Source organism: Malania oleifera, chromosome 7, assembly GCF_029873635.1.
Source record: "Malania oleifera isolate guangnan ecotype guangnan chromosome 7, ASM2987363v1, whole genome shotgun sequence".
NCBI lineage: Eukaryota > Viridiplantae > Streptophyta > Magnoliopsida > Santalales > Ximeniaceae > Malania > Malania oleifera.
The window spans coordinates 76191747-76263835 of NC_080423.1; the positions used below are offsets into that span (position 1 = coordinate 76191747).

The 72089-nt window shown below is 37.3% G+C and overlaps 1 long non-coding RNA gene across 2 annotated transcripts; it reads right to left on the reverse strand.

Annotated features, from left to right (window-relative positions):
• Positions 1-12904: 12904 nt before the first annotated feature.
• LOC131159162 (uncharacterized) lies at positions 12905-43554 on the reverse strand. 2 transcript variants are annotated; one of them, XR_009137741.1, is made up of 4 exons: positions 43408-43554; positions 43142-43249; positions 27252-27401; positions 12905-13280 (listed from the first exon to the last, which is right to left on the reverse strand). It is a non-coding gene; the product is annotated as an uncharacterized LOC131159162 (long non-coding RNA). The 2 variants fall into 2 exon arrangements; XR_009137740.1 differs by lacking the exon at positions 27252-27401 and having other exon boundaries at positions 43408-43541.
• Between the last annotated feature and the right edge of the window lie 28535 nt (positions 43555-72089).

The following is a 72089-nucleotide window of genomic DNA, read 5'->3' on the forward strand; positions in this document are numbered from 1 at the left end:
TCGGTTGACCAAGTTGTGTGAACTTGGCAATGTACAGTCGACCGAGCTATGGTCAAACTGTTAACCTCTAATCGGTTCGATCGACCGAATGTTTTTATACATTCCAATTCGGTCAACCGAACATGCATTTTTAATACATTTCGGTTCTAATCCCTTTGTACATTAGCCTTATTCATATAAGCACATATGTTTATGCATACATGCAGGTCCTAAGTTCATTCTAGGTCTTTTTGAGAGTCGATCGAAAAAATCCGGCATCGGTCGACTGTGCCCTACGGTCATTTGGTTTCCCTATGGTCATTTGAGCTTATCTCCCTATTATGCATGCAATGCATTAATTATTATAGACCATTAAGCTTTAATTATTACAGACCTGAATAACAACTTAATTAAAATACAATGAATAAACATTATTGGTTTTTGTCTTCTTTAAGCCTATGTGCGTGCACCATATAATACTTCTGATTAGTCCTGCACACAAACTCATCAACCATTAAATACCAAAGTATTTGTCATAATCAAAATGGAATATGAACTATAAGGTCAATAGTAATAATAGTCTATAATATTTGAATATCATGCATAATAGATATGTATGCTCAAGAGGCCTTAGAAAGACCATAGGAACCATTGCAAGGTTGATAAAGCGCAAAGACCAAACAGGAATTTGAAATGCAAATTTTTAAGTGGTCTCGATCGACCAAACCCTTTGCATTATAAATGTCTCAGTTGACCAAACAGGTCGAGGTCAATAATTTGAACAAGTCTCAGCTGACCGAACATAATTTGAACTTACCATCCATGGTCGACCGAAGCTGAGACGTGACCTTTCTCACCTTCCTCAGCCTACCAAATTGGTAGTTCAAATTGACCTCAGTCGACTAAGTTTAAAACTTAGCAAACCGAACCACTCACCGAGCGACCAAAATCACATAGCTTTGGAAAATTGCCTAACTCAGCCAGCCAAGTATGTCCACAGTCAACTGAACCCAAAAAGTTGCCTTAAATTTGTTTGTGTTCGAACAACTGACCCTAGGAGTTGGGCGACCGAAACTCTCGGATTAGAAGACCACAAATAAATGAGGTTAATTTTAATTAAACATCATTAATCTTTTTTCCAAAATGACCTCCTTGTCCCTGACGCCTATTTTTTCATGGATGTCTATATATACACCCTCATTTGTTTCAATTAACATGTGATTAGAAAATTTCACTAGCCAAAAACTCTAAATTTTTTGTGAATTTCGATGTTATCCCAATAAGGAGGTGAATTAGGTATTTTAAAAAATTAAGTTCTTCAAGTATTAATTTTGAAAACTTTCAATTACAAACTTGCAAGTTACTTACAACTAGCTCAATGTTTTTCAATTAATCAATCTAATGAGTGATTTTGTCAATCAACTGATTTTACCCAATTACTTCTTAGACCTACCATATATTCAAAATATTCACAATATTCACATAAATAAATGTATGCGAAAATTAAAAGAGTTAAGGGTAAGAAAGATGCAAATGCGATTTTATGAAGTTCAGCCAACCCGGCCTACGTCCTTGACTTGAGCAACTCACTCAACGATTCCACTAAAAACCCACTCCTTTAACTGGGATGGAACTTCCCTTTATAGTCTGCTACTTACAAGAGACGTAGCTTCCTCCTCTCCTCCTCAACCCTGGTTCACAACCCGAACCGTGAATATAATATAATGAATACAATTTCTACAAAACTCAAAATGCTTCTAACCAAACTAGTGAGTACAATAGAATTCCTACCACATAATCATATGATAAAACATAAATCTCAATCCATATGTAATGATAAGATCGTTATATGAATAATGAGATGTTTCCCAAATTTTCCTTTTAATCAACATCTCCCAAAAATAATTTCTTAAAAATGAGTGCTTAGGAGATCTTAAGGTTTGATGTCAGATCAAGTTATGCAAGAATAGAAAATAAAATTCTTTTAAAAATAATCTTGAATAATACGTAGATCTAAGTTCTTACTATCAAATAATGTGTAAGATTAAATCTTTGAATAAAAATATGACTTTGAATATTGCAAAGATTTAAACAAAATTTTTCAAGAACTTTTTGCACCAATCAAGTAACTCTTTTTGAATTAAAAAAAAAATGTAACTTTGAATATCTCAAATATTTTAGCTTTAGAAAACTTTTCTCAAGGATTATATTGAATCAATGAATATAAAATAAACGACAATATTTTTCTCCTAAGAAAATATTAAATATAATGAATATGGGAAACAGGAAAATAAGATTTGAATGCTCAAAATACTCAAACCTCAATACCAACAACGATTGTAAAATATGTGCATGAATGCCTTTTGATCAACGCAACAAATGCCCAAACTAGATGTAAAATGCTTGGGAGTGCAAGCACAAGTTCAGCAATATGTTCAAGGCTCTCAGAATGTAGGCAAATAGTTTATACTTTAGGGTTTAAAAATTAGGTTTATAAGCATTCTCAATAGTTGATCAAATCCTGGCCATTGGATCATTTAGAATTAAAGAATTTTGTCTGTGTCCGCGCCAAGACAACATTCTGCGCCGTGACATTCGTCGACAAGAGGATACTTTCGTTGACGAATGTTCAACACTTGTTCGTTGACAATAACGTGAGTTTGTCAACGAAAGACCTGTTTGAAATTTTTAGGCTCTCGGTATTTTCTCGTCAACGAGAACAGAACGTTTGTAGCCGAGTGGCCTTCATGCATTCATTGATGAGACTATGGGATTCGTCGACAAGGCCTCTAAAATTTGCCTATAAAATTCATTCAACCTAGAACTAATTTAAATGAATTTTTCATGAAATGCATGAGTTCTAAGGTCTGTCTAGGGTATATTTAAACTTCAAATTATATCATATGACATATGTAAATACATTCAATTCTAAATACCCATTCCGATTGAAGATCTTGAACTTAAAAAGCTTGCTTCTTCACCCTTTTACTCTTCTAGTTCCATGAATTGAGTCAAGTGATATGTACTTTAACTTTATCGTGGCTTCCATATCATGCTTATCATTTGTGCATTCTAAATTATGATCTTGTTCACAAATTCAATTGCACAAGTCAAATACTAAGTGATTTATCATTATTAGAATAGGATTGAACTCGTAGAGTCAACAATATCCCCTTTTTTTATTATGACAAATACACGAGCAAAAATGGGTTACGTCTAACAAGGCTCCCCCTAAGATAATGCATAATTTAGAATTTAGCAATATAATTTACACACAATGAAGTTCATACACATTGTAGAATATACGATATTTTTGCTAGTACAACTTCTTCCCTTTTCATTCAAAACTATTTTTGTTACTATATACTTATGTACTTCTCCCTCTTTTGTCATCAACAAAAAGATATATATGAAAAATTGTTCAAACATAAATATATCACATCTTAAAAAGATTTCTTCATGTGTTAAAATTGTACTGCAAGATATATCTCCTCCTATGTTACTCAACTTACTTCTCCCTTTTTCTAGGGTATATCTATGTTGTTGAATCAAATTTTAATGTGAACATACACAGTATTTCAATTTACATAGACATGGATAAGCAAATCAGTCTATTAAAGTCCAAAAATTTATGTGAGCATCAACATGTGTCATGTATCAATAAAAAAATTTAACATGCAATAACCATTCGTTAATTTTAATACCAAATGTGAAAAAAGAAAAAAAATTAGCCAAATGTGAGAATTTCAACTAAATGTTAATTTTAATTAAAGTTGCTCCCCCTTAATTATGTAGTCTAGTGTAACTCTAAACAACTTCTCAACTCTACATCAAACCTAATTCATGTCTAATTTGGATAAACCTATCCTCCGAAAGTGGTTTTGTAAATATGTCTGCTCATTGTTCATTTGTGCATACAAATTCAAGTGTCACATCTCCTTTTTGCACATGATCACAAAGAAAATGATGTCTTATTTCTATGTGTTTAATTTATGAATGTAATATAGGATTCTTTGAGATATTTATTGCACTCGTATTGTCACATCTTATAGGAACCATGTCATAGAGTAATCCAAAATCCATAAGTTGTTGCTTCATGTATAGCGTTTGAGCACAACAACTTCTAATCACTATGCATTCAACCTCTGCTATGGAAAGAACAACTAAATTTTGTTTCTTTGAAAACCAAAAGACTAAAGAATGTCCTAAGAAATGACATGTGTCGCTCGTACTTTTTCTATCTACTTTGCTACCGATAAAATCAACATCTGAATAGCTAACAATCTCAAAGGAGGTATACTTAGGATACCATAATCCAAGTTTAATGGTTTCAATCAGGTATCTAAGTATTCTTTCGACTACTAATAAGTGGGACTCTTTAGGTACAGTATGAAATCTTGCGCACAAACATACACTAAACATTATGTAAGGCCTGTTGACAGTCAAATATAATAGGCTACCAATCATCCCACGGTAGAACTTAACATCTACTGGTATGTCTTCCTCGTCTTTGTCTAATTTAACTGAAGAGCTCATAGGCATTCCTACAACTTTACTATCTTCCATATTAAACCTTTCGACCAAATCTCTAATATATTTCGATTGATTTATAAAAATTTCATGTTTTTCTTGTTTGATCTAAAGTCCGAGGAAGAAATTAAGTTTTCTCATCAAATTTGTTTTGCATACAACTTGCAAACTCATTGCACAGCTCTTCATTTGTTGCTCCAAATATGATATCATCTACGTATACTTGTACTAGGAGTATGTTATCATTCTAAGATTTTATGGAGAGTGTTGTGTCTAGCTTTGCTCTGATAATCCATTATCCAGTAGAAAACCGCTTAACCTTTCATACCAAACTTTAGGAGCTTGCTTTAAACCATACAAGGCTTTAATTAGTCTATAAACGTGATTTTGATACTTATGGTTTTCAAAACGTGAGGATTGTTCTACATACACTTCTTCACTTATATAGTCATTCAAAAAGGCGTTTTTGACATCCATTTGATACAGTTTGAAATTCTTAAAAGCAGCATAAGCTATTAGCATTCGACGTTAAAAGCTATTAGCATAAGCAATTTAAGAACTTTAAATTGTATCAAATGAATGTTAAAGGCGCATTCTTAAATGGCTATATTAATGAAGAAGTATATGTAGAACAACCTCCCGATTTTGAAAATCATAAATATTTTGATCATGTATATCGATTGTCCAAAACTTTGTACGGATTGAAACAAGCTCCTAGAGCTTTGTACGAGAGGCTTAGTGGTTTTCTATTGGAAAATGAGTTTACCCATGACAAAATTGACACTACACTTTTCATCAAATCTAAAAATGATGACATGCTCCTTATGCAAATTTATGTAGATGATATTATTTTTGAAGCAACAAATAATGATTTGTGTAATAAGTTTGTCAAATACATGCAAAGTGAATTTGAAATGAGCATGATGGGTGAACTAAGTTTCTTCTTAGGGCTTCAAATTAAACAAGCTAAGAATGAGACTTTCATATGTCAATCTAAATACGTTAGGGATTTGCTCAAGAAATTCAATATGAAAGATAATAAAATTCTTAACACTTTTATGAATTCTTCCTCCAAATTAAATAAAGATGAACAAGGGATCCCTGTTGATGTGAAATTATATCATGGCATGATTAGAGTTTTTTATATCTTACAGCTAGCAGGCCCGATATTATGTTTAGTGTGTGCTTGTGTGCTAAGTTTCAAGCTACTCCTAAGGAATCCCTTCTATTAGTAGTTAAAAGAATTCTTAGATATATAGTTGGAACCATAGAATTTGGTATATGGTATCCTAAGCAAACGATCTTTGAGATTGTTAGTTATACTGATGCTGACTTTACTAGTAATAAGGTTGATAGGAATAATACTAGCGGCACTTATCACTATTTAGGACAATCTCTGATTTCTTAGTTCTCCAAGAAACAAAACTCAGTTGCCTTATCCACAACCAAAGCAGAATATATTGTGGCTCGGAGTTGTTGTGCTCAAACGATTTATATGAAACAACTCATGGATTTTGGATTGCACTACAATACGATTCTGATAAAATGTGATAATACTAGTGCAATTAATATCTTTAAAAATCATATCTCACACTCACGAACCAAACATATTGAGATTAGACATCACTTCATTCATGATCATGTGCAAAAAGGGAATGTAGCCCTTGAGTTTGTGTACACAAATGAGCAATGGGCCAATATTTTGATCAAATTCAAGAAGATAGGTTCATACAGATTAGACAAGAACTAATTCTACTGCTTAGTAGAGATGCCTCCTAAATTTTGGATAGAATGCACAAACTTAGGGGGAGCTTCTTAACATAGAAAAACATACAGCTCTAAACTTTAAATCCATCATTGTGTTATACTTTATGAGTTTGTTTGTCTTGCAAATGTATGACTATCATATCTCTTATATGTTTAATAGTTATATTTATGTTTTCCATCTTGATCATACTGAACTGTTTAAATTGGTAGTTGTGGATAAATTGTTAATTTAAAAACTCAATCAGGTCATTTTTATACAAGTATTTTTGAAAAAATGCCTTTTTCAAAGCCGAAATTTTTAAAATTTTCTCAACCATATCTTGTATTTAAATGACTCACTTAATGTCTAACTTACATGTTTTAAATCATAACCCTTTTTGTTGTTGCCAAAAAGGGAAGAAGAGGGCAAAATTGGGTACTTTGAAAAATGCTTTGTGAATCTCATTATGCATATTGTCAGGGGGACCTTTCAAGGTTGTACCTGCTTTTGCATGATGTATTTATCATCATCAAAAAGGGGAAGAATGTTGACCTTATAGGTTATACCCGATTTTGATAATGACAAATACTCAGGTATTTAATATTTATCAAGCTTGTGTGCAGGTCCATATTAACAGATCACTTGATGGCAGATGAAGACTCAAAGTCTAAGACCAGAAGATTTTCTTTTATTGTAATTTATATTATTGCTCTATTCGGCTTTGTAATAGTAACATAGGAAAAGGTATGTAATAATCACTATATATCATGCATGTAAATGCAATAAGTTCAAAGGACTTAGACTGACCTTAAGACCCTCATTTCTGCATGAAAATATGTCATAGTCTTAAAGTTAATCATCATATGATTAAAGACAATCTTATAATAAGAAAAGGACCGAATTGCCCAAATTGGCATGTTCAATCGACCGAACCCTAATACTCAAGGCCCTTCAGTCGACCGAACCTCAACCAAGTCAATAGTTCGACCCTTCGGTCGGCTGAACCTAAAATAAGCTGCAGCACTCTAGTCGACCGAACAGACACGTGAGGAGATCTCAACTGTCTGGTCGACCGAACTTATAGAAGGAAATTGACCTGATCGACCGAACTCCCAAGTTCGGTCAACCGAACTCAGTCTAGTCGACCAAACCTTAGAGTTTTGGAAATCGTCTCAAGATAGGTCGACCATCTTCTTAGTTCAAAATTGTTCTGGTTGACCAAATTGAGCACCCTAGTTTACCGAACCATGAAATTGGTCAACCGACCCTCTCAGGTTGCTCAGATTTTACCAAGGTTAAAACGTTGTTATTTTTTAGTAACCTCATTTAAATTTTTCCAAAAATGTCAGATATGTCCTCAACGATCATAATTTATTCCTCTTCTATATATAAGGGCTCATTTGCAAGAATTAGAGTTTATTAGCAAAAAGTGACTGAGCCAAAAAAACTCTCATTTGAAGTTTGTATTGTATGATTTTTATCTTAAGAGTTAGGCTAGAGTTTTTCCCACTGATATGAATAAATAAATCTTGTGTGGGAAAAGTCATTGGCTTTAGGGTCTTTGCATTGATATTGCAAGATTTCTTAAGCATTATTTTTTTGTGTGCAAAATATTTTAAAGCTTAATTTCAAACAACTATTGTGCTTGCTACATTTGAAAAAATACTTTTGAGTTTGTTTGAATAGTATTGCTAGCATCTTTGAAAAACTAATCTAATATTGAGATTTGGTATACTTGGTTTTCAAAGAATAGCTTGTTTAAACACTCTTGTACATATTTGAGATTACACATTATACTGAATATTGCTTGCACATATACACCATTGAGTTTATTGTTTCGTACATTATTGGTGTATCTGATTATTACTAGTACAAATCTGCTTGATTAAGAAGCATTATATTTTTATGCATCTTGTATTGAGATATTGTTGTATTCCAGGCGTGGCCTGAGGTAGCGGTAATCTAACCCGAAAGGATTGTTTGTAAAGGTTGAGGTCAGCCCCGTACTAATTGACTTGGTTGTATTATGTGCCGCTCCACCCATTAAGTGAGCTCATAGTGTAATCCTTTTACTTGTAAGCCAAGGCAGGGACATATGCAGTTTGCCGAACCTCGATAACATTTCTGGTGTCGTCTCCATTTACTGCTTTATTATGCATGCTTGGTTAAATTACTTGTGCTGTTTAATTTCCACTAAATATATATATTGTTTAATATTACACGTACTAGATTGACCTTAGGTTTGTGTAATACTTCTGTTAGTGGATTGACCTAAGGGATTAAATTTTAAAATACCAATTCACCCCCCCCCCTCGCCCTCCCCTATTAGGATTACAGTAAAGCTAACATAGTTACAACATTTCCTTATGAGGCAAGGTAAACCCCAACTCAAATTCCAGGCTGAGCCCAACTAGTCTTTTTTATGTGGCGGAGACTCCCCAGTACAATTTTTGGGCTGAACCGAACTAATCTCACTTACAGGGCTGAGACTCTCCAGTTCAATTAATGAGATGAACCCAATCGATACATAAAAATATTTTAATACATAAAAATGCTTCTATAATATACAAGCAGAAATGTACACATTCAAGTTATAAATACATGCACTCTAATATGATATGCAATAATGTTCAGTAAAGTAAGGGTGTCTATCAGATAATCAATGCACAAATATATGTAAGCATATATTTATGATAAATATGTTCTATAAATAATTTTGCAAATAAAGAATACATGGAGAATCTAGGAATTTAGGCTTAGGAAAAATATTTGTGCAATAAATAATTTCTCCTTGGAATGTTTATCATGAAAATAACCAGGAAGAACCCAAGCAATACTCTCAAAATGATTTTCAAAAAATAAATAACAATTGAGAGTATGTGCATGTTAGATGATAAAATGATTACCCAAATAAAATACTCTCTACCAAAATAGTTTTGAAATAGATGAACAAAAAGAGAGTTGGATAGTTTTTTTAAAAAGATTTTGCCTCAAAAAAATGATTTTTGCAATAAAGGATTATTTGGGGAAACTTTGATTAACAAAGATTTAAAGAGAATTTGGAGTTAATCAAAGTTGCTAATTAAAGCAAATGAAGGGGTATTTATAGTTTTTGAAAAAAATTTGACCGTTGGGGATACGCTCGGTATTTTTAAAAATATTTAATTAAAATTAAGACGTGATTAGCGCTGAAAAACTAACCCAACCCGAGAGGTTCGGTTGCTCGGTCCTTAGCGCCGGTCCCCCGAACAGACATAGATAGAAAAGGCACTTTTTCAAATTCAGGTGCCCGAGGGAGAATTCAGGTAGTTGGGCCAAGGCGATTTTCCACACACTTGAGGTTAGGTCGTCCAATGAATGGTTTGGTCTGCCGAACCTCTCATTTCGGTCGCCCGAGCCTATTTTGAACTAATAGTTCAGTTGCCCAGGGATGATGAAAAAGTGGATATTAAGCATTCGGTCAACTGAGGACAGTTAGTTCAATTTAGGTTTGGTCGCTCGGGGCTTGGTCAACTGTTGACTTTTGGACAGGTTGGTCACCCGAAGCGTTTATAACACAAGGAGTTCGATCGATCGAGGCTTTTTGAAAAACTTATTTTTCTTATCTTTTGACCTTAAATGATATTGCCCCTTTTTGTGTGTTGGAAAATTAGGCTTAAGGGAATTTTCATGATGTGTCCTAAGGTCAACATATGGCCTTAAAATAACCCAAAAAATCCGACGTCGGTCGAACCCTAAGGTCAGTCAACGGACTTGGTTCCCTATAGTCAGTCTATGGACATTTGAGCATACAATCCATATCATGTAAATGTATACATTATTACAAACCAAATAATAAAATCAAATGCATTTACAATTCAAAATATGTCTCCTTCTTCTCTTTTACTCTTTGACATCATGTAATGCGCCAGATTTGTACTTTAAGACCTGTTTTGGCTTCCATGTTTTCTTGATCTTATGTGTGACCTGAATAATATCTATTCATGCACTAAAACATACACATAAGAAACACTGGTGTTCATTAACAATAAAATAGAGATCGGACTCAAAAATCCAACAATCTCCCCCTTTTTGATGATGACAAACACATAAAAGCCAAATGGGTTAAAATGAAAAAGGCTCCCCTTAACAATATGCACAATAAACAAATAAGCAATACAGCTCAAGCATATTCATTAAAGAAGACAACATAAATGATCATGCATTTAATTTTAGCATTCAAGCACAAGCTTAGATAATTGCCCTTATGTAATTTGCCTTCAAGATATTTCCCCCTTTTGGCCATAAACATTTTGCTCATAAAAATTATCCCCCTTTTGGCATCAGCAAAAAGCTTTAAGCTAAGTAGAAAACATTTGAATATTAAAAAATACACTTTGCAAGAGAACTCCTCTTTTTGAAAAAAAAAAAAAAAAAAATCAATTTGTTTAGAAAATACTCTCCCTTCATGGTTTTGGCATTTATTTTTCATGCAACACAATATAACTAGTTATTAAAAAAAAATGTCATGATAAATATGGTCAAACTATAAGTATACACAAACCAATTCATTTTGAACACAACATAAGACCCGCAAAAGATTAAATTTTAAAACATGCGGCATTTGATTGCAAGTAATGGTTTGAGCATAAAAGTGGTCTAACAAGTTTATATACATTTTATAAACAATAAATGAACCAATTATGCAATGCAACACCTATAAAAGATTTCATGACATAAAATTTTAATACAGAGAAAGCATAAGTCATGAAGGCATTAAAAACACACAAGCAAGAAACAAGATGTATTCTATGAAGGTTCATTTCTTGTGTTTTATATATATATGTATAAAAATATATCCCCTTATGATTTTCGATAAATACTGAGGGTCATGCTTGCTGAAAAAAAAGATACTTTAATTCAAAACTCAAGCAAGCATTATTTTTTATGGTTTATCATTTAAGCACAACTCACAAAGTATCAGAAAAATGCAACCATATAGATCTAAAGATATTAAATAAATTTAAAAACAAAGATCATATGGCAAAACAAAAAACTGTGGCCAAGCAATATTTTAATTCAAAAGATTTTCAATGTAAACATCACATTTAAGCACATGCCACAATAAATTCAGAACAAATCTGAGCCAAGACTGTTGGTGAGTATAACAAGGTAGAAAATCATTTTCATATGTTCCCCCTATTAATTTGAATATGTGCTTAGATCTGGTTAATTACTTATACTGATACTAATTGTGAGTTCAAGCAGTATAATTACTATTTTCATTCTTAACCAATTTTACTGAATTTATGTTAAACGATTTGTGTCCTACCACTAAAATCGTTCCTAGAATAGACATGCGCTAAAGATCAAAGACTAAGTCATGCATAGTGTTCATATGTACTAGAAACAGTCCATATCAAAAATAGTTCAATGAAGACAAGATATGATGTTCATGGTATCTAAAAAAGCTTCGGACTCAAAATGTAAAAACAATAATAGTGCGAGTCCATAGGATAGGTGAGTTATAATCCTTATCTTAAGGATTATAACTCCTTATCTTAAGGATGGGGCTTATGCTCCCCAGTATAGTTTCAAGCATACATAAGTACATTAATGTTCAATGATGGATTTCATTTAAGCGCACTCAACACATGTTCATCCTTCTAAATAGAATGTAGGAGATTATATGCATTAAGCTCTTATTTATTTTTCCTAAAAGTGGGACTTAAGCTCCCCCTGCATATTTACGTACAGACATACTTGCAATAAGCTCAAGGATGATGTTCATTTAAGGACACTCATCAAATATTCATGTTTTTCAAGGAATTTCAATATGCAGCAAATATTAGTCATTCAGCACCTAGCATGACTTATTGCATTTCAATTTAAAAGCATGATAGCCAGTTAAGGTTATACCCAAGTATTGTGCAATAGGGGTTCAAAATGGATAACACAACTCAGAATATAATAAGTGTGTGCGAAATGAAAATTCCCCTAAGTCATGCAGTTTTCCTAGTTAATAGACCAGCATCAAGATATGAGACTAAGAATGATGTTTTACCATTTAGGTCCCAAGTGAAAGTTGAAATTAGGAATAATTTCCCAAAAGGGGGGTGAATTGGTTTTTAAAAATTTCTTTTAAAAGTCTTTAACTTTTTTTAATATTTAACCAATTTTTTGACGTGTTCATCTATTTTATCAATCAAACAAAAATTTGGTTTCTTTTAAACAATCAACAAGACAACTAATAAAACATTCAATCTTCAACCACAATTTGTTTGCCAAATATAAGTTCACTGCAGCACTATTAGATTGATGGAAGATTCAAGATTCAGTACTTCCTGAAATATAAATACAATTCACTCAATCTCAAACTTTATACCATTCAATCACAGTATATTTATAGTATATATAACTTTCTGCTTTTGTATTATGTTCAGCCCTATGGTGAATGTGAGTTTAAACAAAACCCGGTATATATGAAATTACTTCTTCAATATGATGTTCAATATAAAATCCAATTACTCTTTCCAAACTTCAGAATTCAAATAAACTCTTAAGTTAATTTATCTTTGGGGTGTTTAGCCAAATAACGTACTCCTGTATGATTTCCACAAAGAACGGTTCAACCAACGTACTCTCGTTCGGTTTCCACAAGTCAAATCAAAATCAAACTTTAAAGTTTGCTTAATTTTCAAATTTACGTAGTTTATATGATTTTAAATTTAAATCATCCATGCAATTTAAATATGCACTGAAAATAAAGAATAGGGAAAGAGAGAGTGAGACGGAGATTTTTACAAGGTTCGGCTTATACCTAGCCTACTTCCTCGCTTTTGACAAACCATCAAAAGATTCACTAAACATGTTTCTTTAACGGGCAGAACAATACCTTTACAACACTCCTTGGTTAAGGCTAGAGTTCGCCATCTTCAAACGATATCCCCTTATCCGGTCACTCCTTAACTAGGCTAGAGTCTGCCTCTCTAAGCAATATCCCCTTACTTAGCCAACGATCCAAACAATCCTTGAAATCGGCAATCTACAAGAAATAAATCAAATATTTGTATACAAAGAATTTGCTCCTAAAAGAGCTGATTAGTACAACAATTCAGAACTATAATATATTTCAAAGTAAATAATAATATGAAATTTAACTTGAAATTCAAGAAAGTATATCACCGATTAATTCTTTCAATGATTGAAAGATTTAAAATTTGTAACACAATTCCGATGGAAGAAGATAAGCAAAATCTCAGTTGAATTCGTGTAAGTTGAGAGCAAGAGAGAGCCTTGAGAATTTAAGAGCAATTGAGAGAGATTTTAAATTTTTGCTGAATTTAAATTCTTGGTGTATTGATTTAATGACCTTTGAGGCTTATTTATAGACTTTAAAAGGTATGTAACTTGGTCCTCAAGTGACTTGGAGTATCCCCCAAGTTTTCACAAAACTTAAGCCCCAAGCAAACCATTTAAAAAATGTTTTCGTTGAGGTTTTTTTCAAATTATGTTCGTGGCAGTGGTCTGCTCCAATCCACCAGTCGCCTGCCATGTTATTTTTAAAGGAGCAGCAGGGACAGTAGGGTGGCAGTCACCTGACTTGACCACCCAGACGTCTGTCCTGATTCAGGCAGTCTACTAGTTGCTATCAACTTCGAGTACCCTTCTGTTTTTTTGTCATAATTTTTTCTGTGCAACTCCAAATTTGATGATCTTGGTGTCAAATGAAAGTAAAAAGAAAATCTAATAACGTTCATATTGAACAAATTTTAAAATAAAGAATTTTTTATAGAGAAAAATATACCTCAATGCAGATATAGAAAAATTAACAGCATTTTGAAAATCCTCTTTTTGATACTTTTCATTCCAAAAATGATTATAACATTTTTGAAATAATTTTTGAACTTATAAAAATATTTTCCAAGTATGTTAAAAGGCATTTAGGTCTAATAAATTAATCTAAGAGTTTCATATATCCATATTGAAATTATTTAAAGTACTTACATGAAATTTCCTATAGACTCTTTCGAATTTTCAATCCTTGAATTCCTTGAGGTCTTTATCCTTGCTTCATTTTTTTTTTTAGCTTTCCATATTGATCACTTAGGCTTTCATTCTTGAAATTTTTTTTTTAATATCAATGCTCTCATGATCTTCAAGTTTTATTTCATGCCTCAAGCTTTGATATAATCGTCCTTTGAAGTACAAGCTTTCATAAATTTTTTAACCTTACATTCATCATTTAAAACAAAGCATGTTAAGTTCTACTTGTTTGTTAGCATCGAAACAAGATGTTAAGCCTTATAAGGCCAACAATCTCCCCATTTTTTATGATGACAAATAAAAAGCAAAAATTGGAGTGAGCCTTAAAAAGACTCCCTCTTTCGATAAGCATCATCTTAACAATATTTGCAAGATCAATGTCAATTTCAAAACCTCTTTTACAAGCATGTTCATCACTATCAAATACTCCTCCTTTTAATATATATTATGTTCATACTCAGTTTTTGCAATTTGCAAACTATGCTTAATTTTTTCTTTAAAACTTCTCCCCCTTTTGACATCCATCAAAAAGGATAAAAAAAAAAATGATTAAGTTCAAATAAAATCACATGTTGAGCATATCATCAAACATGCGTATCAAACATATGAACACACTCAATTTATTATTTTTCAATATAACATGTGCAGTGTGTTATAACATGCAAATATATGAATTATAACTTCATTACTAACAGTTTTTTCCTTTAGATAATATTCAAGATTTCAATTATTGATTTTATGATACCGATTTATAATTGAATTCATGATATCTATTTAAAATTCATGATACCAATTGAGAATTGATACCAATTGAAAATTTAACATGATACCAATTGAAAATTCTCTGAATTGATTAATAGAGAAACAATCATAATATAAGCAATATGACATAACACTCCCCCTAAATTCAATACATTCAATTTTGTTATCAATTTTGCTTTCATCATCCTATATTTTAAAACATTGATACTCATTATGCTTATATCATCAATGTCATACCATGCTCATAGATATAATTATTCTTATCATGCTTAAAAAATCAATTGATCTTTTAGATTGTGATATCAAATGAGTTTTTTTTTTTTTTTTTTTTTTTAAAATTATGATTCCAATTAAAATTTTTAAAATGTGATACCAAAAATATTCATGGATACCAAAGACTTTATAGATACCAAAGTCATTATCACATTATACATAGCTCATGGATACCAATATAACTATTATCTCTCATAGCTCATGAATATCAATATAAAAAGCAGTAAGTCTATCCATTTAATTCATCAATAGAATGCATGATCAAGAATTAATCTCATATCAAAATTCATGTTTATACTCAATAATCTCGTGCTTAAATGTTCAACATAGTGAGTCATAAATTTTCAATATAAGTCAAGCATATCATGTAGCATATCATATAAGCATGTAAGCATATAACATCTCATATAGTCATTCATTCTCAAACTTATCTTAAACTCTTTTTTAAATTTTTCTATTTTAACTAGTTTGTTTGTTAATCATGAATTAAGTTATTTTCTCAATTTTTAAAGGGAATGACTTAATCCATTGAGTTTTTCATTTATGAACTAGTATATCATCTCGGTACCCATACTTTCTTAGGTCCGATTGGTTTCATAAAGGATGTTTCTTTAACTCTCCATATTTGTTTAGTTTTCACACTTTTTCTCTTAAATGGACATTCAAACTTTATATGTCCATTTTTCTTACATTAATAACATATGGTGTTAGTGTAAGCATTAAGGGATGTGCTTACATTATCTTTGGAAGCTTTTGAGAAATAACTCATGTAAAGATTCCTTTTCTTTTTATTTTCAATGCCATTAAATCCAATGTCTTCTTTGTTTGGAGACATTCTTTGGGAGCCTACAATTTTGTCAAAATTCGTTTTTCCTTTTGTAAAGTTATAAATGACTTCTTCTTTATCTTTAATCTGATTTTTGAGATCATTTATTTCAATGTCTTTCTTGTTATCAACCTTCTTTAGTGATTTTTCTAATTTTAGAGATAATTTTCTTATCTTATCCTCTAATTCAGAAATATATATTCAAAATTTATAAGTCAAGTTTGTAGTTTTGAATGAATAGATTGAGAATTGTTGGCAAATTGTGTTAAAAGGTACTATTGTTATATAGCTACAATATATATATATATATGGTAGGGTACAAATATGGAGAATGTCTCATAAAAATATTAACGCTTTGAATAGGCTAACAATTGAAGTTGCAGCTTTGGGTCAGGGCCCATTGATTTTTCCTACCAAACCGGAAAGTGGTATAGTTGTTGGCGCTCCTCATACTCAATTAAGTGAAGGATGAAATGACCATTTCAATAAAGGAATTAAATTCAAGTCTCATATTTTAATGGGGATGTTCTCCTGATGAATTTGATGATTAGGTGTACTCTTTGGAGCACTACTTATAATGGCATGACATAAACAAGGCTCAAAAGTTGTATTCGTCTGGATCAAAATTGAAGGGAACTGTTTGAATTTGGTAGATTAAACAACAACAAATCTTTAACAGATGGAGATTTGGCAAGATTAGAACGTGAGATTAGATGAAGCAAGGCATGCAGGAACAATGTGTACCTTGCAATTAACAGCAGCTTGTTCACCTGCAACTCATTTGAAGAAAGAATAAAAGAGACTAGCAGATTACACTAGTAGGTTCTATATTTCAGCTACTCATGCCGACATAGAATGGAAGAGGATGTGATGATAGCTTTGTGCAAGAAAGGATCAGCCAGCTATTGCCTCCAAGTGTCACTGGCCAAATATTTCAAACCCTTGTGAAGGGACCGCGCGGCGCTAGCTGAAACACTCTTGTTTAACTAGCCAGCCTAGCATTTACCACAATTCATCAACAAAACAATTTCATTATCATTCAAGAAAATATGTGTCTAGCAAGGGAGGCAAGTAAGCTAAACACGTAGACAATAGCTAGCGAGTTTTACAACTTGATGAACATTCACCCTCTCCTAAAGAGCTTTCTATGCTATTCTCACTCTTGCACTAGGAAACATCAATATGTCTGAGGAGTCATACTCCCCTTTTTAGCCTAGGAAAAAATTCTCTAAAAACTAACCCTACATCAGTGCTTACATGATGGAAACCCATCCCAAATGCACCAAACAAGCGTCACAGGCAAGCTTAATGCCCTAAGCAAGCTCGGCTCGTGACACTCCCTCACTTATACCTCGTAGACTTTTGATGCTAGGTCCACTTCAACTTTGTTCCCGAATGGTTGCATATCTTTTGTAGAAACTCAGCTAATTTCTTCATCACCAAGGCATTTGCACTTCACTAAGGACTTCTGCCACTTCTTCCTTGAGGATGTGAACTCTCTGCTTACAAGGATGACTTCAACTTCTCGTCTATCAGGTTGCACTATCCTCAATTCTGCTCCAATTGACTAAATTCTACTTGGATCTTCGGTATCAGAATTAAGTGGCTTGAGGTAGCTAACATGAAACACAGGATGCACTTTCATCCAAGTTGGAGGGTCAACTCAACAATAGACCTTCCCAAATTTAGCCAAGATGAGGAGTGGTCCTTTATATTTACGAAGTAGTCTCCTATCTCATCCCCATAATGACCTAATCTGTTCAGAATTGAGCTTAACAAACACCAAGTCACCTACGTTAAAGTGTTGCAGTCTTCTTCCCTGATCTGCCACTTTTTCATTTGCTTAGAAGCTTTCTAAAGGTAGGCTTGGGCAATCTCTGCACTCCATCTCCATTCTTTGGTGAAGATGTATGCTCTAAGAATCTTTCCTCTGTACGGCTCGTTCACTGCGTGAGGTAACAGCGGCTACTAGCCTATAACAAACTTAAAAGGACTTTTGTTAGTTGTTGAGCTCTTTTGGGTATTGAAACAAAACTTAGCCACATCAAGTAGCTGCACCCAATTCTTCTGGTTGGCATTGACGAAATGGCGCAAGTACTCTTCTAGTAGCCTGTTGAATCTCTTCGTCTGTCCATATGACCGTGGATGATAGCTCGAAGAGATGTCAAGCTACAAACCAAGGATTCTAAAAAATTCTGTCCAGAAGTTGCCAATGAATCTTGAATCTCTTTCACTGACAATATCTTGAGGAACACCCTAATACTTCACAATATTCTTGAAGAATAATTGTCTTGTCTCCTCTGCCGAATGTACCATACTTCGAAAACCTGCCTAAACCACAAGTACAAACCCTGCATCTCCCACTTTGGGCAAGTTGGTGATGAAATCTAGTGAGATAGCTGGTAGGGGCTCCAGTAGCACTGCAATCTTCCACTCCACCTCATCTTTTTGGCAAGTGAGAGAAGTCCAGGTATAATCAACCACATCATCACGCATGTTCGACCAATAATACCTCTGCATTAATATTGCCAAAATGCGTTACCATCGTGGATGTTCAGCCCACATGGTATCATGACACTCTCTCAACAATGTCTTCCTTATATCTCCAACTCGTGGCACAAAGAGCTAGCTACCATGGGTAATCAGCAATCCGTCTTCCATCCAGAACTGACATGCTTTCCTCTCTTCGGTCAGCTTCATGAGGTTCTACGCAACTGAATCTTTGGCTAAATTATCTTTGATGCGTTCCCACATCATGATGGTAACGGTACCCACTAGTGTGTTACTATCTGCAAGGCCATCAAGCTGACCTTCTTGCTCAGTGCATCAGCATTGGTTCATCCACCCAGCCTTGTGCTCAAATGAGAAATCAAATTTTGCCAAGAATTCTTGCCACCAACCTTGCTTGGGTATCAACTCTGGCTATGTGAAGAAGGAGCTAACACTTGAGTTATCCATTTTCACCACAAACCATGACCTGACCCAAGTAACTTCGCCACACGCGAAGACAATTTATCACCACTAGCATCTCCTTTTCCTGAGATGTGTACTTCCGTTCCACTTCACTAAGCTTACAGCTCTCATGCACAGCACGATGTCCCTCTTGTAACAAGACTCCTCCAAGGGTGTAGTCCGATCCATCCGTTTGCATCACGAAGGGTTTCATGATGTCTAGAAGAGCAAGTATCAGATCTCTCATCATGACATCCTTTAAGTCATCAAAGGTTCCCTGGCGCTTCTTTGTTCAATTCCACCCCTAATACTTCTTTAGTAATTCTGACAAAGGAGCAGTTCTCCTCGAGTACCCTTCTATGAAGTTCCTGTAATAGTTGGCAAAACCAAGAAAGGAACTTCCTTCACTGTCATTGGAATCTTCCATTCTTGAATAGCTTTCACCTTCTCCATATCCATCCCGAATATGACCATACACAATTACATGACCAAGGAATTTGATACTCCGCTGAGCGAAAGAGCACTTCTCTTTCTACCCATCCAACGCAACTTAAATAGTCATAGGCACTAGTTCTTGGCCTACTTATTCCTCTACCACCATCGTGACAAGATACGTTTGTTCACCCCTTCTCAATCCCTTCTTGAATTTCATGGCTGAAAGGAACTTCTCCTCATCTCCTTTCCTTACAACAACTTGCACCATGCGAAGGTGATTTCTCATCAGCCACAAAGAACAAGCAAAAGGCATAAGCACTGCCTTAGTCTACCTTAAGAATTCGATTCCCTTTTTCCTGCATGGTTAACCTACCAGAGCGTACAACGTTCACCCTATCTACCTTTTGGCGCTTAGCGTGACACCTTGCCCACCCCTCTTGGGCGCTTAGGATGGCACCCTGCATACCCTCTTGTGTGTTAGGCATAAACCATTACCCTTTCTCCTCAAGATTAACTTATTAGAGCGTACAGCGTTCAATCCGCCTACCCTTTGGTGTTTGGTGTAACACCCTGCCTAACCCTCCTGGGCACTTGGCATGACACCCCTCATACTGTCCTAGGCGCTTAGCGTAAACTATTACCCTTTCTCCGCAATGTTAACTTACCAGAGCGTGTAGCGTTCACCGTGCCTACCTTTTAGTGCTTCGCGTGAACCCTTTCTCTGTAGTGTGGTGGAAGTCCTTCAACAACTCCGCCATCGAACTTTGTTGATCTCTTTAGGATCCCTCCAATTAATCAACACGTTCCCTCAATTAGGCCCTTACTTCAGCCACTTTGTTGGCTGACAACTCAACCTTTCCTTCCAGCACATTAATTGTCTGGGCATTGGTTCGCATGGTCACTTACCAAAGCTTTACTAATCCCATAATGAAGGCAAATAAATTCACGTAGCAACAAACCACATTTTGATACCAGGTGTCATGGGCCAAATATTTCACACCTTTGTGAAAGGACCATGCGGCACTAGCTAAAGAACTCTTTTTTAACTAGCAAGCCTAGCATTTACAACAATTCACCAACAAAACACATTCATTGTCATTCAAGCAAATATAAGTGGAAACAATAACTAACTTATGAAAGCAGTGGTAGTTAAGCAATAAACATTGAAGCAACGTAATTCATTATCAATATCTCTGTTAACAATGTGTGCCTAGCGAGAGAGGCAAGTAGACTAAACACGTTGACAATAACCAGTGAGTTTTACAAGTTAATGAATACTCACCCTCTCCTAAAGTGTCTTTTATGTTATTCTCACTCTAACACTAGGTAACATCAATATAACCAAGGAGTCATACTCCCCTTTCTAGCCTAGGAAAAAATTATCTCTGAAAAATAATCCTACACTAGTATTTACATGATGGAAACTCATCCCAAATGCACAAGACAAGCGGTGACAGGCAAGCATAATGCCCTGAACAAGCTTGACTCGTGACAAATGAATGGATCTTGTAGGATTCTCAAGAAATTCTTCGTTTCTTCCAGAGGCAAATGAATAATCATCTGCTTCTCACATTCCGTGAGGGACATTAAGGAATATCCAGAAAGGCATTTCGGGAATCAATCTAATTCTATCTTTATTCGTTCCATTTGAAGAAAGGAAGGATCCCAAAGAATTGATCCATAATTAGCGCATTCATCATAGTTATCCACTCCAACTTCGTATCGAGGTCACTATCATCAATATCAATATCAATATCATCAATAAAAAAACCTTTAGGTTAGTTATCCGAGAACTTGTTCTAAAATACCATAATGAAAGGGGCATAGGAGTTTGTCGCTAAGTATTTGACCAAATAGAATCGTCTAGTTCCTATAGAATGTATCACTAAAACACCCCTATAGAGGGATAAGGCTAAGCGAAGCGAAAAGGGTTTTCCATGAGATGGGAAATGAAAACTATTAGCCCTACACAAAGTTTTTGAATAAGTGATTGTCTAATAATGAGCAAGGAATATCCATATTTCTGCTAAACAGGATGTATTGAACTCATAATTCATTAGATACTTTTTATGAATGTCAACTAAGTATCATAAGTAAATTGCTTCCGATTGTTCAATCATTTGATAACTAGTCATTCTTTGATAAATGATCATTATGAGTCACTTAATAGAATCTAATCAATCCTTTTTTTGTCGTTAAGGTGGAGAACTGAACCAAGAATTCTCTTTCTTCATCATCAATCAAATCACTGTTCACGACTATGACAAGAAGCCTATTCAGCAGATACTCAACACACTGTAGGAAGTTTCTTTCAGCTATTTAAAAATAAATTCTTAAAAGGCTTACGCCCCAACACCTTAAAGTGTGTCATCCTTGTGCATTCCAAGTTTATTGCTTTAAAATGCTTGGCCTTCACCCTTTTATTCGCGAACATTGCCCTACAATAATTAAGCACGAATGTCGTAACTTTACGGGCAAAGATAGCATAATTATTTCAATGTCATCAATTGAGCTCAATGTTAAAATACTGGACATAGTTAGGCATTGAAGTAAAATTTTAATGCTTAATTAACACATTTAAACAAGGTGGGTGATGTAGGGAAAAACAGCAACAAAAACAAAGAAATCCTAGAAAAGGAATACAAGGCCTTCACAAGCAACTACAATCCATCACTGTTCATCATCCTGCAAGTTTACCACAAAATTACCGCACCATCCCTCATATTTGAACACCATATTGTCGATATCATCTTTCAACACCTCCACCACCATCAAACCTCTGAAAAGCCCCTCCCCCAACTTTCACTTCTATCCAACAATGCACGCCACCTTAATCTTTTCTAACCACCACCCTACAACTTTCACCTGAGTCCTTTTGATACCCCCACTACCTTTCGATTCACAACCCCTCAATCCACTAGCAACCAAAAGGCCACCACCAGAGGACCCTCATTGGCAGCACAAGTGCTATCAACGCGCACATAGAAGTATTCCAGCTTCGTCTCTAACTTCAGTACTTTCAACACCCGAAGTGAGATTTAATTCTGAGAAATACTGATTAGAAATCAAAGAAATTTGAAGCAGGAAGCCAGTATTTTTTATACTTGGAAAAAGATATAAATTTGGGAGACAGTACAGGCTTCCATGCCTTGTCTTCAGGATACTCCCTATTTCAATGGTAATCTTTCCAAGCAAGAATTCATTGATTGGTTGTTTTATAAAAGGGTGTCCCCAGGCCACAAGGCTCACCGCTTTGCGAGCGTCGTCACATTGTACATACTCTTACCCTTGCTTTTATGCAGAGAGACAGTTTCCTCGGACTCGAACCCGTAACCAGCAGGTCACAAAGGAGAAACCTTACCGTTGATCCAAGGTCCGCCCTGTTGATGGACTGTCTGTTTTATCTTGATATTTATATTGAATGCAATGGAATACCATAAATAAGGACCAGATTTGCATCTTATAAGCTTGTGGGCTACAGCTTTGTGGTGGGATGAAACACAGTATACCAAAGGCAACAATGTAAAACAACCTTCTCATTCTTTAGAATGAAAATTTTGTTACTATCAAAATCTTTCCATGACTCCTAAGGCGAGATCATCTTCCATCACAAGAGACAAGATTTCTTATTTTTGACAACGTGAGCTTCAAATCTCAAAACAGCCTATCAAAGATGAAACAGAAGTTGTTATTGTTACTGACTACACATGATCACATGAAAGAAGAAATAGAAAGTGAACCTCAAATTATTGTTTGTCATGGATTTAGTATGGAAATGAATGCACCATTGACTGTGTGCATAGTAGATTACACGATGCAATTCTTAGAGCAAGCAAATGCAATGGAACAAAGTGTTGTTCAAGTCCTCAAAAGAGTTCAAGGAGCAGGTAGCAGAGTTCAATCTAAAAATTAGGAATTCAATTCATATTAAGAACTTTTTGGAGGATAAAATTGTTGAATCTAGTCATAAGCCTATGACAGACACATAGACTCCAACCTTTGATTTTATCTTCCAACTCAATAATTCTCCACGTATTGACCTTATTGGGATACAAAATCTTGAAGAGAATTTTAGTAATTAGTTGTTGATATTGGCATGTCAATTGAAAATGGACAAAATGAAATTGTAAGTTGAACCTCATGGTTATATACTCCACACTCTTCTTGTGCCATTGTAAAACTCTAGGTCAAGTTTTCTCTAATAAGGGAAGATTGATGGAGAATGGGGCAGAGAGTTATAGGCGTCTATTTTCGAAGATCTAAAAATTAGGAAATTTTCAATTGAGAAAAAAATAAGGATTTTGTTTTAAAACCCTTCAAAGTTCTGGCACTTCTCTCCATCCAAATGCAACAAAAGATAGTCATTATTAAGAACTGCCACAAAACCTTTATCTCCTTCCCTTTCTCAAATCCCCTAAAACTCATAGAACAAAACTCCTCCAAAGAGTATGGGCACACCCACTTCTCTCCAGAAACATCAACTAAGTTACTAAAGGATTGAAGAGAAATGACAATGTAAGAACAGATGCGAACAAGTGTCTCCACTCTTGAAGCGAAGGACACGCGCATCAGAGAATAAAGACTTGTTAGGTCTATGTTTCAGAAGCAAGTCATTGTATTAGTCTTTCCCAAGATCACTGCTAAATTTTATTTATCAGTAAAGAGAAATTATATCAACAAGGCACCAAGGGGGTTCCAACCCGTGGTACAAAACATCAACCGCTCTGTAGAGTGTCGCAAACATCAAGGATTACATTATGATCATTAACAATTTTCCCACTGCGCCAGCTGGAGACAGCAGCAATCCACTGTTCTTTGCAAGGCTTTCATCTTTGAAGGGACTTTGGCTCTCCAAATGAAAGAGTAAGGGGCAAAAAGAATAGCATTCAGATAACGAGTCAAATGAGAATATAAAAACTTGCAAGAAAAAAAAAACCCTTAAAAGTGTCCAAGCCTGAAACTCTTTTGTCATTCACCAACTGGAACCAAAAAGAATGAAGCACATCAATCAAGTGAGCAAACTCGTCAGTTTCTCTCTCATTAAGGTTCCTTACAAAATGAAATCCCAAGAATCCCACTCTCTTGTGGGAGGACGAAAGCAGAAATAGTGGTATCATAAACAGAAGATAAGCAAGAGAGGCCAGGATACATGATAGCCAAAGGAACCTCCCCAATCCAGTGGTCCTCCCAGAAGTGGATTCTCTCTTCATTACCAACACTATACCAAACATGAGGGAAGAAGTATTGAAAAATCTGAGGCACAAATTTCCAAGGGCTAAAATAAGTGATATGATCTCCAACAAAAGCATCCTACCCATTGTGTAGAAGTCAAAATTTACAGCGGATTACCTAGTGCCAAAAAAGTCATACTCTAAAAAGGAAGCACCATAACCAGCTTACAAGATTATCTCTATCACGCTCTCAAATCTCCAAGTCACTCTCACGAGGATTTTGATTAGCGACAAGTTATACAAGGGGATAGAAGAAAGACAAGCATGAATAAGAGAAATGCAACCCCAAGAGTGAAAAAAACACCCTTCCATCCAACCTCCTAGCATGTCTCTAAAAGACCAAGTCCCAAAAAAAAAAATCATTTCTAGGGTTACTATTCACAAATTCAACATATAAGAGCCAGTATTAAATAATAACACGTCCGATAGATTGTAGACAGAACTTGAATGTGGGACTTATGTGGCACTTACAGTTTTTAATAAGGCCTGCTAACCAAATCAAAGCAAGAACCTCTAAAGAACCTAACCACAACCAGAAACACAAAGATGAGAAAAGGCAGCAGAACAACACGCATGACTAAATAAACATGCCACAAAACAACAAAACCCGCAAGCAAATCAAACTCCTATTAAGGAAAAACAACACCTCCCCCCCTCTGGGGGGGGGGGGGGGGTGTAATTTTCCCAAAATAGATTATGAAGGTGGCAGCAAAGAAGCAACAATGATGTGCAATCGAGGTGTAAAAGAGCATGACCATGGTTACCTGGTTGGGGGGGGGGGGGGTAATTTTACCAAAATATATTATGAAGGTGGCAGCAAAGAAGCAACAATGACGTGCAATTGAGGTGTAAAAGAGCATGACCACAGTTACTTGGGTCACTCCCCACCCCCACCGGGCAGCGGAACAGCAATCCAGATCACACAACCATAACGTGGGTCAACAGCATCCCAGATCAATGGGGGTCAGGATCCAAATTGACAAAAGTAGTGTCCCATATTTGCTAACCATTTTCAAATAAAAATCCAACAAAAATAGTAAGAAAAACTGTAAATATCTTTTGAAATTCAAGTTTGAGTCATGCTTGAACAATGAATGGTAGAATGATAGAAAGGACATGAAATCGCTGCTAAAAGTTGCAGCTGAGCAGCCTGCAGCAGTGACAGAATACGGCTTCCAGCCGCTGTGAAGCCTGCAACAGAGAGGAGGTCTCTAGATTCCAGCTGCCCCAATGGTGGATGGAGTTGCCCAAGCGCAGGAGAGGGGGTCGTGGAGGAGAGAGGCAGATCTGTTGGAATGACTGTGGAATTGAACCCCCTCCCACACTTTTTTGTGCAAACAAGTCTTTGACATTCACCCCAGAAAATTGTAAATTTGCAATGCTGTACAATATTAGATATTTTAATTCTTCATATTGACTTATTTATTTAAAGAGTCCAACAACTTTATTCACTTAGTAGCATAAAACAACAACAACAACAACAAAACCAAGTCTTAAGTAATACAATTAAAAAGTTAACACATTAATATACATTAAAAGAAATAAGTTAATTTATAAATAATTCTTGTTTTTCATATATAATCAAAATAATTTTTTTAAGAATAATGATGATGTTTCTCTATATTCTGCATTCCGTCTTAAGTAAATAATTCAAAACATACCATGATCCAACATAGTTTACTGACTAATCAATCAAACAAAGTGATTCAAGCATAGCATGACCCATAATCGATTACTAACTAAACTAAGCCTACATCCCAAGAACTGATTACTGCACAATTACTAATTTTAAGTGATAAGTACTATAAGTACGTTTTTTAACTGGTTTGTAACAGGGGCTAAGTAACTTAGCCCATTTCCGTACCCGAACATCACCCAAAACATGCTGTGTTCTAGGTAACTATGAACATGACACAGATGCAAACCAAGGACACACAATGGCGCTATTGAACGTGGTTTAGAAATGCCTTCAAAGATATCTCATGAAGCTGAATATATCATTCAAGTAGATGGTGATGGAAAAGTGGAACTTGATTTTGGATATTGCAATTCAATGGTTTAGATGAAGTAAATGGCCCTCAAGATAGGAATAACTGAGACAAGCTAAAGGGCTGTACTTTATTTTCATTGTCGCCATTTCCTATTTCTGGAGCATCATCTTACAAGCAGAATCACAATTTTGTATTTTTCAAGGGCAGATGGTAACTATCACAATTTTAGGTTTTCAAGATTATAGTTGTTTTTAAAGAGCCCTTATGGAGTTCAGTAGTGAAACTATGTGCTCAGAAATTAAGTCATGGGTTGGCGTTAGGAGTTCTTTGTCATCTGAGCAAATTAAGTCCTAGTAAAATCAGTAAATATAAGCATAGTTGTTAGAATCGTATGATTCGCCATCCAAATCATAAGATTTGTATCAATTCCACACCAAACAATTTGTATATTAGTAGAGAATCAAAAAACAACTGAATCATTGCCGAATCCATCGATTTACCTGCTGAATCAAACAAACCAATTTGAATTGATGATTCCCACAAATTTATCAGATCCATTTGAAATCAACTGGTTTAGAACCCCAAAAAATGACTTCTCTACTGTTTTTTACACTATTGCCTTCCATTCCTTCTTTACATCAGTTACTGTCCTGAAAAGATGAGAAAAACAAAATGTTAGGTATTCTATTGCCGTCAAAGACCCATTCTTCACTCTTGGAGTACAGTAAGGAATATATTGTTCTGCCATTGAGAAAAAGAGGCAGAGCACTGGTCAGCTAAGGCGCTAGTGCATTTTGCTGTGTAATCAAGATTCAAAGGTTATTTTAGGTGTTTTTTGAGTGTTTTCTTTACCTGTTCTTGCTTTTTAATTAGAGAAATCAAATGCACTTTTTTATAATAAAAGATGAAATACTAAGAGAGGAAAAAGTGATTACTACCTAAAAGAGGGCAAACAATTCTCAAGAGAAAAGAAAAAAAAAAGCCAAAAAAACAAAAACTAACAAAAAAACTCAAATAAGAAACCCTCTCTTTAAACACTTTCCATCATGATTGGCCGAACTTCAAATTTGCTAATTCAATTTGACCCTTCTTCAACTTCCTTTTATCCTCATCCAGACAAGCTTTGTTACCTCTGGGACCAGATGGCCTTAAATGATAAATCCAACTCTATCCAAAAACTGTGGTGCGTCTAGGTCCTCCCCATTAACCTCATCTACAGGTATGAGAAAAACACCATCCTTACACTGCTGCTCCTTACCCATTCCATTCTGCTCAAATATCGAAATACCCTCTAAACCTTCCATCAGAGATGGAGGCACTTAAGATATAACCCCAAATAAATTGGTTGATTTGGAAATGTAGCCACATGCCAGATCTCATTCAAAAGTAAACCGCCATCATCGCAAACTGACTAGCACCATCACTATCATTATCCAGCACATAACCCCATTTTTCCTTATCTTTACCCTTGTCACTCCTCATGTCCATATCTCCCATCTGAATATTCAGAGATTCCCAATGTACAGTACCATCAGAATGTTCATAAGAATTTTTTTTTGTTGTCCCAGCAGTATTACGTCACTTATCCACAAGGCAAGCACAAACCCGCTCACAATTCCTTCCCTTACCAGAATAAACTCGTCCCCCATATCATCAACCTCATTTTCCTTCTCATTACCCTTGCTACCCCTCACATCTATCCCTTCTGGACATTCAGAGATTCCCCAATGCAGAAACCCAAGAAATTTTTTTTGTTGTTTCATAAGAATTACCTCGCTTATCCACCAGGCATGCATAAACCCTCTCATAATTCCTTCCTTTACCAATAAACTAGTCCCCCATATCATTAATGCCCTTTGAATATCATTCACACACCCTCCCTGGACCTTAGTGAAACACTCCCTTCCCCCCCAAAAAACCTGTCCACAATAGCAACTTCCTAATCATGCTCTCATCCTGGCAGCAGCCCTCTCGCACAAAATTCACAGGAACATCAACCGAAATCCCAAGACTAACTGAAATGCTCCTGCCCCTGGACAGAATCTGCCATTCACAATTGACCTTCTCATTCACCCTGTGCTGCAATGTAGAAATGTGAACCCTTTTCAGCAATATGGATGTGGTGTGTACGCCATTCTGCAAAAAGGATAATGCCGGCTTCTCGTTCTCCAATTGAGAATCAACAGTAATGGAGCTATACAAGCCCTTCCTGAAACTCATATTCGACCTGTTACGTTGATTATGAAGGTTAGAAGTTTGAGTATGAAAAGGAGACCCATTTAACTCTTAACCTTTTATGGGCACAAATTGGATCTCTCTTCTGCACATCGAGGTCACTTGACCTCCCAACGAGGCTGACACATGGGTATGGTCCACTGACTTAGGAGCATGGTTTTAAATCGCGGTAGCGGGTAGCGTAACGTAACGGTAACGGGTGTAACGGGAAGCAAGAGTAGCAGATGTTACATAACGGGAAGCGGGTGTAACGGCCATGAATTTTTTTGAAGCACGCACAACCTTGTGCATATTAGCGTACTTGCATGTTTTAAATTTTTAGCCATTCTTAGAAAGGGTTTTAGTGTATTTTGGACCTTTTAGTTCGAGTAACTAAGTTATTTGGTAAGGGCAACAAGTTTACATTTGTTTTAAAGCATAATTTGATAGAAAATTACATGTGTGCGCGTATTTATACTTCTCATTGTTCTTATCTGTGATAAATTCTTATGTGTGCTAAATGAATTAATAAAATAAAATACATTATACACTCCATTAATCTATTAGACACATAAGACATACCAATAATATAAATATAAAATAGCTAGAAAAGAAAGAAGGTTGAAGTTGAAAAATAAAGAACATAAATATCACATTACTAATATTATTAAAAAAAAAAATTTCCTAACAAGTTAGTGTTTTGAAATTGTTAATTAATGCATCTATTGTGAGTATTTAAAGAAATAGTAAATTTTGCATCATTGTCATCCTCATTATAATATTTTCCCCCTCTTGCGACTTGGTATATTGAGAATGATATATGAAAGAGAGAGAAAAAGTGAGAAAAAAAAGTAAAAAATAAAATATTTTTTTGGTGTAACAGTCCTATAGCGGTTACGTAATGGCCATAGCGGCCTTTACGTAACAGTCGCGGTCCGTAACGGCCGCTACGGCCGTGATTTTTCTTCCCACCAATTTCGCGGTGTGTAACAGTATCGGTAACCCAAAAAACCTTTACATAACGGCGTTACGTAACGGTCGCGGCCTTTATTTAAAACCATGTTTAGGAGAAGCCAAATTACCCAACAGTTGGCCCAAATCTAACACAATAATTAGTGCCCCAGGCCTAGATCACTTCACTGACAACCTCTATACAGCCTCTTGCAAAACCCTAGCAACCTTGTGAACCGCTCAACTTTCTCTGCAACTCATCATTCCAATTACCTCACACCATCTCCAATGATCTTTGACTACAAGTTTTTGCTGCGCTTCACTATGAGATGATCATTCTCTTTTCTTTTTTTTTTGGATTACGTGCCAGGTTTCCACGTGTCCGTTTTACGGTTCACATGACTAATCCCGCGCCCCTTGAAGCCGACCCCACAACTCCAAAGGGAGGTAAATTTCAGGAATTCAGGGGCAGAAACGAACCCGAGAGGGTTTGAACACCTGATCTCGTGAGAGGCACTCCCGCAGCCCGCACTACCACCTGAACCACACCCTGGGGGTTGAGATGATCATTCTCTTGCAACAAAACTTCCTTGCATGACCGAGATTCTTGCTAGCATGTAGCATCAGTCTCATTCACTGTAGAAAGCTCCTTACCTGAATCCTTCACCAACAGTCAAAGCTCTCTTGCAAAACTCCTCTAACCGTCATCAGACCACCTCCTGGGATGAATACAGAAGTCCTTTTCCAATTCCACCCCAACCCTAATCCCAAGAACTTACCCTTCCTCGTCAACCTAATCCCCATCCAATAATACACCCTCCCAAATCTTATTTGACAAGAAAACCTCCCCAACGACCCGTACACTGACAACAAGCCATCTGTGAACCATTATGCTGCTGCCAAATAAACCCTAACCCAGCAATTACAAACTGTGTTTCTTTCCAGCAGAGTAACAAATTTCACCCATCACTATTATCCCTGAATGCATTGAAGGATTTACCTTTGACCCAAACATTCCTTCAAAGACCACCTTCTCTCATGGCAACCAATCCTTCAAATAGCATTCTACAGCATGCTGTTCACTTTCTGCTCTCCTAGAGAATGCATATGCATGAAAGCTGACTATTTTTTTTGTGGTTGTTAAACACCAAAGGATCAGTTTTTTATTATTTTTTCTCGATTCTTCTCTTAAACACCATAAAGTTCAATTTTTTATTAGTTTTTTTCCTGACACAAAAAAAAAAAAATTTTGTTTAAATTTCAATGTACTTTATTATTTTGTTTGTTGTAGACAAATGGATGTCATTAGGAATTATTTTGGAAATTTGTACCGAATATTATGATTTGATTCGAGATTCCTGATATTAAGATTCTAGTTCAAGATTTGAATCTCAATTTGACAACAATGACTATGAGTCTTAAATGGTCATATTTTTTTTATTTTAAAGAGATGTATGAATAATAAATGCTAGTCACCGTTCCACTATTCCAAACATTCTTGTGATTAAACCCCAGCCAATTTAACCCTAGTTTTAACTTCTACAACCTAATTCTACTCTATAGCATAATCATAACCCTAAAATCCATTAATTTTTATAACCCAAGTCCATCTAAGCCACAGGCAGATCTCTACCTAATCTGTCCTGTGTCACCATCTCTTCCATTAAGTATTAATCCATTGAAAACAAAGAGAGTAGGATGCTCAAAGCAACACTTGCACTACTTCATGTCCATTTTCCATGTCAATGTCCTGCATCAATCCTGCTAAACAGCTAAGAGCCCAAACATTATTGCTCTATAGCCCTGTAGTTTTACTACATTTCCCATCCAATCAAGGTAACTCATGAAGCTAGGTATCACAGATATGCAGATTTCCAAGGCCACAAGGAACCACCCTTGCCTTGATCTACCTTAAGTGTGAGGGAGTCATGCTTGAGTGGCAACAAGACTATGCCAAGTCCTATCCAATCATACTCATTCTCCATTCATGGAAACATTCTAATGACCAACCTAGTAATCAAGTCTCACAGTTTGAAAGCCAACCTAGTAATCAAGTCTCACAGCTTGAAAGCTCGTCCCAAGTCCCGACTAAGATAGTCACTGAAAAACCATGATACAAATGGTAAGGGATTTAAACTCACATTCCACCAACACTGAGGGTAACTCTCAAGTCTCATCCACACAAGACTCATGTCATAGTATCCATCACTTACCACCCACTACTCGGAGCTAAGGGAAGTGACGCCATACACTACTCGACTAAGATGAATAAAGGATTAACATCCTTTGATACCCAATTGGGCTGAGATGATACCATCCAGCAGTGTAGCCCAAGGCCAGCAAGGGTGAACATCGCAGCCTTTGGATCGGGGCTCCCAATTCCACACAAAAGCTAAGCTCTTCTCAAGGTGCTCGCTTAGTATCCAATTGGATACCAGGGGAGAAACCTGGCATTCTGATTCCACTCTTCATCCAGTCCCTTCAAGTCATTAAGTAAAGCAGTTTTCTTCGAAGTGACCTCGACCATATTAGCATAGTTATTCCTGCAACCTTAATTTTTGAATATGTTGCTCCTCAGTTGCCCCACATTCTAATCCACATAGCATTGTACATCTTATACCCATCCTGTAGACTCCTTATTCACCCAACCTGCTTTAACTCTATATATTACATAATTACATCATAATATACTAAATAATTTGTTATTCTATACATACAAGGACATATTTGGCAAATTAGACACCAAATGCTAAAAATACAATATAGATTCCATTTTTACTTTGAACCAAATTCAAGACCGTTTGTTTTCGATTTTGATTCAAGAGTCAAACACCACCTAAATATCTACCTACTATATGTGTACATCTTGCACCAGCATGATCTTTTGACTTTTTATCTTTACAAGTGTTTATTCATCAAAAACACAGCAAGTAGGGCATGCAAAATATCAGCCACATTAGTTAAGCTCCACTTCTACTTGTCAATATCATGCAACAATCTGAACAATTGAGCGCAAAACTGTCTTACTCTCAAGCCCTGTAAGTCTACTCGATCTCTCACCCAAACAAGGTCAATCACAAGGTCAGGGCAATCAATTCTCTCACTCAACCAGAACTCGAAAGATTAAAAACTCATTTTCAAAATTATTTCTAAAGACTATAATCTGCTTCTCATAACCATATGTGCTTTGTATGGTAACATTTTTCATTTGTTAAGAGGAAGAAATTCATTGGCTTCAACTTACATCCAGATCAAGATCAACTTAATTTTGAGCTCTGAACCTTTTTTCTTCAATTCGAAGTATGTATTTTATATTTTCACAGCTGTTTTACCATTCAAATAAAGTAATTTAACTCTAATTCCCTCACTAATTTAATCATAGTACAATGACATCGATCCGAGGCCACACGACTTGTCCATGTTCTATTTTTGACAAAAGAATGAGCCATCAAGGGCCTTTTAGTTGTGAAAAACAGCTTTAATTTCCATTTCTGATTTTTAGGAGTCGTTTGGTATCACTGTCAAAATTTATAAAAATGAATCCCAAAAACCAAAACTAAAAACCAGAAACAGAAACTAAAACCAAAAACCAGCAAGCCGTTTGCTTAATAATTATAAAACTAAAGCAAATTGAAAACTTAATTAAACAAATGTTCATTTTTGTCTTCAAATCAAATTATATTTTTTAAAACATGATAAATAATAAAATTACAAAATAATACAAATTAAAAATACTATAATAAAAATAAATATTATTATAATTATTTTACTTAATTGTTATATTTCAAAATTCACTTTACAATAACAACCTTATTGTACATGACAATTGAAAAATAGTAAAAATATTTTCTAATTGACTTTCATTATTTTTTTCTATTTTTTAAAATTTTATGGATTTTTTTAACTACATTCAAATTCGTATGATCATTTCATTTTAATTTTAATTAAAAAGAGTGGAAAATGAATGGTTCAATCCAAAAAAAATTATTTCTGGATATTAAAATTTTATGGCAGCAATTTGCAGAAAGACTTAAACCCATAAAATACAGTTTTCAATTGTTTTTTGAAAACAGCTGTAAATAGCTGAAAAGTGACAATAGAAACAAAAACTGGCAACATAAACAAATGCATTTTTACAATTTGTTTCTTAACTATGCAGGAATGAAAACTGAAAATAGAAAACAAAAGCCTTACAGGCTGTTTGGTATCACTGTCAAAAATTAGAAAAGCAAAAAATAAAATCTAAAAACCAGAAGTCTGTTTGGTAAACGTTTACAAAACTAATAGAAATTAAAATTTTAATTAAAAAATGTTCATTTTCATCTTTAAATCAAATAATATTATAAAAATAGTATTAAAAATAATAAAATTATAAATAATACACATTTGAAAATTACTGTAATAAAAATAAAATTTATTATAATTATTTTACTCAATTGTTCTACTTTCAAATTTTACCTTGCAATAAAAATTCTATTGGACATGACAATTGAGAAATAGTGAAAGCATTTTGTAATTGGCTTTATTATTATTTTTTAAAATTTATGTATATTTTTATTTTAATTATATTTAAATTCATATGATCATTTAATTTTGATTTTAATTTAAACATGTATAAAATGAATAATTTAATTCAAAAAAATTTATTTCTAGATATTAAAATTTCTGGCAACAGGTTGCCAAAACAATTGAAAACTATAAAATCTAGTTTTCGGTTTTTTGGAAAATAATTGAAAATCGACAACAAAAACAAAAACTGACAACATAAACAAACGTGTTTTTAGAATTTGTTTCTTCACAATGGAGAAATAGAAAACTGAAAACAGCAACGATACTAAACAGACCCTTAGGAACTAAATTTGTACAATTAATAGAATGGCAGGATTGATAACGAAAAATACAAAGTTACTTGTGACAAATCACCTCAATGTTCATCTCGAATCTTCATTTCCTTCAACCTTGTGGGAAAAAGAGATAGATCGAAGTAGAAGTACTAAACAAGCTCTCACATTGACATCTTCATCCATGAAGAATACAGACTAAATATCAAAGAAAATAAGCCCAAAAAGAATCTATTTTTAATAAATAAACTACCACCTAATGAAAACCAGCATCAAATTGAGTTTCTAAGCTTCAAAAAAGTGAAAAGAAGGGGAAATGCAGAGAGAGAAGAGAGAGAGGGAGAGACTCAGAAACCTATTATAGTCATCAAAACTAGTGTAACAGCCCTAATGATTCGTAACGACCACTATGGTACATAGATGTAACAGATGTTAGGGTTGTGAATTGGAGGACCACCGATACAATCACCCTGTAACAATCTCAGAAGCCACTGATGCTGTTACAAAATGGTTAACCGTTATGCACAGTTTTTTTAAAAACTATGGTTTTGGCTTCAATAAACTGCAGCTGGGTTGCATTGTCTTCTTTTTCTGCAATTTCCAGTACCTCATTAGGACATAGTATAGCTCAATGCCCCAAACCCAAGCTCTGGAAACATTTAATTACTTGCTTGGACCTGTTGTACATGAGGTAGTGATTGGGCCTTTACCCAGTTGCTTCCTTGCACAACCCCATAGGTAGTCTTCCCAAATCAAAAGGTTGAAGAAGTATATCTAGGATAATTATGCTACATGTCCTCTTCTATGTAGCAACCCAGGCTGCATCCCAATTGCAATGAGCTGACATGCCACAAGCTTAAAAGCAACAGGTAGCTTCAATCCTTTCATGTAACACAACATCCATCGCACCTTCCTTCTATTCCATATCTACACAAAAAATTATACAATAGAACCTACTAATGTCATTAAAATTTGTAAATGAACACATTGCTTGTAGTTTGGAGATACTAGGCACAAACTATACATGCGTGCTTGCTTCATCTCATCCCATGTTTTGGTTTCTCTATATATTCTCTTTTGTTGTTTAAACCACAAAATTCGAGTGGTTCTTTTCAATTTAGATTCAACCATATATAACTTTTGGGATCCATTCATGTCATGCCACTAAAAATAGCTCTCGTAATAATACATCCAATCATCAAGTTCATCGATGGGACCATCACCTTTGAAAAAACCTAGAACATACAATTTCACCTCCTATTCAAATTATCATTTCCCCTATTCACACAGCTAAGAGGTGTGAGGTACAGCACTAGCCATGCAATTTTTTTGTTTGGTAGGAAAATTAATTGGCTTCTTACTAAATCTTACCCAAGGCTGCAACTTGAGTTGTTAGCCTATTTACAGTAATGGTCTCAAAAGCATTTTCCATGTTTTGTAGCCTACCAAAACACATTTCTACCTTTTCAGACAACTCAACATTAGTCACCATCTACAAAGCATTGACACTCTAAGAATGTCTGAAGTGTTGGTGTCTGACACATGTGAAACACCAACACACAACAAACACGGCTCAACACATATCAAGAACTAAATTTATTTATTTATTTTTGTGGCGTATATCCAACACCTTCGGACACAACATAACAGTTTTTGAACCCAGGTTTTACACTTTTTGGCACTGCATGACACGTCTTTTCTGTTTTTTTCCTTAGATTACTACTCTTTCTTAGACCAAGGTTCTTCATGCTCCTTATTGCTAGCAAGTTGCTCGCTTCTTGTTATCGGATAATGTCTCATTATTTATGATACCTCTATGGTTATATGACAAATAGGATGGTACTTTTATGGTCATGTAGTGTTAAATTATGAGATATGAACGCAGGTAATGAATGTAGATAAAATTTATTTGTAGAATGTGCATTACTAAAGCCAATAGTTCATCACGCTGCTGAGGGAGCTCTTGAAAGAACCCACCTCGGATACAGAGAGAAGATATGGATTTTAAAAAATTTACTTTATTGCAATATTTTACATCTAAAAGAAAAATTCAGTACTAAATATGCCTAAAATGTACTTTAGAATTAATTAATTGAAGTATTCCTGCCATGTTGTATCCTTGTTTTTGAAATTTTCATATCAGTATCTTGTTGTGTCCATGCCATATGTCGATGTTGGTGCTTCTTAGACCACCATGTTGCTAGGTCTTTTTTTTTTTTACCAAGATTAACCGGTATACTAAGGTGAAACATGATCAGGTTGCCTTTTGGGAGAAGAGATATTAGACAAAAAATGGTATTCTCTAGAAAGTGGGGGAAAAAATAAGATAGATTTTTTTTTTTTTTTTTTTTTTTGTTGGCTTGTTTTTTAAGTAGGGCTCATTTAACATTTAAGGAAGAAATATTGACAATGCTTGCAGCACACTCAAACCTGGAATGATAAGAAAAGGCTAGGAGTTGGTTAGAACAAACTGGTCCTCTAGTGGGGATTGGTCAAAGCAAGTATTGTATTCCAATAGAACATGTGACTGAAACTGAAGGAAGGTAATTGAAAGCAGCTAAGAGGAAGATGACAAGAGGGATAAATAAGAGTGGCGGCACAGTTCAACTTCCAACAGCAAGCAATGGCACTGCAGGTGTTTGCTAGTCATGAGCTTGTAGGTTCCAGCCAATTGGTGACTTCAGAATTTAGTGGTGATGACAGTTTATGTGGTTGTGGTGAAACATGATCAGGTTGCCTTTCGGGAGAAGAGGTGTCAGAAAAAAATGGTATTCTCTAGAAAGTGGAAAAAAGAAGATCAATTTTTTTTTATTTGTTTATTTGCTGCCTTGTTTTTTTAGTGGGCTCAATTAGAGCATCTAAAGAAGAAATATTGACAAAGCTTGCAGCACACTCAAACCTAGAATGAGAAGAAAAATCTAGAAGTTGGTTGGAACAAAATGGTCCTCTAGTGGGGGTTCGTCAAAGCAAGTATTGGACTCCAACAGAACATGTGATTGAAAGTGAAGAAGGTGATTGAAAGCAGTGACAAGAGGGAGATGACAAGAGGGAGAAATAAGAGTGGCCCGGCATGGTTCAACTTTCAACAGCATGCAATGGCACTCGAGGTGTTTGCTAGTCATGAATTTGTAGATTCCATCCAATTGGTGACTTCAGAATTTAGTGGTGATGACAGTTTATGTGGTTGTGGTGATGACAGTTTATGCGGCTGTGGCTTAATGATCACAAACAAAAAGGAGAGACGGCAATGGTTTCAAATGATTTTTTATTATTTTTGACAGTTTGCAGGAAGCTGAAGCTTGAAAATTAAGAAAAGAGATAGTGTGGGAGTAGGATCAAAGAATTTTGGACATTTGAAAGTTTCTAACTGAAATTTTAAACAGACATAGAATAATTAGCTTGACAACAGTTTCAGTTCAGCTTTTTTTTAGGTTAATTATTTGACCCTATTTGTCATGGTGATTGTAGACTCCCAATTTTGTCCTAGGATAGAAATTTCTCAATTAATTGGAAGATAGAGGATAATGATTTGTCATTAAGCAATAAACTGGGGTTTCCTCATCTTTATCTGTCATTGTTAATGCAACTTAAAAAGGGGCCACTCTATTTCACTTTTTAGATTAACTGTTTTAATTTTGTCAAATAGGGAGATATCCTTAATTCAATTAAGGATTATCCCTTAGGACAGGATAGGGTTTGCTTCCAAACACCTTTATGGGACAAGGAAGGGGTTTCCTTTTCTCTAAGGGGCATTTTTGGAAGTAGGAATTTAGGGCTTAGTTCCCTAGCTCTATAAAAAGGAAGCAAGGGGGACACGTTCAATTGCAATAGGGGGGTGTGTGTGTTGGGATTGGGGGCGGGGGGGCCGAGTGGGGGAGCCTAGACACACACACACACGGTCAATCTCTGGAGGAATATGTCTAACCTAGAGAGAAAGGAGAAAGAGAGAGAATTACAAGGAAGAAGCTTTAGATTCAAGTTGGTAACTTGGCCTTTGAATCAATGAGTATAAGTACAAAGCACTTTTTTAATCTTTCTCTTGTAAACTTAATTGCTTTCACATGTTTTTTCACAGGTGTTACGAATCTTGAGGCATGTTAATAATGAATTTGTTCATAATGTGCTGAAGTTAAATATCTCTTCCATCTTTGGGATTTTAGGGTTGTTAAAAAAATTGAAGCCTTGTTCCGTGTTTATGCAAAAACCATCATTCTATGTAACGTATATGGTGAAGTTAGATTCTTGGATTCATTAAGACTGCAATAGCAAGCCCTACTTGATACTGGTAGTCATGCAGCAATTAAAGTTGTGATTTTTATGGGTAATACCATTGTTTGATGTGTTATTGAAAGCTATGGGAAATTGCAAAACAAGGGAGAAATGAAGTGGGGGAGAGAGAGAGAGAACTTGTTTGGATTTTGCAGAGGTTTGGTGAACAAGGGTTAATTTGGGCTAGCCTTGGTGTCTAGGGGTGAGCATAATTCGGGGAAACCCGAATTAACCAAATTAACCGATCAATTTCGGTCGGTTCGGTTCGGTTAACAAATAGGGGTCGGTCGGTTCGGTTATGGGTTCGCTAAATTTCGGGTAATCGGTTATCGGGTCGGTTATGAAAAAATTTAATTCGGTTAACCAAATTATCCGAATTAAGAATTAATTAAAATTTAAATATAAAATAGATATATATATATATATATATGCTAAGTCCTCTCCAGTCTCCTCTGTGCCAAACGGCCCCGAGTCCCCGACTGGCCAACTGCTCGTGTCCTCTCAACTCTCAAGTCTGATCTGCGTCGCAGGCTCGCAGCTTCTGCCTTCTCGATGATTCCGTCTCGGCGTCTCGGACTCGGACCCTTCGTTTTCTTTCTCCAGTTGTCCTTAAAAGTCTCCTCTGCGCCGCAACCTCTCCAGTCTCCCCTCTCGGTCTCGGACCGCGCCGCAGCCTCTCCAGTCTCCCCTCTCGGTCTCGGACCTCAGTTCTCCTTCTCCTTCAGATTTCAGTCCTCCTTCTGTTTCCCTCCGCCAGACTTAGCAGACAGTCCTTCTCCACTTCTCCTTCTCCCTCTTCGCAAATCGTCTCTTCAAGTTCAATCTTCGTTGCTTTGCTTGAGGCTCAAGCCCTAAGCGCCGGCGGCTAAGCCCCTCTTCCCACTTCCCACTTCCCAGTTCTCTGTTCTCGTCCCGATCCTGATCCTAAATCCCTCTTCCAGTATGGATGGATCGATTAAGTGACCTGTACATATTCCATTATATAATAATTAATTTTAATTATTTCGGTTAGATTCGGTTAACCGAATTACCCGAAAAGGAATTCGGTCGGGTTCGGTTCGGGTAACTTTCCTTGTTCGGTTGGTTCGGTTAACAGAATTTATTAACCGAAATTTTCGGTTAATTCGGTTAATTAACCGAATCTGGCCGAACCGACCGTTTGCTCACCCCTATTGGTGTCAGAGTGTTTCAGAACCATGGCAGCATGGCCGGAGACAAGGCCCAGCCACCCATGCAAGAGGGTGAACAAGAAAACAATAATGGCAAAGCAGCAAGTTGCAGAGTGGTTTGCCAGTGATGAAGTGAGACTGAGGCAGGCTGAATGGCAGCCGCAGCATCAGAGCAGGCCTTTGGTGGTGTGGTGGCACTGCTGCAAATTGCCAGGGTTCCAGTGAGTTTGCTGGAGAAGGAGACCTGCACAGGGAAGCCAACATGTGCATGGCACTTCGTTTTTTTAATGATGTGGAATGGTTGACCAATCCACTTATACCAATAGACTGGTTTTCCATTTTTATTTTTATTTTTTATTTTATTCTATTTTAAATTTAAAAATTCATTTAAAATTGAATTTTTATGCAATAAATTACCAAAAATATGAAATATCAGAATATATATATATATATATATATATGTTTTCTATTCGAAATAATTTTCAGAGGTTTTCTTCTTTATTTTCCATTTTTTATTTTCTTCTTTATTTGATTCTTTTTAACAAAAAAATGCATTTTTTAAATAAATTTGTTTTCTACTGAGTAAAAAGTGGGCTTCTATGTTTGTTTTTTAGTTTAGGTTTCACTAATAATTTTTTAGGTTTTATGTATCTTGGTTTATTTACAAAATTGTGACTTATTTGTTAATAATTGATAAAAAAAAATCCAAAAAAAATTGCAAAAAGAATAATAAATTTTCAAAAAAATTTCTGGTTGTTTTCCAACCCTTTCGCATGATTTGTACGATTTTTCCCCTCTAGATTTGAGTTTTTATATGCTCAAAAGGTCAAAGAAAAAAAATAAAATTCAAATATCCAATTTTGGCTTCTCCCCTTTGTACAATAGACATTAACTTTATTTCTTAATTTAGGTAAGTGTGCCTTTCAAAGGGAAAAAATAAAAAGAAAAGGAAATTTTCTTGTACACAAAATATTGTTTCTTAACTTAGAAAATTGCATCTTTCAAAAAAAGAAAGTAGATTTGGTTAAGTATTAGGTTACCTTTTATAGGCCATGCAAAAATATTGCCTGTGATTCTCTTTCTTTAAATTCATAGGTCTTCCTTTTAATATTTTTATTTTGATAATTTGAAAATATGCTTCAACTATTGGTTGTTTGATTTAGAATTTTGCACTTTTGTATGATTGAGCAAGATGTGTCTTCATTACTTTATCCATCCACATTGTGTCTTGTTGAACATTAAAACACCTTAACAAATCCGACGACGGATCTCAAGATGGTCTCTTGTGCATACCTCCGGCGATCTTGAGGCAAGGGTACTCATCATCTTGGGCGGAATTGACCCAATATTTAATTAATGGCAAATTTACACCAAAGCACTCTTACATAAAATCCATCTGAAGACAGATCTCAAGGTAGTGTGCTGAGCTTACCTTCAAGGATCCTAAGATTGGGAAAGTCATCGTCTTGTGCAAGGCTATCCAATATCTTAAAAGTCAATGAATGCAAAAATGAAAGGATTAAAATCTTGATTGGTTGAACTCAAAGGTAATTATAGGTTAATTAGGTATTGTTCATAGAATGAGAATGGAGGGGTGTTAGTATCTTCCCTTCATAACTGCACTCCTAAGCTTGACTCTAATGTGTAGACCTTTGACTATCGATTCCTTGGATCCTAGGTTAGCAAGTTGACCAATGAATTGATAATAACTAATTAAGTATTCTAACCTCCCGTAAGATAAAGTAGATTAGTGGCGACTTCAGTGGTATCATTTTTTACCCATATCTCAACCCCATTCAAATTTCTAATTTCGAGTTCACCATTCATATAGAGACTATTTGGAGATTCACCTGGGAGAGGTGAGTTTTTGAGACATGTTGACAGTGATAGAGGGGAAGAATATGGGAGATTGACAGAAAGGAAAGAAGGGATAGAGAGATTGAAGGTGAAGATGGGTGTGTCAAAGAAGAAAGACATCAAATTTGGGATCTAATACCACATGAAGTAGCATCAATAATGAAAGGAAGGTGATAAGAATACAGAGAGATGAAGAAGAAGTTAGATGTGAAGAAGATCATATGTAACTTCCAAGCAATAAATTCACAAACTGCCTTGCATGACTTCAATAGTCTAATTTATAGGATAGACCAAAGCATAAGAAAACTACAACTACTAAGACACAATCATTTACAAACAAATCCCACATACACTTCAACTAATAATTAAACTAAACACATTGGATTTTAGGACCCAACAAGCCTCTAATCCTATTCTTTGAAATCAATGTCCAAATAGAGTCAAAGTGATCCATCCAATGGTCTGATTCACATCCAACATCACCATGTTGATCAAGACATATCATAGCTAGCTTGTTCCAAACATGTCAAAATCCATTCTTCCCCACCAAAATCCATCTGGGGAAACCACTTCAAAATGCAGCCAAACTTACACACAACCTTCTGACTGCTGTCCTTCTTCATGAGGTTACAAGCGTGTACAAACCCCTTTGCATAAACAGCCAGTGGGTCAAATACAAAGTTTGTTCACAAACTATCAAAGGAAGAACTTCAAAAAAGTGATCCTACATTCAAACTAGCCAAAAATGCTGACCATACGTAAGCTGGAAAACAGTACCACCACTTGAACTCCTAGAAAAAAAAAATTGATTTCTTAGTCAATCCTAATCAATATATCTCCCATATAATCATCAGGGGGCAATAATCAAGGCGTCAAGAACTCAATTCTAATACCACTTGATGACAAGACCCATGCCCAAAAAATTCTAAAAAACCCTGGTCAAAATTATAGAAATCCCCACTAATAAACCAAATCCATAGAAACACCAGATATAATCTAAAACCAACCAGATCATGCATTAAAAACAACAACATTGGGACTAACCGTCAACATTCATACAGAAAATACATATTAAAAATAAGAACATACCGCTGTCGCCGATTAATAGGAGCTTTATTAGGAAATCGTAATCGGCCCTAGCCCGAGCGGGGGGAGCGGCCATGGTGGTAGGATCCGATAAAGAAAAATATATAAACCCTAGAACAGACGCTTCAGTGAGAATAAATAGTAAATAATAGCGCACAAAAAAAAAAAAAAAACCTTAAGCTATATACATACAAACACACACATATATGTATATGTATTTATATATATTTCGAAAAATAAAATAAGAGAACAAGGTGGTGGAGGATTACAGGGATGCGATGATGATCAAAGACGGAAAAAAGGAGGGAAGCGTCCCAGGAGCGTCAGCACCGTAGGGCCGGTGAACCCACGGGAAGAGAGATTATGAATGTCGACAAAAGCAACCACACAAACGGCGTCGTTCTAACGATCGTTATGAAAAAGTTTTATTCTAATTACGAATTCATAAATCCTGGCGTAAAAAATACTGATAAACAATTATAAAAATACATAAAATAACTTGTGCTTGAATACTAATTTTTATTATAATTTTATATTTGATGCAGTATTAAAATGGATTCAATATGCAATAAAATTAAATATTATGTGTTGAATTTTTAAAATTATAAAAATTAAATTCATTCGGCTCTTGTCTACCAAGCAAATAACAATTAGTATCATTTTAATGTATATTATTATCATGTGAATAATATTGTTATGATTAACATATAGTGCATAACAAAATTTATCAAATATATTAACATTTTGCTTGATATTTTGTAATTAATGTGTTATTGATATTTTTATTGTTTTTAACTATAAATTAATTAGTATTTTTGTTAATTAATATTTTAATTTAAATTTTAACATTGTTTAACTAATAAATTAAGTGATATTTTTAATTAAGATCTTAAATGTACAATTATAATTAATATCAATATATCCTATAAAAATATCCTCGCTAATAGGGAGACCCCGTGTTGACTCACTCATAATAGTGGTTCCCATAAATATACTAGAAGACCAAGACATCCATTGATGGGGTAGTTATCAAGTCACCGGGTCAATGCCCTTAAATGGTAGAGCGATTTACACCCGCATTATAATACGCTCACAAATGACACATCACCATTGGGTCAAAATCCACCACTATAAAACGAGATTCGGAGTGGAGGTAAGGGCATCTCGTTCCAACCTATCCTACTGTTGCATAAAACCTCTCAAGCAAATCTCTTAGTTAAGCATCGGAGTGATCCCCTAGAGTATACCCCAAGTCCTCAAAGTCATTCATACTTTCCTTCTTTTTCAGGTGATTGTGATCGAAAAACATCTCGAAGGTCATTCGACTTTTTCATTCAGCAACAATTGGCGTCGTCTATGAGAACGTGTATGAGAGGTTTCTTATTTTTTCTGATCTTCGATCTTTGAATCATGACCACGTCCAACAATTTGAAGTCAGAGCCTGCTGCAGGTGATCAATCATCCTAGTCCATTCACTTCGCACCCGGTGACCATTCCAGTGTGACGAGGGGAGAATTCCTTGCCTTCTAGAGGAGAATAGAAGACATGATAGCTTCTCAAAAGAAGATAGAAGAAATGTTCAATATGATCCCACAACAAAAGGGTCATAGAGAACTTGTTCCCCACCATCAACAAGTAGATTCTGAATCCCATAAAAAGTTGCAAACTAGAAGGAGGGTGATCAAAAAATTAACCCTACAAAGAAGGTGGAAGACGCAAATAGTGTGGGGATAAACGAACTAGAGGAGAGGATTAAGAAGATTGATCAATTAGAAAAGATTATGAAGGAGGCTCGTACCAACCCCTCCTTACAAGGAGACCTCGCTGAAGTCTTCATATCCGCCCTTCACCAAAGAAATAATGGATGTCTCATTGCCTAATAAGGTCAAGATGCCCAGCTTTGAAAGGTATGAAGGCTCTCCTGATCTAACCGACCATCTGGATACCTTTAAAGTGCTAATGCAATTGCAAGGTGCACCAGATGTCATCATGTGTCGTGCATTTGCCATCACTCTTAAAGGGAATTCTAAGGAGAGGTATCGGACCCTGAAGCCTGGATCCATCAGCTCATTTTCCAGAAGACATGATAGCTTCTCAAAAGAAGATAGAAGAAATGTTCAATATGATCCCACAACAAAAGGGTCATAGAGAACTTGTTCCCCACCATCAACAAGTAGATTCTGAATCCCATAAAAAGTTGCAAACTAGAAGGAGGGTGATCAAAAAATTAACCCTACAAAGAAGGTGGAAGACGCAAATAGTGTGGGGATAAACGAACTAGAGGAGAGGATTAAGAAGATTGATCAATTAGAAAAGATTATGAAGGAGGCTCGTACCAACCCCTCCTTACAAGGAGACCTCGCTGAAGTCTTCATATCCGCCCTTCACCAAAGAAATAATGGATGTCTCATTGCCTAATAAGGTCAAGATGCCCAGCTTTGAAAGGTATGAAGGCTCTCCTGATCTAACCGACCATCTGGATACCTTTAAAGTGCTAATGCAATTGCAAGGTGCACCAGATGTCATCATGTGTCGTGCATTTGCCATCACTCTTAAAGGGAATTCTAAGGAGAGGTATCGGACCCTGAAGCCTGGATCCATCAGCTCATTTTCCAGAAGACATGATAGCTTCTCAAAAGAAGATAGAAGAAATGTTCAATATGATCCCACAACAAAAGGGTCATAGAGAACTTGTTCCCCACCATCAACAAGTAGATTCTGAATCCCATAAAAAGTTGCAAACTAGAAGGAGGGTGATCAAAAAATTAACCCTACAAAGAAGGTGGAAGACGCAAATAGTGTGGGGATAAACGAACTAGAGGAGAGGATTAAGAAGATTGATCAATTAGAAAAGATTATGAAGGAGGCTCGTACCAACCCCTCCTTACAAGGAGACCTCGCTGAAGTCTTCATATCCGCCCTTCACCAAAGAAATAATGGATGTCTCATTGCCTAATAAGGTCAAGATGCCCAGCTTTGAAAGGTATGAAGGCTCTCCTGATCTAACCGACCATCTGGATACCTTTAAAGTGCTAATGCAATTGCAAGGTGCACCAGATGTCATCATGTGTCGTGCATTTGCCATCACTCTTAAAGGGAATTCTAAGGAGAGGTATCGGACCCTGAAGCCTGGATCCATCAGCTCATTTTCCAAAATGGAGCAACAATTTACTAGGCACTTCATCAGCAGTCGCAGGATATCTAAGACCTCAGCTCATCTGATGAGCCCAGTCTAAGGAGAAAGGGAGACGTTGAAAAATTTCATACACCATTTTGTCGCTGCAACCCTGGAGATTCGCAATTTGGATCATGGGGTGGCACTCACGGCTCTAACAACGACTCTCCATGTAACAACCTGCTTATTTTTTCGTAATCATTTTTTTTAATAACAAATAATATAATAATCATGTTATCATGTTCAGCTGATAAAACATAATCAACCTAGACCCATGGGTACCAGGGATAAACCTGTCATACATCTCTAATACCTAAGCAGCAGTAAACGTAATCACAAACATATCATCCAATCAACAACAATACCAAAGTACTACTAAATCTGCTATATATACAATCATCCACCAAAAGACCAAAAGGGTATCCTAGGGTCATTTCCCAAAAATAAATCCAACCCTAGCACACAACTCACCCTTCTGACAGGGTAGCTCAGTTGGACTCTACCGCCGTGGAGCTTTATCTACTCCTCTACCTGGCTTTCCTGAAATGTTTGAAATGCTGGGGTGAGACACCTCTCAGCAAGGAAAATAAACTAACATCACTGTGTGGCAACATGAGTGTTTCTGTATTATACAAGATATCAGTATATACATCATATATGGTCAAAACAGTTGATCTCATATCTGAATAAAACATAATTCCTCATAACATAATATAACATACTAAATTACTAAACATGAAAATCATCTTATATAACTGTACAGTACATGGATAATACCTCAGATGGATAACTAGCTGATGTCATGTCTTACCCCCACATGACTAGGTTGTGCAGCCCGAATGCGGGACCTGACAATGGATGACCGACCATGCTATATCAATCATAAGTATGTAAGTACGATGGGCATGTCCCACCTGGTCCTGGACTGCCAGAGGAACAACTCCACTCTACATTGAAGCCACATCGACTGTCATCTCCCACACTACTAGTCGTGTGGTAGCACTATCATTATTCTGAACATATAGTTACGGTACCGTACTCCTGAAACTGAACTAAACCATACCATCCGGGTTCTGATAGCATATAGTATTTCATGAATTCTATCTTATCATACATAATTATGGCATCTGTGCCAACATGAATCATGGCATCTACGCCCGCATAACATAACATGAATCACGGCATTTGCACCGACATATCATAATATACTGAACATAATTTCTCTGTACTGTTTAATATTACAATCATAAAATTATGATTCCTTTATTGTTTTATAATTGCTCTAAAAACTATCATATCATGCTTGATTAGGGAAAACATATTATTTTGGTATACATAATTACATGAAAATTTAAACTCATGCCACACAGAAATAGGTAACCTCCTAAATGTAAAATCTGTTTCAAAACCATATTTTCAGATAAAACACATTTAATTCATATCCCTGTTCATAACAGTATTTCCCAAACATAATTATATAATATACGTATTTTCCTGAAATTTAATGTTGTAGAATAATAAATAATTTCATGAAAAATTTTGACTTAGTTTATCCCTTTACCTGGCTTACTGAGAAGCCCACAAAACACCCAAAACCTACACCTACAGTGTTCCCAGCACAACACCCTGAAATTAACATTTTCCCTAACAAACTTCAGTATTATCTTTCCTAACATATTCTCCTCAGTCCAGAAACACCAAAAATCCAATAAAACTAAGATTAGCTAACTTACCCAAATTTTTGGATGATTCCTAAACTTCCCAAATCGAACTTCCGCTCTGGCTATGTTGTAGAGAATCTCCCCAAGATCAACATGGTAGCTTCTGATCATCGAACTAGGGAGAATCGGAGCCGAATTTATAGAGAGAAGGTGAGGGAGCCGAAGTTTAAAGAGAGAGAAAAGGGGTTTGCATGAAATTTCCTCGCAAAAATCGGATTTGAGCCTATTTATACACCAACCTTCGTCGACGAGACACGTCACTTCGTCGATGAGACCAAGTAAAGAGTTTGTTGATGAACTCTTATTCATCGTCGCCGAATTTCAGGCCCTACAAACAGTCCTCTCGGTAATTTCTCGTCGACAAGACACGTGTCCCCGTCGACGATCTCAATAAGCCGCTTCTACTATCTATATTGACACCCTGCTGTGACCTCCTTTTAAAAATTTCCTTTTCTCCCTCTTTTATTATTTAAATACTATAATTCTTTGAGTCTTTATATTCTCCCCTCCTTTTAAAATTTTGTCCTTAGAATTTACTATCTGTATTGACACCATCCTTTTAAGAAAATGGATTTTATTACTCACCCTCACTTGTGGTGGAGGAATACCGTGGTTACATTCAGGGTTCTAGGAGATTACAAATACATAAAATAAAATTTTCCCAAAACCAAAATACTACCTATTCTATAACCTACATTACTACCCACACATATATCATCTTGCTTTACACAAAATTAAACCATACTACATTTACTTTACTCATATACCTAGTGCTGATCTCCACTGTAAAAGTGTGGGTATTTCTGTTGCATATGCTCCTCGAGCTCCCATGAGGCTTCCTCTATAGCATGATTTCTCCACAGAACTTTCACTAATGGAATCCTTTTATTGTGCAATTCTTGTTCCTTCCTGTCCAGAATTTGCACTAGAGTTTCTTCATAAGCCAAAGTATCATTGAGTTCTAACTCGGCATAATAGATGACATGGGAGGGATCTAGGATGTATTTCCTTAACATGGAAATATGGAATATATCGTGAATTCTAAATAAAGCTAGTGGTAAAGCCAGATGGTAGGCAACTGACCCTACTATTTCAAGAATCTCGAAAGGACCAATAAACTTAGAGCTCAACTTACCTGGTGGTAAAGTTAGCTGGTAGGCAATTGACCTTACTATTTCAAGAATCTCGAAAGGGCTAATAAACCTAGGGCTCAACTTACCTTTCCTCCCAAATCTCATAACTACCTTTAGTGGCGCTATCTTAAAAAATACATGGTCACCTACTTCAAATTCCAATTCCCAGCGGTGCGTATCGGCGTAGCTTTTCTGCCGATTCTAAGCTACACTAATTCATTCTTTAATGAGCCAGACTTTTTCGTAGGCTTGCTACACTATTTATGGTTTCAACACTCGCCTCTCACCTATCTCATCCCAATATAGAGGAGAATGACACCTCCTACCATAGAGTGCCTCATAAGGTGTCATATTTATGCTGACCTGATAGCTGTTATTATATGCAAACTCTACTAGTGGCAAATACTGAGTCCAACTACCCCCAAAATCCAGCACGCACACCCACATCATGTCTTCTAATATCTGAATCACCCTCTCAATCTGGCCATTCGTCTGAGGATGAAACGTCGTGCTAAAAGATAACTGGGACCCCAGAGCCTCCAGAAAGCTCCTCCAAAATCGTGATGTGAAACGTGGGTCTCGATTTGATACTATAGACACCGACACACCATGTGATCACACTATCTCCTGAATATATAATTCTATCATTCTATCCATGGAGTAGTTGACCTTAATAGGAATGAAGTGAGCAGTCTTCGTCAATCTATCAACGACCATCCAAATAGCATTCTGACCATGCAGTGCCAGCGGTAAACCTGTCACAAAATCTGTAGATACATGAACCCACTTCCACTATGGGATGTACAGAGGCTGCAACTAGCGTGCTGGCCTCTAGTGCTCAACCTTTACCTACTGGCACGTCAAACATTGCTACACAAACTTGGCAATTTCCCTCTTCATGCCACTCCAACAGTAAGATTCCTGCAAATACCTATACATTTTAGTACTACCAGGATGAATTGTATACAAGGACTTGTGAGTCTCATCTAAAATCGTCCTTCTAATTTCAGCATCTACAGGTACACATAATCTGGTACGGAATCGTAAAGCTCTGTCATCTGAAATACTCAATTCCTCTCCCTGTTCGTCTTGTACCTTAGTTATTAGCTCCACTAATTCTGTGTCATCCCTCTGAGTGGTCTTAATCCTTTCTCGTAAAGTAGGCTACACTACCAAGTTGACAATAAATGTCTAAGGACCACTCTCTACCATTTTTACACTGAGTCTCTCCAAATCCATCTGGATTGGATGCTGAACCTCCATAGCTGCCAGTGTTGGTCCCAATGATTTCCTACTCAGAGCATTAGCTACCACGTTTGTTTTCCTTGGGTGGTAACCGATAGTGTAGTCATAGTCTTTAATAAGTTCCAATCACCTCCTCTGTCACATGTTTAGCTCTTTTTGAGTGAAAAAGTACTTCAAACTTTTGTGATCAGAGAATATCTCACATCTCTCACCGTACAAGTAATGCCTCAAAATCTTTAATACGTGTACCACTACAGCCAATTCCAGATTATGGGTAGGGTAGTTCTTTTCATACTCTTTCAACTGTCGGGAGGCATAAGCTACAACCCTACTATGCTGCAACAATACACAACCAAGCTCTTTCAAAGATGCGTCACTATAAATTACATAACCATCACCCCCTGACAGGATGATCAATACCGTTGTCGTGACAAGTCTTTGTTTCAGTTCCTGAAAGCTCTGTTCACAATTGTCATCCCATTCAAACTTGACATTCTTCCTAGTCAGACGCATTAGAGGCCCTAATAATGATGAGAATCCCTCAACAAATTGACAATAATAACTTGTCAGCCCCAAGAAACTCTTGATTTCCTTAACGTTCTTCGGTCTGACCCAATTCATTACTGCTTCAATCTTGCCGGGATCCACATAAATTTCATCCCCTAATATAACATGCCCCAAAAATGCCACTTTCTCCAACCAAAATTCGCATTTACTGAACTTGGCATACGGTCTCTTTTCCATAAGCATCTAGAGTACCAATCGTAAGTGTGCCTCATGCTCCTCAAAACTCCTCGAATAGACCACTATATCATCAATAAAACCACAACAAACCGGTCTAAATACCGATGAAAGATTCTATTCATCAAATCCATGAACACAATAGGAGCATTCGTCAAACTAAAAGGCATAATGAGGAATTCATAATGCCCATATCTGGTCCTGAATGCTGTCTTTGAGACGTCTTCTGCTTTTACTTTCACTTTCACTTGGTGGTAGCCTGATTTGAGGTTGATCTTGGAATAGACCCACGTACCCTGAAGCTAGTCAAATAGATCATCTATGCGAGGTAGAGGATACCCGTTCTTAATTGTCACCTTAAAATTTCCTTGTAATCAATACACATCCTCATAGAACCGTGTTTCTTCTTTACAAATAACACTAGAGCTCCCCACGGTGATACAATGGGCCGAATAAATCCTTTATTCAATAGATCTTGCAGCTGGTCCTTTAATTTCACAAATTCTGCTAGAATTAGCCGATAAGGAGCTATAGAGATTGGTGCCGTCTCAGGAAATAAATCAATAGTGAAATCTACCTCATGGCCAGGAGGCAATCTTGTCAATCTTTTTGGGAAAACATCTAGAAACTCCTTAACCACTGGTGTATTGCCAAGCTTTAATTCATTTCTTGACACCTCCTTTAAAAAAGCCATAAACTCCTAACATTCATTCAGAAGTAGCCTTCTCACTTGCATAACTAACACTAACTGAGGTGGGGAACACACCTGCGACCCCACAAACTTGAATTCTTGCTTACCTGGTGGTTTGAAGATCACCTCTTTCAAATGACAATCAATATTAGCATAGTTAGCTTCCAGCCAATCCATACCCAATATTACATCGAACCCATGCATGTCAAGTACAATTAGATTGGTAGATAGTACTCTCCCCTGAATTTCTATGAGATAACCTCTGAGCACCCTACGACACTTTATCACTGAACTAGCTGGTGAAACTACTGACATTTCTACATCTAATAACTGGATCTCGCCTCCAGACAATTTAATGAAATTCACAGACATAAAAGAATGAGTAACACCCAAATCAAATAAAACAATAGCACGGCATGAAAAAATAGTAAGGGTACCTATCACGATGTCTGCGACAGTCTTAGTGTCTCCTGGCGTCAGAGCATAAACTCTCACTGGGGCTGCATTCCTCTACTAACCTCCACAAGGCGCCTGGTAACCTCCCCTAAATTGCCTAGGAGCAGGAGCAGTACCAATAGGTGTAGGACAATCTCATGCCAGATGCCCCGATCTTCCACAACGATAACATACACCTCTCCCTGCTCGTCACTCCGCCAGATGTCTCTTTCCACATATTTGACATACATGGTAGGTCTGAGCACCCTGAACCTCACGACCCCAAGTCTCTTGCCATTGACCTCTGTCGTAATTTCCTCTCCTCCACTAACCCTAACCAAAGTCCTGCTAGAAGCCTGAAGGTGTGAACCTCTTCTTCTATCTCTGTTGCTTTGCACCCAATCGCTCATCGGCCTCATCCAAAGCTGCTCTATTAACTAACTCAGCAAAGTCTTGTATTTTCAACATCATAACTTGCATGTAGATCTCACGCCTCAAACCCATTTCAAACTGTCTTACTTTCTTTGCTTCGTCGAGTATGATAAATAGGGCGAAGCGGGAAAACTCAATAAATCTTGTCGCGTACTACTGGACCGACTGGTGTCCTTGCTTCAAATTCAGGAACTCTTCCACTTTAGCTTCCTTGACAGTGGCTGGGAAATATCTGTCAAAAGATAATTCTTTAAATCAGTCCCATGTCATAATTATCGGCGTCGTCCTCTGCAGCTCTAGCAGTTTCACCGCAGTCTGTCACGCCCCGAACCCGCAGATGGGTCCCAGGTGTGAATATAGTAACCTAACCTGTCTCTGTATCAATTAAAACATACATGATACAATACCAAATGAGGGTCCGACCCCGTGGGGTACACGGATGCCCTTACAATTATAAACATACACATCCATGCTCATTAGATACACAGCGGAATACGGACTTTCTATACATGTACAGTACCATACCAGAGTCTATACAAAACTAGGATATACATTCCCAAAATTACAAAACATACCCTGGGTGTCTACAAAAACCATCACGACGACCCGATTACAAAAACTCGTACTTAAACAGGCATTAATAGCAGCTAACGACACCCCCGCTTCCGATTGCTAGGACGCTAATTAAGGCTACTTGGAGGACCTAAAAAGCATTTATACGTACATTCAGGGTGAGACACCTCTCAGTAAGGAAGAAAGCAGGTTATATCAGTGTGTGGCATACCAGTGTTATTTTACGCAAAACATAACACTGTACAATACAATACAATTCGAAAACATTTCCATGCAGTTTCAGTATTTTCACAAATCCATTCCAGTACCTACGATTCCCAAAACATACGGTCAGTGTCGTCACACTAATACGCAACTACGCTATGAAACACGAAGCTTCACAGCAATTACATTGCCAATACGATGTAACTCACACTAGTACGCAACTACTCCATGAATTCGAAGTTTCACAACGATTACATTGCCAACAAGCAACTACACCATGAAACCCGAAACTTCACAGTGATTACATTGCCAATACAGTGTAGCTCACACCCCTCGGTGAATAGCCGAGATACGTAGTGATATTTCACACCCTCAGATATAGAGCCGGACACTCTCGCCCACGGTTTTCACACTGGTACATGGCGAGCGTACGATAATTAGCCGCCACATGGCTGTTTTAGCGTACAGTAATTAGCCACCACTAGCCGATTTCACAAAACCTGGAATCATTTTGGAGCTCACACTCCTATACATATTAGCGTATGGTAATTAGCCGCCATATAGCTGTTTTACAAAATACCTGGAACAATTACATACAACCATACATACCACACTTATTTGGTTTATGGCAAATCATATCGTTTTCCAATTCAAGTATATAATTTATACAAATATGGATAACAGTCATCTCAATAATACAGTTTAAACAAAACAAACGGTTTTCCAAACAAAGCAGAGATGATACCCGAAATTCCCAAATTTTTTTTAAAAAACTGTAACCCGAAAATCCTGTATTTTACCTGATAGATTTCTCCAAATAAGTTACCAAAACATACATATGATCGTAGCCTACAAGTTTTCTGATCCCGATTTCGAAAATAAACTAATATAAACTGAATCCCCTTACCTTAACCTAAATTCCAACTACGAACTCTACGGTCTCCAAAACTACAAATCGAGACTCCAAAACCTACAAATCACAGTACGATACACGCTTACAATCCTTACTACTATACATATTCTGAAACAGAAATGAAAACCGAGCCTTACCTCGATTTTGGCCTGAAACCTCTTGAAACGAAATTCTGATCCGCTAGAAACATAGAAAATCCTTCCATAATCCTCGCAGTAACGTCCGATTTACAAATCAGGCGACGAACGACGAAGAAATCAAGAGAGAGAGAGAGAAAGCTTCGAGTTCTAGAGAGAGAGGGAGAGAAAATAAAGCTAACTTAGCTTGGAAGCAACCCTTTTGAATATTTATAGCCCTTTGACTTGGGGAATTCGTCGACGAATTGGCGTCCTCATCGATGAACCGAGGTTCCAGATTTTTCCCAAAATCCCTCGGGCTCTCATCGTCGACGAGACACTGAATTTCGTCGCCGAGAACAGAAGGGACTTTGTCGACAAACTCTAGCTTCATCGACGAAGCTTGCCCAAATTACCACTTTACCCTTCTTTCAAATATTAAATCCACATACCATAGTTCGGGTTCTTACAATCTCCCCTCTTTACAAAAATTTTGTCCTCGAAATTTGCAATCTCTTATTACGAACACATTTATACTACTACATACATACACACTATGAGGTGAACCAGCAGCCACTTATACGCAGCCTTGTTACGATACATACATACTCTAAAGAAAATGGTGGCCATTTATACGCAGCCCCGTTATGATACATACATACATACTCTAGAGAAAACGGCGGCCATTTATACGCAGCCCCGATACAATACATACATACATACATTCCCTCACCTATGGCGGAGGAATACCGTGGTTACATACATACATGACCTCGGGAGCTTACAATACAATAGGACTCTCCCAGAGACTAACCACCCAATACTAATACAATAACAGAGTATTACATACATACATACATACTCATACCACCCTACTATCCAACTACTACTCAGAACAACTGCGGATACTTCCGTCGTATTTCCGTTCCCAATTCCCAAGAAACTTCCTCAACCTCGTGGTTTCACTACAATACCTTCACTAACGGTATATCTTTGGTATTAAACTTTTGAACTTTACAGTCCAGATCCTGAACAGGTATTTCCTCATACGCTAAAGTATCCTCAATTTCTAACTCATCATAACTGATAACATGTGATGGATCCAACACGTACCTTCTCAACGTGGATACATGAAACACATTGTGGACCCTCGAGAGTGCTGGGGGTAGTGCAACTTTGTAGGCTTCCAGACCCACTCGATCAATAACCTCGAATAGTCCGATGTACCTCGGGCTCAACTTGCCCTTCCTCCCTAATCTCATCACTCCCTTCATCGGAGTGATTCTAAGGAATACCTTACCCCCTACCTCGAACTCCAACTCACGCCGGCGAACATCCGCGTAACTCTTCTACCGACTTTGAGCTAATCTAATCCTCTCCCGGATCAAACGCATCTTCTCAGACGCCTGCTGTACGAGTTTAGGTCCTAAAACTTGACGTTCACCAACCTCATCCCAATACAAAGGAGATTGACACCTCCGACCATACAAAGCCTCGAACGATGCCATCCCGATACTAGCCTAGAAGCTGTTGTTATAGGCAAGCTCCACTAATGGCAGAAACTGAATCCAACTACCACCGAAGTCAAATACATAAGCCCGTAACATATGCTCCAAGATCTGTATCGTCCTCTCCGACTGTCCATCAATCTGCGGGTGGAATGTTGTACTGAAAGTAAGCTTTGTCCCCAGTGCTTCCTGCAAACTCTTCCAGAATCAAGAAGTAAACCTCAGATCCCGATTTGAAATAATGGACACCGGTACTCCGTGCATTCTCACTATCTTATGCACATACAGGTCCGCTAGTCTACTCAAAGGGTATTTAACCTTCGTTGGTACAAAGTGAGCAGATTTTGTCAACCTATCCACGATTACCCAAATAGCATGCTGCCCGTGAAGTGCTGGCGGCAATCCGGTAACAAAATCCATGGAAATGTGCTCCCATTTCCACACCGGAATAGGCAAAGGCTGCAATGGCCCTGCCAGCCTCTGATGTTCAGCTTTCACCTGCTGACAAGTTAGATACTGCTCCACGAACCGGGCAATATCCCTCTTCATACTGCTCCACCAAAAGGACTCACGCAAACCTGATACATCTTCGTACTACCCAAATGTACCGTATACAAAGAACGATGCGCTTCTTCCAGAATCGTCCTTTTGATCTCATCATCGTTTAGAACACACAGTCTGGTCCCAAACCTCAACATGCCTTTGTTAGAGATGTTAAAATCCACAACCAATCCCTGTTGCACTTTCTCCACAATCTCAGCTAACTTCGCATCACTAGCCTGCGCGGCTTAATAAGCTCAAACAAGGTCGGCTGGATCACCAAGCTAGCAATGAAAGCTTGATGATCACCAGACACCAACTCCATGCCAAGGCTTTTCAGATCCCGTCTAACATGATGCTGAGCTACAACCATAGATACTGTCGCATGCTCTGACTTCCGACTCAATGCGTCAACTACCACATTAGCCTTCCCTAGGTGATAACTAATCGTGCAATCTTAGTCCTTAATCAACTTTAGCCACCACCTCTGCCTCATATTTAGCTCCTTCTGTGTGAAAAAGTACCTGAGGCTTTTGTGGTCAGTGAAAATCTCACACTGAACACTGTACAGGTAGTGTCGCCAGATCTTCAAAGCATGAACAACAGTAGCTAACTCTAGATCATGCATAGGGTAATTCTTCTCATACTCCTTAAGTTGCCGAGAAGTATAAGCTACCACCTTATCCTGTTGTATAAGCACACATCCTAAACCCTTCAGGGACGCGTCGCTATAGATCACAAATCCCCCATCCCCCAAAGGAATGGTTAACACTGGAGCAGTAATCAACCGATGCTTCAACTCGAGAAAGCACTGTTCACAATCACTAGTCCAATCAAACTTCACCCCCTTTTTGGTCACTGGTGCATTGGTCAACACAAAAGGCATAACCAAGAACTTATAGTGGTTGTATCTGGTTCGGAAAGTAGTCTTCGCTACATCCTCATATCTAACCCTTACCTGATGATACCCTAACCGTCGGTCGATCTTCGAAAAGACCTGCGTTCCCTGCAATTAGTCAAAGAGATCATCTATACGAGGCAAAGGGTAATAGTTCTTCACCGTCACTTTGTTGATCTCATGGTAATTAATGCACATGTGCATCGACTCGTCCTTCTTCTTCACAAACAAAACTAGAGCTCCCTAGGGCGAAACACTCTGTCAAATAAAACCCTGGTTTAGTAATTCCTGCAACTGCTCCTTCCACTCTTGAAGTTCTGCTGGAGCCATTCGGTACAGAGCTTTAGAGATCGATGCCTTGCCAGGCAGCAACTCTATCGCAAACTCCACCTTACGATCCGGAGGTAAACTAGGTAAATCATCAGGAAACACATCCGGAAAATCGTTGACTACCCGAATATCCTTGAGTCTCAACTCATCTCGTGGTGGTCCCTTCACACAAGCTAGGTACCCCTGACACCCGTCCAAGAGTAGCTTCCTCGCCTTTAACGCAGATAGAACCTGTGGTGTCCAACGCACACATGATCCTATGAACTCATACTCCTACTCTCCAAGAGGTCTGAACACTACTACCTTCCTACGACAATCAATCACTACAAAACTGGAGAATAGCCAATCCATCCCTAGTATAACGTCAAAACCATACATGTCGTATACTACAAGGTTCCCTGGTAGTAGTCTCCCCTAGATGTCCACTGGGCAGTTCCTTAACATCTTATTATAGATCGTTACATTCCTAGTTGGCATAGCCACAGACAATCTCTTATTCATAGCTCGGATTTTAACCCCACATAACTTCACAAAACTAGTAGATATAAACGAATGGGTTGCTCCCGAATCAACTAAAACAACAGCTTTATTCGAAAGCAGTAACATGGTACCTGTCACCACGTTCCTAGCGTGTTCTGCATTTGTTGGAGTTAGTGAATATACCCTCACCAGAGCCGTGGTTGCCTGGTAGTTCCCCCGAGGCACCTGATTACTTCCACGGTTCTGGATCTGTGCAGTCGTATCTCTCCTTGGTGCCTGACAGCTCTGTGACATGTGGTCCGGCTTGCCACAATTGTAGCAGTTACCCTAGAATGGATGACACTCCCCATCGTGCCTTTTACGGCACTTGGCACATGGGGCGGAGGATGGATCCCCTTGATAACTTTGCCGCTCGATATTCTGTCGATATCCCGAACTGTAGTTCTTCTTTTTCCTCCACTATCCCTACCGAGGACCAGAAGATACCAACCTCTTCTCTTGATCCTGCACCACCTTATCTCCCCGAAGGTCGATCTCAACTATAGTGCCTTTATCCAACAAGACAGAGAACTCATGGATCTACAGCATCCCCACAAGACTGCGGATGTCTTTCCTCAGACCCCTCTCGAACCTCCGAGCCTTCTAATGCTCATTCGGAACCAAGTACGGCACAAACCGAGATAACTTGATAAATCTGGTGGCATACCTCCGCACCGTTAAAGTTCCCTGTGTTAGGCCCGAAAACTCATCGGCCTTCGTATCCCGAGTGGAGACCGAGAAGCATCTCTAAAAAAATACCTCCTTGAAGCAGCCCCACGTCATACTAGATGGACCGGCTCTCTGCCTCTCAAGCAGACTCACCGCAGTCCACCAACGCCCTGCCTCCCCAGTTAGATGGAAGGTAGCGTACTGGACCTTCTGCCTCTCAGTGTAGTGGAGGACTTCCAAAATCCTCTTGGTCTTCTCGGCCCAGTCCTCCGCCACTATTGGATCAGTTCCTCCTGTAGATTTCAGAGGGTGCATGCATGTGAACCTCTCGACGGTACACCCTGTATTAGTAGGAGAGCTCTCGCGTCTCCTAACACTCTGCCCAATCTCTTAGATCACCTGTCTTGCCAAACCACGAGACACCAAAGGAGACTCATCGCTTGCCGTCTCCTCGTAGCCACTCTCCAAGTTATTATCCTTGGGCTCCATTCTAAAAATAGAATAGGAATCGATTAGAATTCCCACCTCATACACAGTTAACACAATAAAACACCTAATCATGTTAACTACCCATCCCACGGGTCTAGGCCTGTCCCGTCACACTGACACGAATCCATCAATGGTTTTCCGTGATCTTTCTGAAATTGTCATTCCAGGAAGGACAGAAAACACCGCCAATGAGTCCTTATCTAGCAAAAACACAATCCTCGAGCTACACTACCCATTTCCTACATCCTATACTCTGGTATGTACACATCAATATACCTAACCAAGTCCACAAGATTTAGCAACTTGGTTAGCTCTAATACCAAGCTATCACGCCCCCAACTCATAGATGGGTCCCAAGTGTGAATATAGTAACCTAACCTGTCTCTCTATCAATTAAAACATACATGATACAATACCAAATGAGGGTCCGACCCCGTGGGGTACACGGATGCCCTTACAATCATAAACATACACATCCATGCTCATCGGATACACAGCGGAATACGACTTTTCTATACATGTACAGTACCATACCAGAGTCTATAAAATACTAGGATATACATTCCCAAAATTACAAAACATACCCCGAGTGTCTATAAAAACCATCATGACAACCCGGTTACAAAAACTCGTACTTAAACAGGCACTAATAGCAGCTAACGACACCCCCGCTTTCGATTGCTAGGATGCTAATTACGGCTACCTGAAGGACCTGAAAAACACTTGTATGTACTTTCAGGGTGAGACACCTCTCAGTAAGGAAGAAAGCAGGTTATATCAGTGTGTGTCATACCAGTGTTATTTTACGCAAAACATAACACTATACAATACGATACAATTTGAAAACATTTCCATGTAGTTTCAGTATTTTCACAAATCCATTCTAGTACCTACGATTCCCAAAACATACGGTCAGTGTCGTCACACTAATACGCAACTATGTTATGAAACCCGAAGCTTCACAGCGATTACATTGCCAATACGATGTAGCTCACACTAGTACGCAACTACTCCTTGAATCCAAAGTTTCACAACGATTACATTGCCAACACGCAACTACTCCATGAAACCCGAAACTTCACAGTGATTACATTGCCAATACAGTGTAGCTCACACCCATCAGTGACCAGCCGGGATATGTAGTGATATTTCACACCCTCGGATATAGAGTTGGAAGTTCTCGCCCACGATTTTCACACCGGTACAATGCACAGCGTATGGTAATTAGTCGCCACATGGCTATTTCGGCGTACGGTAATTAGCCGTCACTAGCCGATTTCACAAAACTTGGAATCATTTTGAAGCTCACACTCATATACATATCAGTGTACAGTAATTAGCCGCCACATAGCTGTTTTACAAAATACATGGAACAATTACATACAACCATGCATACCACACTTATTTGGTTTATGACAAATCATATTCTAAAATAGGAATGAAAATCGAGCATTACCTCTAGTTTGGCCCGAAACCCGAAGCCGCTCGAAATGAGATTTCGATCCGCTAGAAACATAAAGAATCCTTCCTTGATCCTCATAGTAACATCTGATTTACGAATTAGGCGAGGAACGACGAAGAAATGAAGAGAGAGATAGAGAGAGCTTCGAGTTTTAGAGAGAGAGGGAGAGAAAAACAAGCTAACTTAGCTTGGAAGCAACCCTTTTGGATATTTATAGCCCTTTGACTCAGTGAATTCGTTGACGAATTGGCATCCTCGTTGACGAGTTTGCCATTGCCTCCATCGACAAGACGGTGGCCTCGTCGACGAGCCGAGGTTCCAAATTTTTCCCAAAATCCCTCAGGATCTCCTCGTCGACGAGACACTAAATTTTGTCACCGAGAATAGAAGGAACTTCGTCAACGAACTCTGGCTTCGTTGACGAAGCTTGCCCAAATTACCATTTTACCCTTCTTTCAAATATTAAATCCACATACCACGGTTCGGGTTCTTACAAAGTCCACCACCTCTCGGCCTCCCCTGTCAGTTTATAGGTGGCAAAAATGACCCTCTGCTCCTCCGTGGACTACAATACTGCCAAAACTTTCTCAATCTCTTGTATCCAATTCTTGGTGACTGTAGGATCAACTCCTCCTAAAAATGCCAGAGGATTCATTTTAGTAAATTTCTCTATTGTGCACCCATGGTCTGCAGATGGGCCTCTTTGCTCTCTAGAGCTCCTAGCGATCTCAGCCAAAACTTGCTGAGCCACACTTTGTAATACCGCATCAGAATCAGCTCCACCAGCACTCAAGGGCCCTGCACCATCACTACTGCTCGCATGGACACTCCTTACTCCAGGGTCCATCTTGAGAAGACAATAAACATGACTTAGGGACCCTATCCTTATAACTTACGCATCTAACCAAAATCCCCTATCTTGGCATCCTTATCTTATTTAAAGGTTCAGCCCTACACTCTAAGAACACAACCCGGCAAAAGTTTACTATGGCTTTCCTGAAATCGTCACCTTTGGAAAGACACAGAAACCACCACAGAAATATTGCCTCTAAACTATTCAAATCCTTTTCCTAAACTCTGGTATTGTTTTCGCTGTACTCTCAAGTCTACAAAACCTAGCAACCTAGGCTCTGATTCCAAGCTGTAATGAACTGCCTATTTTTCTGTAAACATTTTTTTAAATAACAAATAATATAATAATCATGTTATCCTGTTCAGCTAATAAAACATAATCAACTTGGACCCATGGGTACTGGGGATAAACTTGTCATACATCTCTGATACTGAAGCAACAGCAAATGTAATTACAAACATATCCAACCAACAACAATACCAGAGTACTACTAAATATGCTATATATACAATCATCCACCAAGAGACCAAAAAGGTATCCTGGGGTCATTTCCTAAAAACAAATCCAACCCTAGAACACAACTCACCCTTCTGATAGGGTAGCTCAGTTAGACTCTACCGCCGTGGAGCTCTATCTGCTCCTCTACCTGGGTTTCCTGAAATGTTTGAAATGCTAGGGTGAGATACCTCTCACTAAGGGAAATAAATTAACATCAGTGTGTAGCAACATGAGTGTTTTCGTGTTATATATAATATCAGTATATACATCATATCTAGTAAAAATTTTTGATCACATATCTGAATAAAACATGATTCCTCATAACATAATATAACATACTAAATTACTAAACATAAAAATCATCTTATATAACTGTACAGTACATGGATAATAGCCCGGATGGATAGCTAGCTGATGTCATGTCTTACACCCACATGACTAAGTTGTGCAGCCCGAATGCGGGACCCAACAATGGTTGATCGACCATGCTATATTAATCATAAGTCTGTAAGTACGATGGGCCTGTCCCACCTAGTCCCGGACTACTAGGGGAACAACTCCACTCGACACTGAAGCCACATCGACTACCATCTCCCACACTACTGGTCGTGTGGTGGCACTATCATAATTCTGAACATATAACTACAGTACCGTACTCCTAAAACTGAACTAAACCATACCATCCGGGTTCTGATTCATATAGTAAGTTTCATATACTGAACATAACCGTTTCATATTTCATAATAATATCTGACATGATTGTATTTCATGAATTTTGTCTTATCATACATGATTATGGCACCTACGCCAACATGAATCACGACATCTGCATCGGAATGAATCACGACATCTGCGTCAACATAACATAACATGAATCACAGCATCTGCACCGGCATATCATAATATACTGAACATAATTTTTTTTTCTGTATTGTTTAATATTACAATCGTAAAATCATGGCTCCTGTATTGTTTTATAATTGCTCTAAAAACTATCATATCATGTTTGATCTGGGAAAACATATTATTCTAGTATACATAATTACATGGAAGTTTAAACTTATGCCACACAGAAATGGGTAACCTCCTAAATGTAAAATCTATTCCAAAACCATATTTTCAGATAAAACGCGTTTAATTCATATCCCTGCTCATAACAGTATTTCCCAAACAAAATTATATAATATACGTATTTTCCTGAAATTTAATGTTGTAGAATAATAAATAATTTCATGAAATATTCTGACTTAGTTTATCACCTTACATGGCTTACTGAGAAGCCCACAAAACACCCAAAACCTACACCTGCATTGTTCCCAGCACAACACCTTGAAATTAACATTTTTCCCAACAAATTTCAGTATTATTTTTCCTAACATATTCTTCTTAGTCCAGAAACACCAAAAATCCAATAAAACTGAGATCAACTAGCTTACCCAAAATTTGGGATGATTCCCAAACTTCCCAAATCGAACTTCCGCTCCAACTATGTTGTAGAGAATCTCCCCAGGATCACCGTGGTAGCTTCTAATCGTCAAAATGGGGAGAATTGGAGCCGAGTTTCTAGAGAGAAAGTGAGGGAGCCGAATTTTAGAGAAAGGGAAAAGGGTTTTGCATGAAATTTCCTCGCAGAAATCGGATTTGAGCTTAGTTATACACCAACCTTCATTGACGAGACACATCACTTCGCCGATGAGGCCAAGTAGAGAGTTCGTTGATGAACTCTTAGTCATCGTTGACGAATTTTAGGCCTTGCAAACAGTCTTCTCGGTAATTTCTTGTCGATGAGACACGTGGCCTCGTCGACGATCCCAATAAGCCGCTTCGTCGACGAACGCATGACCCCCTTTTAAAAATTTCCTTTTCTCCCTCTTTTATTATTTAAATACTATAATTCTTCGGGTCTCTACACTCCAGTGTGGAAACTTCTTGTACTCGCTGGGAAAGAAGCCCCCCGCCGATATGGGAGAACTAATGGCACGGACAAAAAAATATATCAACCTGGATAAGGTGATGAACACAAGGAGAGACCGAGCTGATTTGAAAAGAAAGAGCTTAAGGGATAAGGGGGAAACCTCCAGAATAGGAAAAAGGCAAGAGAGTAGCAAGCTACAGAGTAGCTATAGAAGGTTAGGACATACAACTAAGTTTCAGTCCTACACTCCCCTAAATGTCTCACAAATCAGCATCCTAATGCATAGCAAAGAAAGAAGGTATGTTTCGTGGTTTGAGCCTATGCATGCACCATTGCATAAGCAAAACATGTCAAAATTCTATTAGTTCCCTAGAGACAATGGGCATGACACAAATGAGTGCATTCACCTCAAGAACAAAATTAAGAATATGATAAAGAGGGGGTATCTATCAGGGTTTGTGAAAAGAGGAGACCGCCGAATGGAAGCTCGTGTGCATAAAAAATCTGAAGTAGAACAGATTGTTGGGGAGATTGCTGTAATTTTTGGTGGACTAGCTAGTGGAGGAGATAGTGGAGGTGTCTCGAAAAGGTACACAACATAGGTGCTCCTAACGGAAGGAAATAAGTTGAATTATAAAAAAAATAGAGGCAAGAGGATGATATTACCTTCACTAGAGAAGACGAAGAAGGTGTGCAACAGCCTCACGATGAGCCTTGGTAGTGTCACTACTAGTGACCAATTACAGAAAAAGGAGAGTATTGATAGACAATGGGAGTTTGGCCGATATAATCTTCTGGTCGGTACTACGCGAGATGAAGATCGCTAGAGAACGACTGAAACCAATATCCACACCCTTGGCTGGGTTTGAAGGAGATGTAGTCCATCCTATGGGCAAGATAACGCTCCCTTTGGCAATGGGGGCATCTCTGCAGCAAATCACCATATGACAAACTTCCTAGTGGTTGATTGGCCCTCGGTATACAACATCATATTGGGCCACCCAATGCTCAATGTGGCTCAAGCTGTAACTTCCACCTACTACTTAAAGGTGAAATTTCCCACACCACATGAAGTCAGAGTGGTCAAAGGGGATCAGACGGCGGCTTGCAATTGCTATGTAATGGCGCTGAAGGGTAAGACAAAGTCATAAGAGATCCTAGCCATTGAGGATTTGGGGATGAGGGGAGAATACTAGCAGATCAGTACGCTAGATGAAGATCTCATGAGCATCCCAATAAAGGGTGACCAGGAGAGGTGTGTCCAGATTGGAAGTCGTTTACGAGAGTTCTTAAAAGAAGAGTTGAGTTGACTATTAAGTGAGTATGCAGACATTTTTGCCTAGTCATCTGAGGATATGCCAGAGATCGACCCCACAATCATTGAGCATAGATTACATGTGGACTCGAACCATCAGTTCGTGAAATAGAAAAAATAGGAGTTTCACTTTAGAGCGAGTCAAGGTAATTGATGAAGAGGTAACAAAACTTTTGAAAGCAAACTTTGTCAGGGAAGTCATTTATTCGGAGTGGCTCAGCAACGTTGTTGTGGTAAAAAAGCCAAACGAAAAATGGCGGACCTACATCGACTTCGCAGATTTAAATAAAGTGTGCCCCAAGGATAGTTTCGCCCTTCAATGAATCGACCAACTGGTGGACTCCTTGTCCAAATATGAGCTTTTAAATTTCATGGATGCATACTCAAGATACAACCAAATCTACATGCACCCTGAAGACTAGGAGAAGACTTCGTTCATCACCAAAAGGGCGCACTCTGCTGCAGGTTGATGCTCTTCAGATTAAAGAATGCAGGAGCAACATACTAAAGGCTGGTGAACAGAATATTTAAAGATTTGTTAGGGAAAACCATGGAGGCATATGTTGATGATATGCTAGTAAAAAACTTAAAGGCAGAGAAGCATTGCAGGGATTTGAAAGGGGTATTCGAGCTGCTACACAGGTACAAAATGAGGTTAAATCCTACTAAATGTGTATTTGGTGTCTCTGCAGGAAAGTTTCTAGGGTTCATGGTGACTCACATAAGGATAGAGGCCAACCCTGACAAAATACAAGCATTGATGGCAATGAAAACTGCTCGAAAGAAAAAAGGAGGTTCAAGTCTTGGTCAGGAGGATTGCTTTACTCAATAGGTTTGTCTCTTGTTCGGGAGATTAAAGTCTATCATTCTTTAAAGCATTACGGAAGATGGGAGGATTCAAATGGGGAGAGGTACAAGGTAAAGCTTTTGAACAACTTAAGCAATACCTTGGTTCCCCACCTCTGTTGACAAAGGAAAAAATAGGAGAGGGCCTTTACTTGTACTTGGTCTCTACTCCGCATGAAGTCAGTGCAGTCCTAGTCAGAGAAGAAGGCAAATAACACAAACCCATCTATTACACAATCAAAGTGCTAAGTGGAGCAGAGATTAACTATACATTAGCGGAGAAGGCAGCCTTTGCCATCATCTGTGTAGCTTGAAAGTTAAGATCCTACTTTCAGGCGCACAAGGTGATTGTGCTGACTAACTTGCCTCTGAGACAAATCCTTCAGCGGTTGGAGACTTCTGGGAGGATGGTGAGGTGGTTAGTTGAATTAGGGGAATTCGACATCCACTACAAGCCAAGACCTACTATTAAAGCTTAGGTGTTGGCTTGTTTCATGCTAGAGCAGTCCTATGAAAAGTGAGAGGAGTCAAATGTTTGGGTGTTGCATGTGGATGGGTCGTCCAATGTAGCCGGAGGAGAAGTAGCGTCAATCCTTACGGCGCCGAACAGCTTAGAAATCTTGTATGCACTAGGTTGCAGTTCATGATGACCAACAACGATGCTGAGTACGAAGCCTTGCTGGCAGGGCTGCACTTATCAGAATCGCTCGAGGTGGCACGACTTTGAGTCTTGAGTGATTCTCAACTTGTGTTTGAGAAGGTAAAGGGAGAATTTGAAGCTAGGGACCAGAAGATGAAAAAATATCTAGCGAGGGCACAGGAATATATTCAAACGTTCCTCCAGTTCATCATTTAACACATATCATGAGTGGAAAATACAAAGGCTGATGTACTTAGGGTTTTATGTTCAAGAATAAACTTAGGGTCAAATGATATATGACAAGAAAAATTCCCTAAAGCTCAAATCTATGCGATGGACGATAGTTGCTTAACTTAAGGTGTGTGTATATATATATATATATATATATATATATATAAGCATGAGTTAAGCATTTCGAATCATTTACCTAGCAAGGAAGCCTTGTCCATTTGGGAGTGGATTTTACTTTAGCATACTATGGGCAATGATCTAATATTTGACCAGTCATGATGATATGCATTCATTAAATTCAGATTGGATATGTTACTTGAGATTTCATATTGGCTTGATTTTTAAGGATACTTAGTATACAATGTAGTGTATAGTGAGTGCATGTACTAAGGTTTGGCATTTTAAACCTAAACCACTTCCCAGGCCTATAGCCATTACTAACCCTAAAACTAATCCTAGAACTAAGGGAGAATTGTGTAATCATGTAACTCCTATTGGAATCCATTCCTCTTGTAGTCGTAAGGAGCTTGCTTCCTTGACAACCCATGTCATTTTTTAATCTTTGAGTCTTGAAAGGTTAGGACTAAGTGGTACTTTAGTTCTCCAGATTTGTTTGGGTTTTATGCCTTTACTTTTAAATGGGCAATCAAATTTTATGTGCCTCTTTGTTTTACACAAAGCGAAGGTGGTGTGAGTATATGGACTGGAGGAGGTATTGACATAATATTTAGATTTTCTAACAAAGTACCCCATGTATATGTTCTTTCTTTTCCTATTTTCAATCTCACTAAAACCTATACCTTCTTTATCTAAAGTCATCTTTTGTGAACGTAGAAGCTTGTTTAAGTTTTCTTTGCCCTTAATAAATGTATGGATGATTTTGGCTTGGTCCTCAATTTTTCTTTCTAGACCTTGAGTTTTTTTAATCTTTCAAGCCCTTGCAAACACCTTGTAGTTTTACGAATTCTTTGGACATTGTGTTTGCTTTGCACTCAAGTTCTGAAATTAGAAGATCCTTTTTGTTATCACTAGAGATTTGGGATCTTAAGACATTCAACTCTTTTTCCAATTTTTCATTCTTGTTTACTAAATTTTTTATTTTCAACTCAGTTTCCTTTTCATCAAGAATTTTTGATTCAAGTTCTTTTAATGATGCCTCATTCTTGTTTTTCAAAACAGTAAGCATTAAAGTGCTTTAACAAGAGACTTATGAGTTTTAATATACTCTTGTTTGAGTTCCTCATAAGTGGGCATGCAATCATCATCAAATTCACTACAAGACCCACTACAGGAAGTATCACCAGATTTATTGAAAGAATCATTGTATGAATCATTTAAAGAAGTAGAAGGATACGAATTTACCTCTTTGTCGGTTAAGGCTATAAAGCACTGATTTTATCCTCCATGATCTTTGGAGCTTGAATCGGTTGGAGTGATGGCCTTTTCTTGCTTAATTTCACCATACATCTTTTAGAGTTCCTCCCATATTTCTTTAGCACTTTGACATGCCATGATTTCATGAAAGATATTAGTATCTAAAGCATAGAATAGAATTTTCATGGCATCGAAATTTATTTGCATTGAATTCATATCATTCTCATTTAGCTCAATTTCTAATTTGGGAATTTCAACATTATTAGCCATTTTCATAGGCACAACATTCCCTTGAGCAATAACTCTCAAAGTCCTCCAATTTATTGATTTGATAAAGACAGTCATTTTTAATTTACAAGCTGTGAAATTTTCACCATAAAAAATTGGAGGGTTTGTGGAGAACCTTCCCTCACAAGATAGGAATACAGCATCATGAGCCATTTTGATCTTTTATAAAAGAACATTTAAGTCTATGCAACCAAGTTCTGATAACAATTGTTGGAATTGGTGTAATCCCAATAGGGGGGTGAATTGGAAGTTTAAAATTCTCCCTAGGTTAAATCCTAATCACAAGAAGAATTTCACAACCTAGGGTCTGTCTACACAAATACCAATCACCCAACAATTTAACACTGAGCAGAAGATATAATAGTTATAACAAACTCAGTATTTCCTAAGTAGATATGTATGCAAAAATTCAAACCAAATAAAAGATTCACAATAATTTAAGTGCAATCATACATATACAGAAAGTAAAGAGATAAGGGAAAGAGAAAGCGACACATGATATGTTATCGAGGTTCGGCCAATACTGCCTACATCCCTGCCTCAAGCTCACAAGGAAGAAGATTCCACTAAATGCCCCCTTACAGGTGGAGCGACACCAATTACAACCTCCCTCTCCTTACTAGGCAAGGGAAACCCCAGGTCACATTAACAGGACTGACCCCAACCTTTACAATCCACTCCTTCATAGGGTAGAGTACACCTTCTCCAGGCCACGCATGGAGTACAATAATCAATACAAATTTTGTGTACAATTTATGTACTCATCTAGTAAGAAAATATGTACTAATACGCACAACACAACTAATGCACTCACAGATAATAAGTATTTATGCATAAGTGAGATTGATCAAGTTATATATCAGCTCTCAATACTATGTGTATATATGTATGTGTGAGAGAGAGAGTTCTTTGATTTAATATAATATTATAATATATGAACAATCAATGGAACGTTGAAACCCTAATAAGATATCTCAAAAAATATATTTTCAGTATTAAGCACAATAAAGATTAGGATCTAAGCTTGCTAAAACGTTTTATATCAAAAACACAAGCAAGCTTTCGAATCTGGAAATGAGGATGCCAAGATTCAGAAGCAAATAAGAATTCTTCCCAAATGATATTTATCAATCAAAAATAATGGGAATAACTTAGCTTACTCTCAAAAATCGATATCAATCAATGCAAGTAAGTGAGAGTAGTAAGCTTTCAAAATGATGCATATATAAATGCACACAAGATTTGAGTGTTTATTCAATCTTCAAGTTGGAATGTCTTTGTAAATGAAGATGAATAAAACGAATGTACTCTTTTTAAAAAATATGCAATCAAAAGAGTATAAGAAAGAGTTTTGACAATGAGCTTATGAAAATGTGGGAGTATGAGAGGTTTTAGCACAAAAATATTTTCAGAGAAAATTTTGCTAATAAAAAATGCTAATCTCATTTTTAATCAAGACAAATGAAGGGGTATTTATAGTATTCCAAAGAATTATAGCCGTTGGGGACACAAAGGAAATTTTGGAAAAGATTAATTAAAATTAACCTCTATTTATCATAGTAAAAATCTGGCAACCCGAGAGGTTTGGTCAACCAAGGTCAAGGGCCAGTCGACCAACCTGTGTAAATTTGAGTTTCTAAACAAGGTTCGGTTGACCAAAGAAGTGTGATGGTCAACCATCCTTGACTTCTGGGCAAACAGTGCTTCGGTTGACCGTTGGGTTAAAGCACAAAATGGTTGGTCAACCAAGGGCATTGAAATTTACTATTTTGTCCTCAATTTGACCCCAAAGATATTCTAAAAGCTTTTATAAGTTTTGAAGCAATTTCGAAAAGTTTTTAGGCGAAGGGTTTGGTTGACCGAGGCTTTTTAATTAAGCCTAAAAATCCAACGTCGGTCAACGAAGTTTATCTATGGTCTTCTGATTTCCTTATGGTCAAACTATGGCCTTTGAGCATTAAACCTTATCATGCATAAGATGCAATTATTACAGACCCAAAATACAAAAATCAAATGCATTACAAGTGAAACCAAATATGTCTTCTTCTCTTGCTCTTTAATTCGTCGTGGAACACACAAAGTTGTTTGCATTTTAAGTCCAGCCTTGGCTTCCACTTCCCCTTTTCATGTGTGTGATAGAAGATATAAACATGTTAAGAACTTGGCATACACATGAGATACTTGTGGTTTGTTAGCATCAAAATAGGGATTGGACTCAAAAAACCAATAGGCATCCAGATACATGCTCATAAACCAATTGACGCTACCCTATTTGCGATGCCTAAATACCAAGGAAGGGGAATATGTGTTGAGGGAGATTCACAAAGCGGTATGCGAGAACCATTTGGCCAGTAGACCCTTGGCTCATAAGGTTCTATGGCAAGGGTTTTATTGGCCTACTATGAGGAAGGACGCAATTGAACTAGTAAAGCAGTGCAGCAGATGCCAAAGGTGTGCTAGCATACCACACCTACCAGCTAGTATTCTATCTCCCATAGCAAGTCCTTGTCCATTCGCCCAATGGGGACTTGACATTCTAGGATCGTTGCCTCAAGTAGCTGGACAACGGAAGTTCCTACTGGTAGCCATTGATTACTTCACTAAATTGGTAGAAGTGGAAGCTCTGTCCCATATAACAGAGCGCAACATCACCAAGTTTGTATGGACTTAGATGGTCTGCAAATTCGGCATACCTTGGGGCATAGTGACAGATAATGGGAAGCAGTTTTACAACGACCAGTTCAAAACATTTTGCACTGACCGGGGTATAAAGCTGCTATTTGCATCAGTTGTGCACCCGCAAAATAATGAACAAGTAGAAAATAGGAACAGAACAATCTTGCATAGCCTAAGAACATGCCTGGAGTCTTCACATAGAAAATGGGTAGAAGAGCTTCCATCAATTATATGGGCCTACCATACAACCTGGAGAACAGCAACAGTGGAAACCCCTTTTATGCTTGCCTTTGGAGCAGAAGCAGCCATCCCCATAGAAATAGGAATCTCTTCTTGGAAAAGGCAACATTTTAATGAAGTGAACAACAACAAAGAGTTAGGAGCAAAGTTAGATCTTTTAGAGGAAAGATAATATCAGGTAGAGATTAGAATCACAACATACTAATAGAAGGTGGTCAAGTATTATAATGTTCGAGTAAAGGCATGAATGTTCAACATAGGAGATTTAGTCCAAAGAAAAG